General features: G+C 39.5%; 3 protein-coding genes across 5 annotated transcripts in view; 2 read left to right on the forward strand and 1 right to left on the reverse strand.

Annotated features, from left to right (window-relative positions):
- The first annotated feature begins 2,111 nt into the window (after nt 1-2,111).
- Nucleotides 2,112-18,552, forward strand: LOC120742273 (F-box/LRR-repeat protein 20). 2 transcript variants are annotated; one of them, XM_040045525.1, is made up of 16 exons: nt 2,112-2,234; nt 2,488-2,653; nt 7,574-7,635; nt 8,468-8,522; nt 8,640-8,714; nt 9,630-9,724; nt 9,864-9,932; nt 10,018-10,113; nt 10,505-10,631; nt 11,067-11,141; nt 11,837-11,967; nt 12,345-12,405; nt 12,543-12,587; nt 12,674-12,730; nt 12,856-13,068; nt 15,129-18,552. In XM_040045525.1, the coding sequence occupies exons 2-16, from the start codon at nt 2,612-2,614 to the stop codon at nt 15,234-15,236; spliced, it is 1,311 nt and encodes a 436-aa protein (XP_039901459.1). In that variant the 5' UTR covers nt 2,112-2,234; nt 2,488-2,611; the 3' UTR covers nt 15,237-18,552. The 2 variants fall into 2 exon arrangements, with proteins under 2 accessions (XP_039901459.1, XP_039901450.1); XM_040045516.1 differs by lacking the exon at nt 2,112-2,234 and having other exon boundaries at nt 2,381-2,653.
- Nucleotides 18,553-21,107: 2,555 nt separating this feature from the next.
- LOC120742285 (SH3 and cysteine-rich domain-containing protein 2-like) lies at nt 21,108-47,789 on the forward strand. Of its 2 annotated transcripts, XM_040045534.1 has the most exons (11): nt 21,108-21,715; nt 30,864-31,212; nt 32,641-32,735; nt 35,594-35,678; nt 37,789-37,904; nt 38,705-38,774; nt 38,996-39,072; nt 39,183-39,271; nt 41,838-41,889; nt 44,630-44,767; nt 45,354-47,789. In XM_040045534.1, exons 1-11 carry the CDS (start codon nt 21,632-21,634, stop codon nt 45,450-45,452), a joined length of 1,254 nt encoding a protein of 417 aa, XP_039901468.1. In that variant the 5' UTR covers nt 21,108-21,631; the 3' UTR covers nt 45,453-47,789. The 2 variants fall into 2 exon arrangements, with proteins under 2 accessions (XP_039901468.1, XP_039901477.1); XM_040045543.1 differs by lacking the exons at nt 37,789-37,904; nt 38,705-38,774.
- Nucleotides 47,790-71,799: 24,010 nt separating this feature from the next.
- The window catches only part of si:dkey-208k4.2 (uncharacterized protein LOC570186 homolog), a 3,560-nt gene continuing 3,270 nt past the window's right edge, over nt 71,800-72,089 (reverse strand). Inside the window, exon 9 of the mRNA XM_040045609.1 lies at nt 71,800-72,089. This exon is cut by the window's right edge and continues 725 nt beyond it. The gene's annotated coding sequence lies outside the window, so the exon portion shown is untranslated.

The following is a 72,089-nucleotide window of genomic DNA, read 5'->3' on the forward strand; positions in this document are numbered from 1 at the left end:
AGTGAAATTGGGTATAAACATATTTTATATTACTTTTCATTCATATACTTGGAATTCATTTGTGAACTCACTATTTCTTTTCTAGTCTTCCTTAATATTCAGGGCTTCATGTATCTGACATCTCTGTTGTCAAACTGTTTTTTTAATGCCACACTTCAGAAAACCTTCAACATTTTTCCCTGGTAACAACACACCGTTTGAGAACTACTCCATTAACATAACAAGCATCTCTCTTTGGACCAGAGAAAATCAAGAAAATGCCTGGAAGAGGTTGAACCCCCGACCTTATTTCTGTGCGAAAATAGTACTATCATCTGCATCTCTATGTCACTGATATACAAGACCTAGACAGAATAAACCTAGTCGGGTATTTAATGCCTTACCTGTAATTGAAATAGGAAACCAGGTAGCTCCCACAAATTACATATTAACAGTATTAAAACATTGAGGTCCAATGAACAGTACTAGAGGGCACATTGTTTGGATTATTCCTTTAGGGATAAAATTGTCTTCTACAGTGCACTTCTTTCTGAGTGTGTATTTTGTAGCTTAACACATTTGCATATACACTCATAAGTGATTTTATTAGGTACACTTTGCCAGTACTGAGACACTTGCCTTCAGAACTGCCTTAATTATTCATGGCACAGATGCAATAAGATCCTGAAAACGTTTTGATCCATATTGACATCATAGCATCTCACAGTTGCTACAAATTTTCATCTGTACACCCATGATATACATCATTATACATCACATCCCAAAGAGGCTCTATTGGATTGAGATCTGTTGATTCTAGAAGCTGTTAGAGTACAGTGAACTCACTGTCATTTAAGGAAACCAGTTATTTGAGCTCTGCAACATGGCATGTTATCCTGCTGGAAGCAGCCATCAGAACATCCAAAGATCCAAATGTTGCAAGACTTATCAGACCAGGTAATATTTTTCCAAGGTTTGATGTATTGTGCATTCATGATTGCTCTTCATATATTGGTTGTGATGAGTGGTTATTTGAGTGGCTGTTGCCTTTCACACAGCTTGAAGCAGTCTGGCCACTCTCCTCTGACCTCTGACATCAACAAGCCATTTTCACCCAGAGAACTGCTGCTCACTGGATATTTTCTCTTTATTTTGGACCATTCCCTGTAAACCCTAGAAACAGTTGTGTGGGAAGATCCCTGTAGATCAGCAGTTTCTAAAATATCACACCAGACTGTCTGGCACCAACAACCAAGTTACATACAAAATCACTTAAATAACTTTTTCTTCTCCATTCTGATGATAAATTTGAACTTCAACAAGTCTACTTGACAATTCTAGCAGCTTAAATGCGTTGAGTTGTTGCCATGCAAGTGGTCGATTAAATAGCTGCATTAAAGAGCAGTTGAACAGATGTATCTAATAAAGTGGCCAGTGAGTAAAGAACAAAAGATGCAAAGGTCCTCTTCAAATTCAAACCTTGGGATTAAAACCCCCCCAAAAAAGTATATTATTTACACACGCTTTAAAAGGGGGTTCTTTATCCTTAGGGGCATCAGGAGATAATTGTTCAATTAAAAATCGCTGTTTTCTTAAAGTTACAGAGCACCAGACCCCAGCCAAACACTACTATTTGCGTAGAAAGTAAGAGAACATATTAGCTATCACTAGCTTTGCTATAGATAGATCTCAGTGTTGTCTGGCGTGTTAGTTTTACGCTCTACGATGACGCAGTATTACGAGCTGTCGTCCTTGGATGCTGATTGGACCCGCTGTAGACGAGGGGTGTGCCCGAGGAGAAACGAGGAAGTGGCGTTTCCCTATTGCAATAACAAAGTTGGAATGTTTAATAACAGCAGATGAGATAGAAATCTAAAAACGAGTGTTAACCGTTACTGATAGTTAATAAAATGCCAACTCACAGGTTCTATTCTGGTTTTAATACTGTTTTTAATACAGTGGAAAGGTCTTCAAGTGGCAGTACTCATATCAGATATGCACTTCACTTTAGATGTTTTTGTTTCATACTATAAGAGAACATAATTTTTAGCCTATGTTTTCTCACAAAGTCTGTATGAACTTTAAGTCTGATCTAACTTTTTAATTATCACATGTGGCCCCAAACCCTTGATAGGTATTCATGCTACGTGTGCGGGCAAATGGTTGACACCCCACTTTGATATTTATATTTGCTCCTCTGTGAGCTTTGGTTAAAGGAGCAGTCAGAGAGCAAGAAATAGTGCGCACTGAGCAAGGTCATTATATTTATTATTTTTCATATTAATGTTATTTTATTATGGATGTAGGGGTGTACCGGCTGAATTTTAGTCTGCCCCACTGCTGTCGGGCTATTGTGTGGATGGATAGAAAGCTGTGCTTATAGGGGGAGGAGGAGGTGAGGGCGAATCGAGCTGATAAGAGAAGTGGCTTATGGCTGGCTGGCTGCTGCTCGTAACCCATATATTTTGTTTTTATCGGTAACAAGAGGTTTTGTGGTTCGTGGTACAGGTCAAAATACATCAAACCACCGGAGCTACCGAGAGGACGGTAGCATGATAATCGTGGAGAGGGCCCGTATCTGCATTTTACTGCGCCTACACCGAATCCATTGAGTCGGTTACCAGCGTCCGACATGGGGAAGGAGGTAAATGGTGTTTCGCGGAGCCGGTTTGAGGTGAGTTAATTATTTCCATTAACTGACAGTCACTGAGACACATTTAAAATAGCCGATATAACCGCTACGATCCGGGCCTGCGTGTTGACTGTTGCTATAATTATTATAAAACTGCGCTTATGGGGAGGCTATTGATGCAGCTTCCGCAGTCAGTATTGGGATTAGGTCAAACACTGTTGTGTTGTTCAAGCAACATATAGGCTGTCGAGGCCTGGCGTGGAGAAGGACGCACGTCAGTATTTTCCACTAAAGCCGACGTGCTGCTCGCAGCCACTTTCAAGGCATTTTGAGTGCTCTTTAAACGTTGTCCTCGTTTCCCTTTGCGCCGTCAAAACAAAGACAATGAGGCTAACACAGAGCACGCCGAGGAAAGCTTCGACACACGTCACATAATGAGCAGAAGTGGAGGATTAGTGGTTTCACTTTAGAAAAGAAGCTGCTTAAAATTATCCTCATATGCAGGATTGTTATGTTCCCCCCTTCTCTCTTTTGAGAACCTCGTTATGTATGCTATATCTATAGCCGCTGCGGCGGCTGGTGGCCTCAGTCTGCTACCTGCACCCGGTGTTAGCACAAAATATCTGAAAATAGTGCCGGGCTATTACAGTGTAACACACATCATAACCTATACTCGTCTCAAAAGGCCCATATGTACGCTGTCTACCTACAGTGTCGTTGTTGGGTTTTTTTTCCCCCAATGCAAGGCTATTACCATAAACTTTGTGTCGCAGCCGCGCAAGCGTAGCTCAATATTTTTGGTGCGAACTTATATACAAACAAATGTATCCGGCCACTGACATTGGCCTGTATAGCCCGAGCATTTGATGTTGTTTAATCCCCAGCTAGCGTGGGATTTGTGTGTGTGGTTTTATTTATTTTTAACGGTGAACAGCTGACGACTCAGAGGACTCAGGCCGTTACCTTCTGGCCCGACAGCTGCGGCGGAGCTGCTGTTTAAAGGTATCTGGATTTAGGAGAGGGGAGAAGCGGAAATGGCGATGTTTTGCTTCAAGATAAAAGTGTTTCTATTTTTCGAACATTCTGTAGTTAAGGTTTTGTGTTGTTGTTGTTGTTGTTGTTGTTTTGTGTAGTTCACAAATTTATGTACTTGTTTTTTTTTTTTAAACTTGAAGACATTTGATTTATTATAGCACCAATTCACAGCAACAGTTGGCTCAGGACACTTTTATATTGTAAGGTAAAGATCTTAAAATTTTTTAAGAAACCCCAACGATAATATGACCACCAATGAGGGAGCACTTGGCAACAGTGGGAAGGAAACACTGAATTTTAACGGGAAAAAAACCTCTGGCAGAACCATGCTCGTGGAGGGACAGCCATCCACTGTGGCCAGTTGTGGGAGCAGAGAGAGATGGCAGAAAAGGCAAACTATGGGAGATAAGCTGAATTTAATAATTGCCAACATGCAGTTGTGGTGTATGGACACATGGAGGGTGAAAAGAAATGAGTGAAGAGGAAATGGTCAGTGCATCATGGGAAGCCACCCAGCAGCCTAAGCCTGTTGCAGTATAATTGTTGCAGGAGCTGGATAGTTGAAGGCTCTGCTTCCTATTCTACTTTTAAAAACTCTAGGAAACACAAGTAAGCCTGCTGTCTAAGAACAAAATGCTACATAAGCATAACAATGTACTATGAAGGCTTTAAGATATGACTGGGCCTAATTATTTTACATTTTGTGTATGTGTATGTGTGTATGTGTGTGTGTGTGTGTGTGTGTATGTATGTATATATATATATATATATATATATACATACACACACACACACACACACACACACACACACACACATCTGATTTTTAGGAAGTAAAAAAAAAAAAAAATCTGGGTATCGACATATCAGCCAGCAGTATGAAAATGGATGTTTTCATTGCTTATTAACTTTTAAGCAGTCTATTCAAAACACTAGATAATAACTTAAAGTGAAGATGCCGCTGGACTTTGCACCAGCAAATGATTAGCCGTGATCTGATCTGTTGGGGGCATCAGCTACTACTGTTCCATCAGATCCCATTGAACATACAAGTTGTACTTGGGTGTTTCAAGGAACCAATGCCAATCCTGACAATATTAGATGCTGAGTGACAAACTGAGTCCAAAGTTACATGTTTGCCATCCAGAAGACTGCAGTTTGTGTCCTGTTTGTTCTTACCCACTATGTGAAGGGGTCCACTAAGACAAGCTAAGATAAGATGTGATGTAAATATTAAGTCAGGATTTGGGGAAATTCTTCAGTTACAACAGTTAAAAAACTAAAGTCAATGTAACAGAAATAGGAATATCAACAACCAAAGATCAACAACCATTTATATGTGGCAAGCATGATGTGTCATATTTGTTCCTATAACCTCATGCCATTGCCAAAGGACACTTAATGTATCTCTGTGAGACTCTAGCTGTTGACATATCTGCAGTCTTTGACCCCTTGGGAATGGGGAAGGGCTGGGATTCTGCAAAAAGGATCGAAACTGTTCTAAACAATGAAGCTGCTCAGCTGGACAAACTATGTGAAGATTTGTAAATTACAGCTGTTGTTTTTTGTTTTTGACTTTTTAAGTGGTTTGTGGTGGTGCAACATTTAGCACTGTCATCTCAAAGTGAGAAGGCCCTGGTTTCTGTGTGGAATTTGCTCGTTTGCCCCCGTGGCTCACAGATACTGCAGGTCAGAGAAATGGAAGTTGGGTTAATTGGTCATTCTAAATTGGGGATAGGAGTGTGGTCACACCGTGGCAGGGATCGACAGCGTCTGCCACTGTCAGTTGATGATATTGGCCAAGTAATCTATCAGTTGGGCTTAACTTATGATATGAGCTAAACAAAGCCTTTGTTGTTCACTAACCTAGGATTATAATTCCAAGCAAATTTAACAAATGGTATGCTCAGTAGCTTTTAGGTTTTGGTGGTTAGTTATAAGAAGCTTGAAACCAAATATGCTGGCTGGTAAGTCATCAAAAATGCAGTCTGCCAGTGAGTGTTTTATTTTGAAAGGCAGGGAAGGAAGTTGTGTTAAATACACAGCTCTGCTGCAAGCACTGAGCTGTTGCACTTTTATTCTGTTAACAAAAGACCACCCAACAGACTGGAAAAATAGATACTTAAATGGCCACTCATTGTATTCACTAATTAGAAAGAGTATGTAAACAACTATTTTGGAGGTTTAAACTGGTTTAAATTTCTGACCTTAAACAGGTTCCTTGACTTCACCATATTTAGTTGTGCCTAATTCAATCAGTGCATGTATGCAATAATAACCTAAAAATCAAATATAAGCCCCTCCTATAGATCAAACGACCAGGATCTAATTATTTATTGCCAGGAAGGAACATTTACACATTTCCTAAAAATAAAATTACCCTTTGCCTCTGCAGTGGTTTACTACAAACTACAGAACACCCAGCTTGTTTTGTTTTTTGTTTGTTTGTTTGTTTTAACCCCCTGCATTACTTTTTATAACTGAGCAGTGGCCAAAACATAATGGTCACATTCATACTGCATCATTTTATGGTAGATTACAAAAGGGTACTGTGTATGGCTGTTGACCACGGACATCTGCTTCTTTTGAAACAGCTCTGGATTATTTGGCCAGAAAGAAACGCTCTGGAAGGCGTGCTGTCAGAGTCAATTTGCCCCAAATCCAAACAGCAAATGTCTGTCCCTTCTTACTCCCTCAAAATTTTACACGTCTGCGCTGGCAGGCAGCCCCCGCATACAGCTGTGTGAGTGTGTGTGTGTGTGTGTGTATGTGCAGCTTGAGAAAGAGTTTGTGTTTTTATCAGAAAGACACAGAACAGCTTTGACCCCAAGATGCCTTATTTGTGTGTGCGCGTTTGTGTGTTTCGTAAAGATCCAGGCCTCAATTTCAACTGGCAGACGTGACAGTCTGTTTTTGTGAGTTGATGAATGGGTTTATGTGCACGTCCCTCAAAATCTGACGCTATTGTGTGGCTTCAGGATAAACACCAATAATCAAAATAGAACTCTGTTGGGACCTTTAAATCATTCCCTTTGTTAAAACGGGGTAAATAAATCTTTCTTTTTGGAATTGGTGGTATTTGTTTCTATCAAGTAGTGCAAATAAGAATTGACAAACACCTTGTTGATCTTGTCATAAATCTTTTACCTCATGTAATTAACATGTGCCTTCTGCCACTTTTTATTTACAAGCCAGATCCGCCCCTGGTATAAACGTTTTGTTTTCGGAATCTTTGGAGAAAAATGGATTGAGCCAGATGTTACTTTATTCATCCTGTTGTGATTGAGTATGTGTTTCCAAGGACCATTGTCTCAACATCTTGCATTCAGTGATTTAGCACAGTATCATTTCCCACAAATTATGGGAACCCTAAATTCCTCAGTAAGAAGGGTGTGTGTAGCTGGGACTCAATAAATGCAAATTTATTGTCTCTTTGTTTACTGTGACTTTTTTTCTCTGAATTGGACTCAAATTTGTGCTCACACAGCATGCAGTTATTTGTGTGGAAACCCATTTAGCTGTTTGCTGAAGCTCGAATTATTTGTCTTAGAGTCACAAAAGATATATGGTACTGTAACCAATTCCAGTTTAAAGTTTCAGTACTTACTGTTTTGAACACTGGGTCTTACTCAATAGCACGTATACTAAGACGGATATGCAGGAAAGATAAGATGAAAGCATAGGCCATCACAGCCTTGTAGTTGACAGTACAAAGTCCCACCTCGCTGTGTTCTGTGTTAGTTTATCTTCTGTCACCCTTCGTGTTTTCTGGGAATTGACATTGAATCCATCTCAGCTGATGAGATTACGATCTTTTATCCTTGCTTATGTGTTGGGGCCGTCCTTGAGTGAGGAGAGGGGATGAAAGGGGCCCCAGCCACTTTGTGATAGCCTCCAGGACTGATATTATCTTCTCCACCCTTTTAGATGTTCACAAATAGTGACGAGGCAGTCATCAATAAGAAGTTGCCTAAAGAGCTGTTGCTAAGGTGAGTGAGATTTTGATGTACTTTAACTTACTTGCAGTTTTTTTTTTTTTTTTTATTGTTTGTTTTTTTGAGGAAAGCAAAATTTGCATGTTGAAATTTCCACAGTCACATTCATGACTTTACTACGGCACAAAATCATACTCAAAGGCAGCACCTCCATCCTCTGTGTGTTACCCTAACACACGCAAATATTGTGTGTCTCACAATCATATCGTTTATGTTCACTTGCCCTTTTTAAACAAAGATTCCAAACACTAGGATGCCAATTTCTCTTGGCTCTACACACCCACTGCTCAACCAGTGCTAAAAGCATAATTACAAACAGGTGCTCGTGGTTATAAAACTTTTAAATTGATTTGAGAGAGAAAAAAAAGGGGGGGTGCTCACAAGCCTCTTAGCAAACAGCAAATGAAGGCCATAACTCAAACCTCGGCCTTGCCAGCCAAGCTGTCTGTGTTGCGGCTGCTGACTCTGTGCTGCTTGGCCTGGTGCAGTGCTGTGATTTGTGAGGCTGGCAGACTGCTGCAACTCACTGCATCCCTGCTTCAACCCCAATTCAGTTTTTTGCTGCATTGTAGGATCCTCTAATCGGTATCCAACTATATTCCTTAGAAAGAAATGCTTTCCCCGTCAGGACCTCACTTTAAGAAAACATATCTGTTCTGCAAGCAGGGAAGTGTATTTTGATGACAGTAAAAGCAATATTAGCTGATTTAGTCAACACCACTCTGCTGTTAGGGGAAGCACACACAGGGTTGCGTTGAGGGCAGTAAAGAGGAAGCTTCTGGCAGCGGGGATCATGGTCTCTAAACCGTCCCTGTCTGTCTTCTAGAATCTTCTCCTTTCTGGATGTGGTGACACTCTGTCGCTGTGCCCAGGTCTCACGGGTGAGTCTGTGTTCACAAGGTGTGCGTGTGTGTGGTTTCAGTTATAGTATGTGTTCTGCGTGTGCATGCTAAATAACTCAGAATTTCTGTCCACTCCCCTCCGCTCCCTGCTTTTAGTCCTGGAATGTTCTGGCCTTGGATGGCAGCAACTGGCAACGAATCGACCTCTTTGACTTTCAGAGGGACATTGAAGTTGGTTCATTTCATTATATCTTATTACTAACAGATGCGATCATAAATGTTTGCAACTCCAAATATTAAAAATGAAATCATGCTTCAAATTTGACCCATCTGCCCTTCATGGTAGTCTTCTTACACAGAACTGTGCCCCTTAAAGAGCAGTTGCTATGTTTTTTGGGCCCCGCCTGGAAGTTCCACTTTTATCACCTTCACTGGATCTTCAGCTTGCAGTTTGTTTGGATCTCCTTGGGTGTATCAATAACCATCTATGGCCCTAGGTTTGAGCCTATCCCAGTATCAACATAGTTTTAATTGTGAAGAAGATGATGAAGTCGGAGACTAATTTGATGAGCAGGATGGTTTGTGGGTGAAAACTGTTTGGGTATGGTGTAAAACTGCATTTTTAGTACCACAGTTTAGGTTATTTCAGTCATATGTCCTCCATAGAACAGCTCTGGGGAATAGTAGAACTCCACTTTGACAGTCTAACCCTGCAAGATGAATTCTCAACCCCATCAATGTGTAAAAAATAATAAATAAATAATGACCAGTATGCTCCTGGTTGTACTCCCCTTATAAGCAGCCATGGTCTGTGAGTCACAGAACAATTTCTAACCACCAGAACACATTAATGCTGTGTCAGTTTTGAGATCCACAGAGAAATCGCAGATATGCGGTTTATGCGAACGTGACCTGCGATGAACTCTAAGAGACCAATGTAAAAATGGCTGGGAGGCTTTCTAGTGCAAGAGGAGTTGATCTCGAAGAGTAAATGAGCCAAATGTAAACCATGTGTGTCATCTTTGTTTGTTTTAGGTGGAGTCTGTGAACTTTATGATCGCAGCTTATATGTCACTTTATACTCGGTACTTTAAAGGTGCTGTAGAAACAAATACAGCAGAAAGAGTATGTTTCTTTTTGTTGCAGGGTCGAGTGGTGGAGAATATTTCAAAGCGATGTGGGGGATTCCTTAGGAAGCTGAGCCTGCGGGGTTGCCTGGGTGTGGGTGACAGTGCCCTGAGGTGAGTTTAGTGAGGACCTCGCCTAATTGAAATTCTCATACTAGTTCAGACCCTGAGGGGAGATAATGAGAGAAGTGCAGAATGACTGATATCACACAAATGTTTCTTTTTCTCTTTCTCTCTCTCTCTCTCTCTTTAGGACTTTCTCACAGAACTGCAGGAACATTGAGGTGCTTAATCTGAACGGTTGCACCAAGATCACAGACAGGTATAGTAACAGTCCATGCAGCAGTGCGGTTAATGTATCTAACATATCATAATACACTTTTTATCACTGTATTGTTCTTCTGCAGCACGTGTAATAGCCTCAGTAAGTTTTGTCCAAAGCTAAAGCACCTGGACCTCGCCTCGTGTACCTCCATCACCAACCTTTCACTCAAAGCGCTCAGGTATGGCCAGTTGTTATTTTGATATGCTGTTTTCCCACTAATTTGAAAGCACATATATCAAAGTGAACCTGTTATGTCTGTTCTTTTTTGTCCCTCTCAAACATAATGTTACAGTGGTGAATACTTTCTATTAAACATGACCATTTAGCTGAGTTCCAGAATAAATATATGAAGCCGGAAATTAGCTTAATAAGTCCCCTTCAATCCTATGTACTACTTGTTGGCTGTGATTCATTTTTTCTTTTTAAACCTACACAAGTCACAGAAGAGATACGAATAATGTGAGAAGATTTCAATTTTGTTATGCATTTAACATTTCCCCTAATTGTCATTGCACCTTTCATCCTTTGCAAGTTTCCGCTGCTCACCCTTTTCTTTGTTCTATTCTCAGTGAGGGTTGTCCTTTGCTGGAGCAGCTGAACATTTCCTGGTGTGATCAAGTCACGAAGGATGGCATCCAGGCCCTGGTGCGCTCCTGCCCTGGTCTCAAATGTCTTTTCCTCAAGGGCTGCACCCAGGTACACACGTGATTATGTTATAATAAGTTGCTGGCAATTTCATTCTGTGTAACATTTTATTGAACACATTAGAAAACTTTTTTTTTTTTCCTTTCAGTTTCAAAGTAGTGACTTCTTAGGTGCTCTGTTTTCTATCAGTCAACACTGTAGTGAATAGGGTCCACTTTAATCTTAGACTTTTTGTCATCTTCACTTTCACTAGTTCTTCTTATTTATTGCAAGAAAAAGTGGCAGCTGCACACATAAAAGAAAAATTTTCCCATGCAACAAAGCATACCATCAGGGACAGACATTGGATTTAAAAAAAAAACAACAACAAAAAACCCAATAAATAAATAAAAAGAACAGTCTGCGCTGATTTAGACTTTTTCTCTTATGAAATTCCTTATTGAGATATCAGTTTTCTTTCCCAATGCTTCCCAATCTTTTCCACAGCTAGAAGACGAGGCCCTAAAGCATATCGGAGCTCACTGTCCGGAATTGGTCACATTGAACTTGCAGACATGCTCAGTAAGTACATTTAACAAGAGTAGAAGAAACACAGAACACGGACATCCAGACCCTAAAGCCTGCTCACACAATCCAGTTAGTCCCCTCTGCATCTCTTTCTCGTCTCATATCTCGTCTTTGATTTTTGTCATCGTTTCACTATATCTTTCTTTTTGTTTTCTTTTTGTTCTTAACATGTATATTATGAGTTTTCTAAAACACCACATACCAATATAATAAAAAACTAAAATGTGTTACTTTTAATCATTTTACAACAATATCGACAGTAGTAGAAAGACACCATATCAATTGTTAAAACTAATTTTTAAAAATGTATGCTCTTTATGAATTTGATTAAATATTTCTTGACGGTTGTGGTGGGTAAATGCTCAAATGGAAAAGAGGGTAATTAAAAATAAAAACAGAACTAGGTTAAATACAAACTGTTTGTATTTAACCTAGTAAATAAAGAGCATCCCAAAGAAAGTGATGCTTTCATATTAATATGAAGTTGACACTTTGATATTATTCTGCTTTTCGTTATAGTTTGTATAACTGATTTTGGACACAGGGTTGTACACTGTTTGCTTTTGCACATCTACCAGAGAGCACAACACAGAGAAGTTTTGCCTGGCATGTTTTTACATTTCACAGTGGATGTTGATTTGATTCACTTCCCTCATACACAAACACGTACTGTGTCTTTCTGTGAGCAGCAGATCACAGATGAGGGGCTCATCACAATTTGCCGGGGTTGTCACCGCCTGCAGTCTCTGTGTGTGTCAGGTTGTGGCAACATCACAGATGCCATCTTGCATGCTCTGGGACAGAACTGCCCCCGCCTCAGGTGACGTCACACACCTACACATCAAACTTTGTTCTGAGTTTTGCGAGAAACTGCAAAATATTTAATTTGTTTTACATAAAAATCCAGCTAATCTTTGTTTCAAGAGTGTTTGTCCTGGCTGCCTGATGTTCGGGAGACTGTTCGTACGCTTTCAAATTCCAAAAAGAAAGACCTGAATTCTCATTTTAAGCTTAAAGATTGCAGGATTGAGGTAATGGAATGGAAATAAAAGATATTACACTGACCCGTCTGCAGTACAGATATCTTGAGGCCTGTGACTGTAGAGCCAGTTACCTTTTAAGTGTGAAAGAACTCAAAATTTTGGACTCTAAGTGATCCTTCAACTGTGTAACTCTTCATTGTGTTCCTCCTTTTAGAATATTAGAAGTGGCTCGCTGCTCTCAGCTTACAGACGTGGGTTTCACTACATTAGCAAGGGTGAGTGTGGTGTCTGCCTCTTGGTTGCATTGCAGCTAAATGGCAAGCAGAACTTTGGATCCAACAAAATCCTTTAAAATGCATAAATCCATAGTGATTATGCAATCTCTTTTCTTCTCTGTTATTTCTCTCTATAGAATTGTCACGAGCTTGAGAAGATGGATTTAGAAGAATGTGTGCAGGTAAATAAACAATATGGTATATAATGGTTGAACTGTTTTCTCCTTTTCTTCGCTTAAGAGAATTGTTTCTTTCACTTTTGCATCAGATCACAGATGGAACACTCATCCAGTTATCTATCCACTGCCCCCGTTTGCAAGTCCTGGTAAGTGTGTGCTTGCCACTCAAACATATTTTGCTCCTGCAGCATTTTCAAGCATAATGTCATGGCTGTTTTCATAGACAGTTTAGTAATAGAGCATCTGTATTGGTACCACAATGTTCCTGCAGAGTCTGTCCCACTGTGAGCTGATTACTGATGATGGCATCAGACACCTCGGCAGCGGCCCCTGTGCTCACGACCGTCTGGAGGTGATCGAGCTGGACAACTGCCCCCTGATCACAGATGCCTCACTGGAGCACCTGAAGAGTTGCCATAGTCTGGATCGCATCGAGCTCTATGACTGCCAGCAGATCACTCGCGCCGGTATTAAGAGACTAAGGGTGAGTTGTGTGGGCTGCGAGTAATGAGTAAGTGCTTGTTCAGTTGCAGAATGTATGGTAAACACAAATTGTACTGCTGATTTTTGACTGAATAAATCTTACCACACTTGTGAAAAACACAATTTTCATAGGACTGTAAGCAGCCCTGTGGGGAAAAAACCCTAAATACATCCTTACTGCTTCTTCTTGAGTAAGTAGCAGCCGGGTGTTGCGAGTCAAATGCACTTGTTTAACTGATCATCAGCAAATGTGACCCCCACTATGAAAGCAGATGTTTCATAGTAGAGTTCATAGTGATGTTTCATGGTATTTCCAGGAGTGGACGTTCCAGTCAATTTTCACTAAGATGACACGATGCAAAGAAAACCCAAGCACTAGATTTCAGACACTGCAGGTCTCAGTAAGCATTTTCAATGTTCATGACAGGACAATTGGGCAGAAATAAAAAAAACACTAAACAGACATGGCTTGTTTGGAAGGTTTGCCAGTAGAAAGCCTTTTCTCTCTAAAAATAGGCAGCACGGCTTAGGTTTGCAGATTTGCATCTGAATAAATCACAAGGCATCTGGAAGAATTTCAGATAAGATCAGCGTGAGCATGTATGGTGGAAACAAAGTACTGCATATTAGCAGTATGTAACTTTTAAACATTTTGCAGCCACAGGATCTGGACACCTTGCAACCATTGAGTTGACCATGAACTCCTCTGTATACCAACATATTCTAGAGTCAAATGTGAGGCCATCTGTCCAAAAGCTAACTCTGAGCTGAAACTGGGTCATGCAGCAGGACAATGATCCCAAGCACAGCAGCATGTCTACAACAAAATGACTGAAAAAGAAAAGAATCATGGCGTTGCAAAGGCACAGCCAAAGTCCAGACGTAAACCTGACTGAAATGCTGTGGCCGTACTTTAAGCGAGCTGTGCATAAAAAAGGCAGTGTTGTAAAGAAGGGTGCGACATTCCTCCTCCAACATTCCTCCTCAGCAATGTTAGAGATGAATAAAGTCATCTTGAAAACAACTGATTCAGTTTATTGCTGCTAAAGACGGTTCAACAATTTATTGAATCATGGGATGGGTGTGTAGTTTTTTACAGGTCTTTGTTTTTTGTAAAAAAAAACAAAAAAAACCTTTTTTTTTTTTTTTTTTTTTTTTTTACATGACCATTTGTTAAAATCCAAATGTCTGTCTCAGCTAGAGCAGACATTTAACTACCTAGCACAAAGTTTGTGTGATTAACCTGTGTGTTGAGTTTTGTCACTGGTGTATGCTCTACCCAGGCACCAGGCTTTGTAAAAAGCATACAGAATATTTCAAGTAGTTGTAACAAGTAAAACAGACAACTCCTGTCGTGTGTAATGTATAAGGAAAAGGACAACCAAAGACAATGTCTGGACTTGATTCTCCCGACATTGTCCAGAGTTCTTGTGTGAAACCACTATGGACGTTTAGTTGTTTACCTTTGTAAACAATGCTGTGTAGCAAGAGTACAAACACTACCACAAAGGTATTGCATTCTTAGAGTTGCTTTGTCAGTCAAGCCATTTGTCCTTTTACAGAAGAATGCTGAAAATGCAAACTACTATCACTATTGATGTAGGAGGTTAGACTGGTGCTCTCTAACCTTTCCTCCTCATCAGCATGATCACGAAGTATAGATGTAATGCAGAGGGTGGAATCAGACAACACAGATTCATGCATTTTGTCCAAATGAAACTCTGTCTGAGTCATTGATCCACCCACATGAAGTGATGAATCAAAACTTAAGCTGTGAAAAACAAACTGTCTCCTTGACAGCAGTGAGTGAACACTCTGTCCAGATCAAGTCAGACTTCACTGAATCCTATGTTAGTCTTTGAATTTGAATGAAAATCAGACATAGCTGTGTCGACAGCAGTTTGACATCGTTTTTGATTACTGAAACAAAAATAAACTTGAGGTTTGCAAAGCTATAGCTACTGATGTACTAAATGTCCCAGAACAGCTTTCCACATATTTGTACGAGCGATTAATACATTTCCATCTGTTTCTCTCTCGTTTATGTTTTTTTTACTACAGACTCATCTGCCTAACATCAAAGTGCATGCATACTTCGCTCCTGTCACTCCACCCCCCTCAGTCGGGGGCAGCCGTCAGAGGTTTTGCCGCTGCTGTGTCCTGCTATGATGTAAAGCGAACAGCCCCCTCTTCCCTCTCGCTGTGTCCCTCGTACATGCTCCCTGCAGCCAGTCACTTGACCCCTGACCTGCTCCCCCCCACCACTCCTGGCCCCTTGTCACAGACTACATGCTGGTGTGTCCCCCTTTTGGAGCTGCAGAGAGAGGGAGAGAGCCAAACAACACTACAGGGTCTTGGGTAAATTTCCCCAAAACATTCTTAAATCTTACCACTGCACACAAACAGAACATATACGATAGGCTTTAATACAAGCTCAAGTGAAGAGACACATTTACACAGATTAACTTTTGGAGGACATTCCTGGGCTGTGTTCAGTGGACACACCAGTATTACAAAGAAGTTTTATGTTTTAAAAAATGTTATCACCATTAAGGGATTTAACTCGTCATCAAATGAAGTACAACAAAAAATCCTAACGAATGAGTCCGTCTTTCAAACGGAAAACCATTACAGCTTTTTACTTATCAAGCACTTTGAGCTTTTAAACATGGCTGAAAGATCCCACTCAAACTCCCAAACACAATTCCCTTAGTGTTTAAAGGTCAACTCAACAGCTACCTCTAGACGGGAACTGCACTTGAGTACGACCAGTGTTCGCTTGGTTCTACAGGCTGTTTATTTCAAAAGAGGGGCAGCGATGTAGCCACCTAACTGCCAACATCCCCACAAGAATGCAGCAGAAACTTTGATTTTTTTAATGTTATTTTATTAAGAATACTTGCAGCTATTTGCACTTACAATAAAGCAATGATGAGACACTTTACAAAACCGGCATCTCAAAATTGAAGACTACTAACAACTAACAACACACACACACATAAATAAAAGAAAAATCATCAATTAACGCATACACTGCGCTTGCAGCGAATATGCCCTCACCTCTCTCTGTCTCTCTCTGTTACAATCAGAAGCTTCAATATAGTGCAGAGGAAAAATAAAAAAGAAGACAAAGTTTAATATTTTTCTAAAAATGGACAATTAAGGCTTACAAGTGGGGACTTGAGAAGATGCCAAATGTTGCATGTAACACCTCTAGTTTTTTAAAATCTCAATGTAAATATGTGAGGACTGCGGGAGTCAGAGAGTTGAAGCCAGATAAACAGCAACATGATGATATGAGACGGGGCAGAAATTACCGTCGATGAGTCTTTCTGAGGAGTCTCGAGCATGCTTGTTTACGTGCAGATGTGCGTGAGAATATGTGCTGGAGCTTTTGGAGAGTAAAAAAAAAAGACCCAGTACTCGATATGGAGTGAGACAAACTGATGCTGGCATGTGAAGGCTCATGTCAACAAAAGAAGACGTTAAAAAGATACTTTTTTTTTTTTTTTTTCTTCTTTTCTCTTTTGTCAACAAAAAAGGTCCGACCGCATTAATTCATGGTGTCAGACCAGGACAATGGAAAGAAAAAGCCAACTGAAAACAATCAAAGTAAAGCTATTTTCAGTTAGTTTGATTTCATTAAGTCGAGCTTGTTTTCGAGTCCTTGATGGTTCCAATGACGAGGAACTGGTGAACCCCACGCAGTGGCGGAAGGATGTGCTTGATGTTGGAGTGGCATCTGCGACTCCTCAACTTCTATGAGGCCTTGCAGGGGACGGAGTGATAGTGTGCTGCACCCTGCCACCTGTGACCTCCTCCGTCTGTCTGGGACCAGTGATGCTGCAGGAGGTTACAACCAGATCAGACTGGTGGAGGAAGTTGACTGAATCTTGAGCGCACAGCTCTGGCCTGCTGACAGATATGATGGAATGATTTTTGTCACAAAAGAGGGCTATAATGGACTTCAGCCCCCTCCCCTGCCCTTTAAAGTATTGGCGCCTTTTCTTATGGATTATCTTGTCCTACACTTGCACCGGCTTCATTCATTATCTCCTGTTCCCTTTTCATTTTATAAATGTGTCTTTTACTGCTTTCTCCTCTACACGATTTTCCTCTGGAGCTTTCTTTGTTTTTCTGTTTTGCTGTGGTTTGGATTCTGCCTGTTTGTGTTTGAAGTCACAAGTTCAGTGTCTCCAAGTTGAGTTTGAGCCCTCTTCCAGTCCTTAGTTTTGATCTGATGGAGTTTGTTTTTATCCAGAGTTTATTGTTAATGTCCAGAGTGTAGTCTTTGTCCAGGAGAAGTGTTCGCACCAGTGCAATTGTTTGAAATGTTAAATGTGAGTCAGATTTATTTTTATTTTTTTTTAATCTAGGGCTAACGGTCACAATGACGTGTATGTATGACGTACGGTCTGCTTATTGAATGTTTCCATCAAGGAGAAGGACGGAAAGATTTTCTTTTTCCCCCCGTTAAGTGTGCTTTTCTCTTCTTCATTTTTATGCCTTGCCGTTCCAAATGGGATCCGTCCCATAATGCACCTATCCAAATGCTTCAATACAACAAAAACAGGAAAACTCACTGCAAAAATTTTGATTACCTGCAAATGTCCCTGTGCTTTGGTTTTGATGTGCTCAGCAACAGGCATCTATCATGCAAAACGCAGAGTGATGATTCTGTTCGGTGTGTCTGCGTGCGATTTGACAGCTATGACAAGCAGGATAATACAAGCCGAGATGAATCCAGTGTAATCCAGTCTGATCTGTTTTGTTTGAATTGGGTTTATGGGGGATTAGAGAAGAACCAAGAGTCAAAATGGTGGAGTAATGTAATGCACTCTGTCACTGTGCTCTGGTTTTAAGACTGTTAACTCAAGGAAAAAGAAAGTCAGGGAATCTAGTCTGTGAGCTGGGATGTCAAATCTGCTTGTCCCCGTCGTGCACCAGTTAAGTCATAAACGCATGCCGACAACATGGACTACAACTAATAGTACTCAACTTGCTCCTGAAGGTTTTATATATGTACAAAAGAAATGACTTGTCACCTGTTTTTTTTTTTTTTTTTGTTTTTTTGTTTGTTTGTTTTTTTCCTTCTTTTTTCATGGTACAGAAATACACTACAGGCTCTACACAGCAAAACACCAGACTTATTTTCCCTTACAGTAACAAAACACCTTTGTGTGTGCGTGTGTCAGATCTTCCACCAGTTTACACAGAAGTCGAGCTGTTACGCTCTGGGTCCGTTTGTTTGATCCTAAACACTGGAGTAAGGTTGTGGATAAGGACAGAGGCAGAGGGCAACAGGTGAACTTACAAGTGTGTGTTCAGGGTAGATTGGCACCTGAGATATTTAAACAAAAAAAGTTTTGACAATGACTGTAGTTAAATTACTGTAAATCTCTTTTTTCTTTTTTTTTCTTTTTTTACAATTAACCGATTATAAATGAATATGTACGTATGAATAAATATATACCTATATTATTAAGAGTTGTTTGGACCTTGTTCTCACTTTGTGGTTAATGGTGGTTTATCATTGCAGCAGTAGATGGCAGCAATGAGCCACTCTCCTCTCTGCTGCTATGATATCAGCTCTCAGCTCATTTCAGGATCCAGTTCTGAAGAAAACTGGTTAAACTAGAAGTCCCAGACTGGAATATATAATTATTATTAATATAATTTTTTTTAATTCTTTTTTTTTTTTTTTTTTTTTTTCTTCAGCTACGTGTCAAATAGAAGTAAATGTGGCTGTCGTAAAGGAAAAATGCAGGTGGTATTGATTTCAATCATAATGGAAAACGGGAGCCAAAATGCACAAAAACCCTGAAACTGAAATAAAATGAATCCTCCTCTGATTTTTAAATATCTACCAATACCCCTGCACTCCTAACATGACGTGCCCTAAAGTCTCTTCCAAAAATGGAAAAGCCTTACAGCAAAAAGCAACATTTGAAATATGAACAATACGTGTTTAGCATAGCATTAATACATGTCTAAATTTATTTCTTGATTTCCTGTAATGTTAGTGTGACTAGAGATGAATCCAAAGACACAAGTTCTTCCTGTATGCCTTAATTAATTTGTCAGGTATTCATATATACATGTAACTCCTCAGGCTGTCTACATGTCTACAATAACATTTCTACAATATATTAAAAAAACAGTTATCTGAAGACTCAGGTCAGGCTACCAGAGCCTCAAAGTCAGTGACAGACTTTAAAAAGGTCTGATTGTATCCTTTATTCTAGATCGAGCTTATTATAAAAGTATTTTAATCACAAATGCAGATAAGCAGTTGGGTATAGTGAAAAACATTGTCACATTGGTGACTGTGGGTTCAAATGTGAGCTCACAACATACTGCATGCAAAGTCATGCAGCTATGTTTGTTTGCACTTACATTCAGATGTCTGAGGTGGAGGAGCAGATGAACAATCTGTATCAATTTAATGCGATGGAAAGAGCTGCAGCCTTGGTCCTGTAGCTGCACCATGACGACCGCTGTCAGGAGTGGGATCTGTCCTCCGCCGCATGGGACTCATTTTGTTCCTCTCATCCTCCCATTGTTTCCTCATGTGTCTAAATCAGTAAGAGATCAAATGTGTTTTCACTCCGTTTTAATGTTCATTTTTAGCCGGGGCGTGTTCTGGCACCTGGGGTATCACATGGAGGATGAAAGGTGAGTAGCTTTGAGGGGAAAATTGAAATGAGTGTGTGTGTTTCCCTCATTCAGCTCTCTCAGCTGTTCTGAGTTCAAACATTGTTGGATCAGATCACAGCTCATAGCACAACACTGCACCGAGATATTTAACTTAAGTTTATTTTTAACAGCAGACACTGCTATACACTAGAAAACTGAATGCTTTTTTGTTTTGGGTTTCTCTTTTTTTAAAACTTCCAGCAGTCACTCTGTTGTGTGCTGTTCTCTGGCTCTGAGTGAAGCAATAATGAATGTGATAACAGAGGCTTCCTCTCTTAGTCTTTCTTCTTCCTCCATTCTCTAGCACACCCCCGCCCAAAGACTTTCTGACAGGAAACTTTGATGTCAGCCTTTGGAGAAAAAACGCTTTGCAGACAGAAGAAGAAGGAAAAAAACTTGAATCAAATTTAGAAGTCCTTCTCCATGCCATTCTGTTAATATTAGCATTGAACTCCTTTTGAAATGCCATTATTATTTAACCCACCCTGTCTGTCACCTGTGTGTTTTATAAAGGAGAGAAGCAACAGGAACTTGTCCCAGAACGCTGATTAAACCAGGTAGGAAATGAGATTGCATTTAAAAGCAGGTAGCAATACTGATGCCACTTTAAATTAAGCTTTAATTCTGTGGGGCAGCAGCTGGTATAGCCACACTTTCAGTATTCACTGCTGTAGGGTGCAGGCAGAAAATGAAGAGGAATGGATGATAACAGAACAAAATTGTCTCAATATAGTTTCTCTAAAACTCCGAATAATTCTAACTAACACAGCTCAGCCTATACTCATTGCTCTTCTTCTGAAGAGGAAGATGCCTGCTCTGATTCACTGCTTAATCAAGCAGCAGAAGGCTCTCTAGCGTCTTGTGTGTTCTTGTGGCTTCTTAATTCCTTTTTGCATGTCTATCTAATGTATAGCCTTAAAATCACAATATATTTTTAAAAGATATCCGTGTCTGTGAGTTACTGTATGTAATCACACTTACTATTTGTAACCACGCGTCTATGGCTGCACCATGGAGGCGCATAGAATTAAACAGCAGCTCTGACACACACACACACACACACACACACACACACACACACACACACACACACACACACACACACACACACACACACACTCAAGACGCAAAATCCGAGCAGCAGAATGAAGTGCTGCTCTTGCTTTTACTCCAGAACAGAGAACATTTTAAGCTAATGTATATTTGGGTTTTGAATAAGCTTCCGCCCGTGGCCGTCAGTCTTGATTTAGACTAAATGAATCCCGGTAGAGTTGTAAAAAAATAAAAATGCCCCAATCATGCGCCTCAGACGCATGGAAAGGCGTGCCTCAGAATGCGCTTAAATTTAAGTCTGTGCAGCGGTGAAGGACACAGTTCGCTTTGGATTTACACCTAGCGAGTTCCTCCAGAACACAAGCTGATGACGATTTGGATATGATTTTATTTCGCTGACATTCTCATATTCACACAGCGACATTTTTGCTGATTTGAGCCGTATTTGCACCTGGAGGACGGAGGAATTGTGCCACATTGGAGCTTTCCGGTGCGCGTCAGCGAGCGACACAAAAGACTACCCACACGCAAGGTTCAGCCGTTTCCTGAATACCCATCCTCACGTGGCATAAATGAGATATTAACAGCTGGTGAATTTATAACCTGTTCTCACAGATCCTAATAAACCCAGAAACGTGTTTTGTGGAGTCGGTGGCCCTGAGGCGCGCACAAATCCCTCTGATGTGGATCTGTCACACTTTGTCAGTCTTTTAAATGGCTAAAGCCGGAAATCTTCTTCCGACTGGACTCTATTTGAGGAGTTAAAACTTTTACTGTTTGTGTCTCGAACGACGCTTCCCACTTCTACACCAATTATGACCGAAAACAATGAGATGGAGTGCGACTCGGAGCTCCAGCGCTCTCCAAGCAATATGCCCATCCAACCAGTGACTTCCAAGGCAAGTACCTAAATTTGGAGTTTGGTTCTTTTTCAGATGCCATACAGATCATAACATACACGTATTTGTGCCTAACGAATCGAAAAAGAACAGTATCAGTAGATATAAGTGAGTGACTTTGCTGAGTAGTTAAATGCACACACTGAACTATTAATAAGAAGACTTATTTTATTCATTTTAAGTGTATTCTTCTCCTTTGATGGTTTTCTCCACCTGCATTTCCACCGTTTATGTAATACTAATAACAACACAATTGCGGTAGTATTCATCACGACTGCGTCACTATAGATGTAACCTCACACGTAAGGTGTGATGTCATACTGTCTCCCCGTGTCTCTCTTTCTGTCAAAATCCATTAGAAGCAGGCGCACACAAAAGGGTTCAAGTGTGTGTTTTTAATGACTATCAGGCAGCAAAACAAACATGTAATAATGGAAGTGTTTAATGCTTTTGTCCATTTGTTATTTTAATTTGCTTCTTTTTTGATGAGCTACAGTTTTTTTTGCGGACATTTCAGCACTCACGCTGTTTCTTCTATGCTGGTAGCAAGTTTATATTGCAATAAATAAGACGCTGCATTTGCTTATGTGAATTTTGTGTCTGTCATATACACAGCTACGAGTGTGCATGTCTAAGATACAAATGCCCTTTCAGAGTGTCTTTATGAATCCATTTAATTTGTTCACTCAGCTATATAAACAAAGATTTGGGGCTGCCCTCCAAGCTGTGGAAGCTTTCCCGATGTCTGCTTCTTAATGGAAGGACACATAAGACCAACCAGCTTGATACAACTTTCCTTAAGTCAAATCTACCCTATGACTCTTTATGCCACCCACACACAAACACATGCACGCTGCTGACATGTTTGGAGGAAAGTGACACTCCGTGCAGCACAGTCACATACTTCACCAGCCTCAGACTGCCTCTGTGCTTCATCTAAATGTTTGATGTCCTCTTTGAAAGCATACAAGTTGACGTTGTTACAAGCAATTTTAACACCACTTACTCCAGGCGTTCTACTCCAGCTCTCCTCTTCTCACCAGCTGCTACTGGTGAAAACTGGGCGTGAGCCTGTTCCAAGCTGGACTGATTGGTATTCAAATGATTCACTGGTTCGCTCTGGCTTCATCGTGTCACAGCCCTCTATAATAAAAAAAAAACCCATCAGTTTGATCATCTGCCTTTGGTCTTTCAATCTATTGAGTTCTCTGTGTGGGATAGATTCAAAATTAACCATCAACCTTTATGCTAGAGGAACTCATCCTTTTGAATGAATTAAATACCTGGCCATTGAAGTGTCAAAGTAAAAATGCAGAGTTTTTGTCAGCTTGGCTCTGGAGGCCGTTCCTCACATAAAAATACACAGCTACAGGGTGACATTTTTGAAGGAATCTAATCAGACACATTGTCATGTGTCCGTGATGGTTTTTATTAGACAACAATGACAGGGAGGAAACGAAAGAGGTAACAGATGCTCCCCAAAATCCACCAGCAGCAAATTCCCCCAAAGATGGATATCGTAAATCAAGAACAGAGGAAAACAGTGCCAGAAGATTATGAGAAGAGGAAGCGCAGTCTCTCTTTCCAGCTCCCAACAATAATCTGTAGTGTATTGCCAAGCCTGGCAGAAATGTGAGTGGTGGAGCCAATTAGATGCCCGAGTAGCAGTCATCAGCCTATAGTGTTGCTCTTTTTGTGCTGAGCAGTTTGATCTCTCTGGGCTGTTGATGCTTTGGGAGCTTTTTTTGTGATGGAGGTGCACAGGTAAACATCTTCTCTCCTGGATGAGCACACAGGATGATGTCTGAGCGCAGAGATATAAAGGCGTAAACATGTTTTTGGTTGATATACTTGTTTGTCAGCTTGCCCGCTGAGTAATGACAACTCCCACAATCCATCCGTGTGTCCACTTTGCATTCTTCATTAAACCCTCTTAAATGGATGTGAGCGCACAACACATACGCAGCTGACTGAGAGATGAAAGGTGACTGGCATTCCCTACAGTGAAGCTGAACTGTCTCAGTTTCAAAGCTAAGTTACAATTAATCTTAAAGAGCTTACATTCAAATTTATCTTTTTGTAATGGATGGCTTTCTTTTTACGTTGACACATCCAAAAAACTTTTTTTTTTTCTTTTGGCTATTCAGGAAAAGGCAGTTTAACAAGGCTGAGCTGTATCACCTTGTTTTCACTTTGTCCAAAACATCAACTGGGAACAGACAACCAGGAAGTGTGCTTTAAATAGTAGCCTATTATGTGTTCTTTTACTAAAATAGTCTTGATTAAATAATCTTGGTCTCGATTAAATTACAACCAGTTAGTTGTAATATCAGAGTCGTCAGGATTGTAATTAAAGCAGTATTTAAAACCAAAATAATAATAAAAGAAAGAAAGAAATAGAGCCTCCAGTCTAGCTAGTGGTTGTGTAAAAACTGGTACACTCAAAAAGGTGATGCAAGTGTGCACGTTAAGCACTATTTACTAAATTCAGCAGTGGTACTGAAGCAGCACTAAACAGAAGTGCAGTAGGATCTATTAATGGTGCTACTACATTATTAGTCACCAATTTATCCTGATGGAAAAAATTTAAGTTGTGCCAAATTTCAATCCATAAAACAACTATTGAGACATTTAACTGAAATTACCACCCAAACCGCAAACTTCATGGTCAGACTAAAAGAAAATGGATTAGGGTTTTTACCCCAGGTGGTAATGAACACCTCTGTAATGTAGATGGTTCTAAGAAAAAGCACCGTCTTTATCGACATCTCTTTTAATTCATTTAAGGATAAAGGAGTGGTTGCTGTGAAGACAGCATCGAAGACATCGAAGACAGCATCGAATGGGAGAGAACATTTCACTGCATCACTTTTGATGGATACAGCAGTCATCATTTGTCATAAAGCAAGCAGGTTTTATCATGTGCACCTGCTCATGTTCACACAGGCCATAGTCATTACTGCCATTCAGGTTGAACTCTTCCTAATCATCTAGCAGGTGCATGATTTCAGGTGTTTTCGCTATATTTCGGATGTACAAACATCTTTAAAATGACGCTCACACTTTTGGCTTTTTCTTCAGATGAAGGGGGTATGACACAGATCAGATAGATGTGAGCAGGTAAGTAAGTCAAATCAGGAAGCTGAAGTGGGCCAAGGTCTTTTTTAATCAGTGTAACACCTTCACTGCTGTGATGTTTATTAATGTGACACTACAAGGAAAAGTGTGAGATGCTGAAATACTGGACACTAGAAATCTACAGGAGCACAAAAGATACTCCACACTGCTATTCCACAGAGATCATCTCTGCTGTTAAACAGTCCTTGAAAGTGATTGTGTGTGTGTGTGCGTGTGTGTGTGTGTGTGTGTGTGTGTGTGTGCGTGTAAATGATTGACGGTGTGTACATGCATGTGTGATAGTAGCAGAACGTAGGAGGCAGCCTGTGATTATGCATCTTTTCTCATGCACTGAGAGCAGGAATTTGCCAGGATGTCATGCATAATAAGAAATTTTGACCAACCCGAGAAATGTTGGGACATGAAACCACTCCACATGTGCTCCTTGTAATCATAAATACAGCTGCTCGCTCATATTTTTATTCTATGTGATTCTTTTTCCCGCTGTTGTGTTTCACTTTAATAAAATCTTCGCGTTTGTTCGGTTACAACTGTCGGAGAAGAGTTGAAGCCACACAGTGAAAATAATTATATGCTGAAATCCATGTACCTGGTATTTGATGGTGACAGTTTCCTCTGAAATGACATATTCTGCTGATGACCTAGAATTGGAGGGAGCCAGGAGACTGTGTCTTTCAGAGCGCAGTTATAACTCGGTTATCCTTCTTAAGGCTGAAATATCCTCACTTAGAACAAGGTCAGTCACCATGATGTGCATCACTGCAAAAAAAAAGAAAAGAAATGTACCTCGTTTTTTATAGCGCAACTAGCTGGAGTGATTAAAGTGGAAATTCAAGGGTAGACAAATTAAAATATTGATTTCAGGTCATATAGACTTGAATACTGGTTTTGACTTGAGGCATAGATCAGTTGCAGTAACTGTTTTTTCCAATCTGTGCAGCACGTTCTCTTTACTACTGCTGATGGCAGAGCAGAAAATTGGCACACTTCAGGAGTGATGGGGAAGAAAGGGAATAAGTAAAAAAAAATAGCCCCCCCACCCTTGCACACCTATAGAGTTTTGACTTATAGTAATCCTACTGGTGTTACATTTCTAAACACTGAAAACATGTGATGCAGGCCCCACCCAGACCATCTCACCAAATTCCAGAGTGCCTATATTATCCTCATATTCCCAGTGGGACAAAGGCTTTGTTGTTGAGTCTTGACCTCTGGGCAGACTGGAGCATCCCATAAATATCTCAGACTGGCCCCATTAAATTTTGATGGCGGTATTCGAGTGACATAAAAGTCTTATCATTGAATTATGACTAGTCAATCCTCGCTGTTCCGCTGTGGAGAATTGATTTTGTACATTTATGCTGGCAACATGTGAGAAAGGCAGAGGTCTGTTGTAATACGGATCGAAGATGTGAAAATTGTGGGCTTTTACAGGTCTGCTGAGACAGCTCGTCAGTCTGCTTTGCAGCAGTGAGATAGGAGCTGCTCAAAGAAGACTGACTCTGCAGATGTGTGTAAATCTGTGCAATATTTTGCATTTTGCATCACATTATTAGTCATGTATGAGTCACAAAAAAAGTTGAGGGAGGAACATTAGCAGGCAAGACTTGATCCAAATGCGTCTTTTTAAGCTGAAACGGGTTGAGTATTACTTGGAGAAGTGCAGTTGGGGAAGAAGTGACAGAAGACTGAGGCAGGTCCCGTTGCAGGTCACAGGGATTTTCATAAAAGGAATAATCAATAAATAATCAGCTATAAATCTGGGACTAAAGTGTGGCATATATCGCTTCTGACTCATCGATATCAGCATCTCACCTCATGTGCGGTGGTGCACATGAATGTGCAGTGAAGCCCCACATCATACTTGATGTCACATCGGCCTTGAGTCAGAAGGATTATTCTTTCAGATAATGTTCAAATGGAAGAAAACGGGAATGCTTTTCAGACCCGCACACTGACAGATGATTAGATTAGCTGTAATTGAGACATGTGCTCTATAGCTGGAGCTGTTATGCCAGCACTCAGCCACTCTGATTGAAAGAGCTCTGCTCAAGGCTGTGATGCTGCACATAAAATATGAAGTCAAAACAACTTTGTACTGTTAACATCATTAAAAATATATTCCACCCCGTTATATAGTTTATAAGTCGTAATGTTTCATGAATCATTTTGCTTACATTAGTAAGTCATTATTGAGAAAATATTACCAGGTTGCAAACATGTGGGTTTTGCTGTACCTGCTTCAACACCAAATTTATTTTACCCCTCATTAAAAAAATGAATTACTAATGCAATTCGAAACAGATCATTAGATGTTAATCATTATTTATTTGGTAAGCATAAATTAGATGCTTGTTCATCCTTACATGACAACTTTTTTAACATTTTTAATCTGACTAGAATAAGATCACACGCAACAAAGCAAAAGGCATCTCTGGCTTTAGACCTCTCTGCAATAAATCATTACTTGTTATTAATCTCTGGCTCTCTTCCACACCATGTCTCTTGTCTTGTCTTCCTCCCCTCACCCCAACTGGTCGGGGCAGATGGCCACCTCTGCCTAAGCCTGGTTCTGCCAGAGGTTACTTCCTGTTAAAAGGGAGGTTTTCCTTTCCAGTGTCACCAAAGTGCTTGCTCATAGAGGGTGATATGATTGTTGGGTTTTTTTCCCTCTATGTACTATTAGAGGGTCTACTTTACAATATAAATGTAAGCAGCTGAGGCAGCTGATGTTGTGATTTGGCGCTGTATAAATAAAATTGAATTGAATTGAATCTCCCAAACTGAAAGTTTTAAGTCATGCATTAGGATCACTGTGGTGCATAGTTCAGTGAAACCCAGAAAACACATGGACATATCCAACGCACTAATTGCCTGCATCCAGGCTACCCGCCTGTGAACATGCATCTATAAGCATCATAGAAGGCATGCTGCACATTTCCTGCAGCTAACAACACTTGTGTGTCAAGAAGCTGCCATAAATAGGTGAACGAACACTTGCAGCGATTCAGCTTACAATAAGAAACCCTAAATCCCCAACCAGAAGCTAAGAAATGCAAATCCTGCAAAATGTCCTTGCCCAGATTATATGTATTTAACGAAGCAGTTGGTTACAAAGCGGCGTACTTTATTTCAAAGTTCTAAAAAATAAAGATAAGAATAACACCCTTCGGTGCTCAGAGATGTCTAACAGAGATATAATGAATTGTAGTAGTCCACAGCATACCTAATCTTCATCAATGTAATCTAATGAAGGGAAATAATTTCACAAATAGAGGAAGCATATGGAGTGTGCAAATGTACATTCAGTTACACTCCTACAGTTTTGTTTCTTTTGCGCTGCATCGATGTGTTCCTCACACACACAGACACACAGTCAAATAGACAAACTGTCTTCATAGCTTATTCCCAGACTCACAGAGCTGTAAACAACATGTCCCTGTTAAGTGATTATGTTTGGTGCTGAGCAGAATGAGCACAGACAGACAGAGCATGTGCGCAGAGTGTATGTAGCCTGCTGATGATCTGTCTCCTCGTCTGTCTGTGTTCATCCGTTCTTTCCTTGCGACGTGACCACACCCTCACACAGCGTTACCCCCTTCCATCGCATGTCATTGTAACAAATGTCTGCCTGTCCCCTGGGAAACTAGCATCATCAACCGTACATAGAGCTGGAGGCAAATGTCAGGAACCATTCATTTATCCAGTCAATCAATGTTAGGCATTCTGTAGATAACTGATGTGATGCCTGTTGATGTGATGTTTTATCATTTGACTCTTAAGATTTTGAAATGCACTGAACTTAAAGAACTGGTTTGGTTATTACACCTAATGTAACAGTGTTCCTGCAAAAGCTGTTAAAAAGTTAACTGGTAACCGGCCAGAAAAATGATTGGGTATAAAAAGGAGCGTCCAGGATGAGTCTCTCAGAAGCAAAGATGGGCAGAGGTTCATGACTCAGGCAAAGGCTGTGTGGGCAGAGAAATCCACAAATCCAAGTTAACACTCTACCATACAAAGAATAAATTGTAAATATGATCCAGGAATGCTGCAACCATCTCTGGGGAATTTAAGCTATACTGAGGCAAAAAAAGAAACCTGTCTTCTTGTGTGACCAGTCAAAATGTGATATTCTTTTTGGAAATAAAAGACACTTCTCCAACTTAGTGAGGAGAGGTACCATCCAGCACATATGGTGTTGACAGCACACTATAAAGAACTGAACTCTGTAATTTTCCTGTCTATGCTTTCTGGCGGCCTTTCAAACATGTCTTGGGACACTGGCTGCTTTTTTACTCACTTTTTGCCCAGTGGTAGTACCTGACCATTTTCATAGGAGTGTTTTTTACTTGTTAAGCCATTTAACACTGAACTATGAATCATTCAAGCACAAACTCAAGGTATGAACCAGTGTTGTCTAGACATAACAGACAACTTAGCAATGAACTAATTTTAAATTGTATCTTTAGGCACTTTGTTACTATCAGCCTATTACAAAACACAAAACAAGTGTAATTTTATTCCATTTCTTTATTTGAGTCCATGAAAAATGCTAAAAATGACACAGTTTGACAAACATAAAGTTGTATTTTTCTAACAACAAGGTGATTTCCAAACAGCGATTAGCCAAAATTTGAAATATTTCTGCTTCCTGTGTAGATTGTCCTTAAAAAAACCTGAGAAAGCATGACAAGAAAAAAAGAAAAAATGTCAGTTCTGAAAGCTTTCTACAGAAGATGAACACAAAGTCCTGAAGAAAGCAAAGACCTGACAGAGTACCTGAGAGATGCATCCAATGCACACTGCCAATGCAGTAAAACTATACTTGGACAGAAAAACAAACATTGGAGCACCACTAGTCATGGATTGGCCTCCCCAGAACCTGGATATTAACATTACTGAAACAGAGTGGGATCATCTTGAGTGAGAATGGAACCAAAGGCAGCCAACATCCAAAGAAGAGCTTCAAACGTCCTTAAAAAAGCCCAGAGAAACATTTCCTGAAAAATACTTAAAGAAATGACAAGAAAACTAGTGTAAGAGAGCTCGGACCATACCACATACTGACTTTCAAGCTTGTTATAATATTAAAGCATCTGGATTTGTCTCTTATACTGCATTGGCATGTATTTTTCATGAATGTTTGCAGATATTTGCAGATATGAATTGCCACACTTATTTCTCATTTTCCTAATCTTCCTAATCAACTTTCTTTATCTTTTGTACAGAACTTCAGAAGATCTGTACTGATATGGGTTTCCATTAGCTTCGATGGCATGGGCAACTTGCACGTCTACAGGGGGACCTTGCTGCATATTGATGCTTAATAATACAATATGTACAGGCTTTAAAGCAGCTATTCTTACAATCCAGACAATGCTCTTTTCAGGGTAGTCCTTGCTTTTTTCATGATGCCAAACTACACGTTGTACATAAAGCACCATTATTCTGTAATAAAAGTCTGGGTGCTGCATAATAACCCTTTACCTGTGTGTATTCACACATGTTGTTGGTGTGTGAGTTGAACCACTTGTGCTCACTGCAACCGTGTGCCCTCTTTAGTGGAGCCGGCGCTCACTTTAAGGGCCCTGGTGATGGGTTGTTGATAGATGATCGGGCTGAATAAACTCTTGTTTCGTTTTATCACAAGAGTCCTTCTGTCACTACCACTAAGCGAGTACAATTTATACGCATAAGAAAAAGCTTATCTTGTTCAACCAAAAGCACAAGCACCCCTTTAAAAATATGAATTCGATCTCGCTGAAGAGGACAGGCAGCTCTTTTATTAATGTGTTGTTTCCTTATGAGGTGATATTGCTTTACATGAGTCAACTTCTTTCCCTAAGGTGTACTGATCTGAACAGAGTGTGATGTTTATGGATTCCGGGATATTGCCTGTGCTGTCTTGAGGGCACATTGGACATTTGTTATTGCTTCTTGCTTATCTCGTGTTTATTTTTAATGCATTATCTTTGTCCCCATGTCTGTCGATGTGTGTCCGTGGGTGCAGCTCCAGAGACTAAAACGCTCATTGTCCTTCAAGACCATGATGCGCAGTAAGAGCGTGGAGAACTTCTTCCAAAGGTCCTACAGCGATGCCCGCCTGCCCCAGGATTTCATCACTGAACCGCCGCCTCCATCCCCCCCTCTGATGCCTGGCTCCCCACTTGTTGGTGACCGGTCACCATCAATTTCACCATCTCGCAGTCCCAACCCCTCCATCTCCTCCCACTCGCCCTCACTCAGCCTTTCTCCATCACTCCCCGCCAAGCCTCCCCGACCCCAGATTACCCACTGTTTCCAGGACCACATCTTTCGAAAGCCCACCAACTGCCAGCATTGCAAGCACATGATAGTAGGTAAGGTGCCTGATATTCTCACTGGACATGGTCTTTGGTGATACACTTACTCATGAAAACTAAAGACTGAAGAGTTTAGATGAAAAACTTTGAATTTTGTGTAAAATTATTATTCAGGACCTATGATTTATCACCACTGTGCTATAATGTGATTTTAAATTTCCTGTAAAGATGAGAGAGTTGGTCATATGAACAAGCAAGCAAATTTGGACAAGTAATTGGTCTTACTTCTTTTTTTTCCAAATCTAGTTGGAAGTAGGCAAGTGGGCAAGTGCATCTGGACAATTGTGGAACTTTCCATTCACCATTAAATTTACTTCACTTAAATCCATGCAGACCCTTGCATATTTGAAAGCACAGAGACTATAAATGTGGTGTCAGTCTTCTCATACAGCTCCATATCAGACAGAAAACGAGCATATTTAAGGTGCTCAATTACCTCAAGTGGTACAAATAAACAAAATAATAATGATTTCCTGAGAAAAGTGAAGTTTTTAAATCTCACCTCACTGCTTCCTTCTTTTTTCTCTCCTCGATTTAAGTCATTCAATTAGATCTGGACTTTGCTATAGCTCTAGTGCAGATGTGCGACTGCTTTTGTTCACCTCTAAGTGCTACTAGCTTCTAGTATTTCTGCTAAATCTACTTCCTGTCACTGTGATTGATTACAGTCTCCAACCTGCTCCCCCGTGTTTGCTCCTGTGCAGTTTTTTGAAAATTTATTTTTGCATCCTTAGTGGGTTTATTTATGCAACGCATCACTTCGCTCTAGATTTATCTCTGCAGTCCCGAAACAAAGTGTAGCCTCTTTCTCATAAGCTGTTAAACTAATTTTATTTCTCTCTCTAAAACCACTATTTTTCTTGAGCAACCCAATTTATTTGATTGTTGTTTCTGCTCTAATACAGACCTGTCGATATAATCCCCATCTGTGACAAATTCAGAAATCAGTGATCTTTGTTTTCTAGGATAATAAGGACTCAACTCCTTAATCCCTAAAACATGAAAAGAGGATTTCTAAACATATAACAAATGGGAAGAAAACAACTGGAGTCTCAGGAGACTTTAGCTCTCAAACACTTAAAAATACAAACGTAAATGACTCAATGCCAAATCGATTATAATTGAAATATGTCCAGCTGCTTTCCAATCTCTTTAAGTTGTTTTGCAAGAAGAGCTGTTCATTATGAAGCTGTTAGTGTGAGCTCTGTTTGCAGTGCCAGTCTGATAAAACTGGGACAGGGTTTGATTTCATTCTCCACCTGAACAGAGAAAAACCTGCACATATGATCTAAGGGCCACTTTGTTCTGTTAGCACTTTCTGCCGAGTGCACATCTGTCGCCTGCTGATTTTTTTTTTTCTTTTTGTGACTGCTTCAATGTCAGTGTCCCCTGCTTTCATTCTCTCATCTTTATCCCACTCTGCAGGAAACTCCAAACAAGCTCTACGGTGTAAAACGTGCAAGATGGCTGCTCACCTGTGGTGCACCTCAGAACTATCGCAGCAGCCGTGTCATGGGAAGGTGCGAAATACACACACCAAGAGTTTGATGTTGCCCTCATTTATAGCACTGAGAGTTTCTCTCAGCGTAGTCACTAACTGCACACTTTGGTCTGCTCAACTCTTTTAAACTGATTCTGTTCCCTGATTTAGCACTCTTCAGTGGAAAGTGATTGTTGCTTTCATGTTTTTCCATTGCACTTCATGCCAGGCTATTGCTATGATAAACCATCTTCTTCTGTGAAATGAATAGGAAACATAAAAAAGTAGCATTGGCTTTGTTTGTGTCTGGATTGCAAGAATAGAATGGCTACTTATTACTTCTCGTGTTCATTTTTGGCAAGAAAGCAAATATTTCAGTGATTCATTGAAATAAACGTGTTAACATACAGCCAAATGACACACCGACATGAGACTCTGTGTAGTCCTGTGTAAAACTAAGTGTATTTAATTAACTGATAATCACCATAAAGCAGTTTAAAAGAAGTCTTGGCAGTTTGCTGGTCTGGAACATTCAGGTGGGTTTAAAACAAAGCTGCAATTTTTCAATGAGTGCAAATCCGGCAAATTCATTCCAAGAGAAATTTAAAAAATCGGGAAAAAAAACAAGCACTACATCTCAGACTCTACAGGCCTCAGTTAGCACATTAAATGTTCAACTCCATGACAGTATAATTAGAAAAAGACTGAACAAGTATGGCTTCTTTGGAAGATTGCCACAATAAAGCCTATTCTCTCTAAAATCAACATGGCAGAGTGGCTTATATTTGATATATTGGATATATCAGCACAAACCCACTATCAAGCATGGTGGTGAACAGCTTGTTTTGTAGCCATTGAAGCCACCTGGGCACCTTGCAGTTATTGACTCAACCATGAACTCGCGCGTATATCAGAGTGTTCCAGAGTCAAACGTGAGGCCACTTGTCTGACTGAAATTAGGTCACGCAACAGAGCAATGATCCCAAGCACAGCAGCAAATCTACAACAGAAATGCTGAAAAAGAAAAGAATGAAAGCATTCCAGTGGCCCATTCACAGCCCAGACCTTAAGGGAACCATAAGAAAGCTGTGCGCAAACAAATGCCCGCAAACCTCAATGAACTGAAGCAACACTGTAAAGAAGAGTGAGACAAAATTCTCCACATGGATGCGAGATACTAATAGAGTCATATGGAAAACAATTACTTCAAGTTATTGCTGCTTAAGGTGGTTCCACAAGCAATTGAATCATGGGCTCTACTTAGTTTTTCACAGGCCTGCATAGAGGCCCAGAGGGGCAATGAAACAACCTCCATATATGCAGTTTATTGCATCTCCTCATTTCTCTTAATCTATACTACAAAGCAGGAGAGTGCAAAGCTAGAGTGATCCGTAGGACTACAAGAGTCCCGTTAACTGGAAATATGCAAGGTGTTCATGCCGTGGACCCCATTAACATAGAAGACATTTAGGGAAGGCCTTATTTTTCGAGTCATGTTGCAACATACTCGCACATTTGCAACAAAGAAGTGACTAAATGTGTAAATTGTTAAGAGGTTGACATTTTATTTTCTGATTTGTTATCTGATGTTCAGTTTCACAACTCCAATCATTGTTTTGTCATATTACCAACACAGTTAGGATTACAAGCATGAATTGAAAACCTGACCACAAAACCCTGTGCACTCTGCAATTAATTTAATTTTTTTAATAGAATAGCTTTAGGTACAGCGTTAATGGGAAAGAAAGAAAAAAAACCCCACAGATGAATCAGTATTGTATCACATCAAACACATTTAGGTTATTACATCAACACACAGACTCACACGTATAAACACTGAAACACTCTTGACCTGCAGGCAGTCATTTTTGCTCACCATATGTGCAGTTTCAGTTAAATTGCTGAAAAAACACAGATGCATATGGCAGAAGGAAAAGTGCTGTTTTGAAGCTGTGAAGTGCTGATGCTACTGAAATAAAACAATTAATCATTGCACCATCCTTTTAGGGCCATCATTAGCCATGTTTAATTTTCTTTACTACTGCTTACATAAAGAGTATTTCGCACACTTGCGGCGTAACGGTTAGATGTTACAATGTGGATTTTTTTTTTTGTTATCATGAAAAATGTAATATTATGACTGTTTGAAGGACAATGGTAGAAGGTGAGTATGATTCACTAGGCAGAAAATTGGGAGTGATTTCAGACACAGCTTTTGTGTTTATCCTCTAGTGTAAAGCAGAGGACATTAGCATGCAGCAGGAGGCGAGACCTTCTGAGAGCCACTTGGAAAATTTTAAGAGCGCTGTGCTGAAGAGAGCTCAGTGCAGTTTGACAGCAGTGCACAAACAGAGAGGGGGAAAGGTAGGGGAATGATGAGGGCAGCAAAAGCTAAAATATCATCAGAGCACAATCTGGGTGTGTTTGTGGAGAACAAAGGTAGCCACTTATTGCCTTTGATCCGCTGAGTGTTTCTCTCTTCAACATAATATGACAAAGTGAGTGGCTCATTTGCAAGTCAAGGAAAAGACAAACCGATATCTCAGCTGAAACTCTCACTGTGCTTAATTCGGTGTGAAATTGCAGTCGTGCTGACACATACACACGGAGAATCACATGTCCATGTCTGTGTCTAAGTCATGCGGCCACGAGTAGTGGTTGAGTGAATTTATTGTTCATGATTAGCAGCAGAGAGAGCTCATACGTGGCTTTGCTTGTTTTGTTCTTTCCTGGAGCAAGTGAGCCCAGTTAATTGTTTCACTTACATTTTGTACGTGTTCTGTATGAATGCTCAAATAGCACTACAAAGAGATATATGTTGAGCTATGTGTTGAGTCTATAAACAAGAAGTTATGGCAGCTGATAAAACCCCTTGTGCTCTGTTCTCCCCTCCATTAGTCGGGAGCATTCAAGCGAAACTTCAGCTCGCCGATGCTCGTCAATGACCAGTTGGCTGTCGTCAAGGAAGTTCAGCCAAGCCAAGGTGAGCGCAGTCCGAGTGTGCATGTGGTTGTATGAGTGAATCCGCTGGTTGGGTTTGCTTGTGTCCCTGTGCTTTTGTTTCGTGACGTTGCTCTTGTCCAGCCTTTTGGGTTTTACTTTTCGATTTTTCTATTTTTTTTTTTTTTTTTTGCACTTTTGCTTGTAATGTAATAAAAAACAGAAATGTCTTCACCTCACCTGGCAACGGACGAATGTGAAGTGGAAAAAGATAAAGAGAAGGAGACAAATTCAGTTTCACTTGGAGGTGATGGACCGTCTCTACGCTGAAAGTATGTGAATAAATATTTATAAGTTCTAATGTTTATGTTTTTATATCTCTGTTTATGAGTTGTGCTGTATATCCTTGGACTGGTGAAGAGGATTAATTTATTAGATAGGCACCACAGTTGCATGTTTAGAAATTCATAAACATTGAAATGCTGCCCACTTTTTTGATTGATAGTAACCCCAAATTCACGAACATCCACCTTATTTCATTCAGCAAATGCTGGGAATACATTTCAAAGAAAATTATATTTTTAATCAGTTTTCAGGTCAGTGTTTGTCCGCTCAAGGCCAAATCATAGTGGTACGAGTTGCTTTTACAACCACTGGACCAAAGTGCTTAAATTTGTTCTTCCTTTTATTGTCACCGCTGAAATGCAGCTTCATTTTTCTTTGTCATACCTTTGGAAGAACACCTTTGAACGTGACACAGTCATCTGCCGTAATGCATGACTCACATCAGGGTCGGCGCCCCATGCTGTCACTTGCTTGTAGTACTCATGAGTCAGGGTACAATGAACCTACAACTCCATCATCACCTCGAGCTCAGCACCATGATGCCTGGGACTTTGCCAGGGCCAGCTGAGAGTGCAACCTGCCAAGCTCACAATCACACATTACACAGTGTGCTCATAATTATGCTAACAAAAGGCTTGGTAAAATGTTTACACACATTCATATCAGACAACAGTTTTCATTTTGTATTTACTCACAGACCCCCTTAATTTCCCATCAAGTACCTCCTGGCCGCAATTTACTGTTCTCATATTAAACCTCATTTATGAGTCTGCTAGTTGCGGGAACTTAACGGTCTACGTTGCAGTCTTGCAGTGATGATTCATATGTGATGAATGTGAAAAGGATTTCTCTGTTTAAATGTTAAGGTTAAATCTGCCAAAGAGAACCTGATACTGATGATATTCTCGGGTCAGAATGTTATCAGTTAACTGATAATTAACAACATTATAATAAAAACAGACCTGAAGCTACTTTACATAAAAACTCTCCTTCCAGTCTCAAAAGGAACCTTAAGGATCTAAAAAAAAAATAATTATTTATATGGAGCAGTGGAGTGTAGAGTCTCTAAGCTTGGCTTCCCATCCCATCATTTACTCATCTGCAATTAACTTCTCTCTGCAGAAATACCTTCTTCAGTGAGTGTAATGAGCTTTATCGACTCTAAATACCTGACTTAATCATACTAAATAACACATTGCTGCACAATTTCTTCTGTATACAGAAGAAATGACTTTAGCATGAAACTGCAGGTGATTTCAACTTCATTCTGCACAGGCACACGCACACTGAGACACATCTGGCCCTGCAGCAAAATCCCTCTACCCTCCTTCTGTTGAGCTGGATGGGGAAAGAGCTGAAAAATCTAATTCCCAACTTCAGAAATAGTGTGATAGCACCCAAGCACTGCCGTCTACATGAAATGCAGCAGCGAAGACTTTCAGAAGATTTCCATATTTTATATTTCGTCTCTTATTCCCTTTCTACTCTTTCTACAGTTTCACATCTGTTAAAGCTATTAAACTAAGACACATCTCTTGCCACTAAGTTAAATAAATCAAAGCATGTTAATTCATTGGAATGTCTTCATTTTCTTTTGAATTTTTGGCTGCTGTCCTCGCAGATCTAAAGTAGGCCACTTTGGTTCAGGACTGACTGTGTTACAGCAGTTATATTTAAACCCCTTGGTTCCTCCAGATTGGCACAGGCACAATAGTCATGATGTACAGTGTAATCTCAGCGTGTAGCCCTGATTGTAGTGTGTCCGAAGTCTTTTAGTGAATAATTTACGTGTCTGTGTGTGGTTTCAGAGGCACCGCGGATGCGAGTAGACCCTGTGTATGCTGCCTTGCGCTACGGGACGTCCTTGGCACAGATGAGTCGCTCCAGTTTTGGCAGTTTGTCAGAATCACCAACGCGCAGCTTGGTATGACATCATAGGCCTGTGGGTGGGGGTAGAGGACAGTTCAGTCCCGTGTGTTTGACACAATAAACAACACTGGTCCGTTAGCCAACTTACTTATTATATTAAGAGAACTGACAGTGACATTCCCTTGTTAAGCCATATTTTGTAAAGGGTGCATATGGTTTTTTATTGAATTATTAAGAGTTAATACATTTAAGAATGCTTTAGATTCAGATTTATTAGGTATTATCAGAACAGCCATTAAATTGGAAGAAAATCTTTAACATAACAATATTCTTGTCTTCTTAGCTACCTTTTTTAGTCATAATATAAACATGGAGACTAATTCAAAAAGCTCTCCGAATCCTCTGAAAAACAGCTGCAAGCCATCTAAATCAAACTTGTAAACCCTGAATAAATGTTGCGATATCGGAAAGTAACAGTTCAGCTACAAATATTTGAGACTGATCTGTGTACAGCTTATAAGCAGCAAATATGAAGCAACAGCCAAGAGATGTTTACTGCTGCTCAACATTGGACCAAACACCTCGCCTCACCAAAATGTTGCAAAATGTTGTCTGTTTATACACGTTTGAGACTGATAGAAAGCTTCTCATCTAACTTCTCCACTGAAAAGAATGTGCATGCTTGCTAAAATGTAAAATGTTCACATTTTGTGAACCGCAGGTATCTCTGAAACCTGTTGAATACATGAACTTCCAGCATACTGACTGACAACAAGGTCACCCACTATCAAATGCATCCTCTCTGGCCTCCTGGTGCTGATATTTTATTGCTTCCTCTCTATGTTCTTATTTGAGGGTGAGGGAGGAGAGGAGGGGCAACAGAGACAGTCCAGCATGGAGGAAGAATTAACTCAGGAGACAGGGGGTAAAGACGTCTCTGTGTCTGTGCCTTGATGTATGTGGATATGCACATGCGCTGCATGCCCTTGCCTATGTGTGTCTATGCAGATGTTGTGTCGCGCATAACTTTCTGTGCGTGAGAGAGAATTACTGTGGCTGCTTGTAAAAAATCAAAAACAAAAACAATAAAACGAGTGCTTATGTGTGTGATTAGCGACTTTTAAGACATTTTCTCGCTGATTCCAGATGATCCTATCCCCGAGCCAGAGATCGAAAAGGAGGTAGACGAGAGCAGCGAACAAACTCAGACTGCAGAGGAGAAGGTACCGCTCTGTCTAATCCACCTGTACATACTTTCATCCCTTGTTGCTCTATTCCTCAAGCGTGTATTTCTGTCTCACTGCTTCCCCTTCCTGCATCTCCCTGTAACCAGGTGCCCAAGCGCATTGAAGTCCACTCTATCCACACCTATGTAGCGCTCTACAAGTTTCTGCCTCAGGAACCAAATGACCTGGAACTACAGTGAGTAAAAGCAAAACAACCTGACTATGTGCAAGGATTTTTATAGCTATATGCGTGTGCATGTCCAGGAGTGCTTGTGTGCAATTGCTTTTTTTTAGCATTGCGTGTGCAAATATGGTCGGTTTTTGTTCGTGTTTTGCCCCGGCTGTTGTTCCTGCAGGATGAAAATGTCCCCACCATCTGCAAAGGACGGTGCCAGGGCGCCCTTAAGGACGACTAATTATAAACTCAAAGCCCATCACTGTCCCCACGCAGAACTAGTGACTGAGCTGTGTTCCCAGCAGGGAAGGGGATAAAGACACTGAACAACTGAGAGATGAAAGGGAGGACATGCATGAGAGGAAATGGCATAGAGCGGAAGATTATCAGAGAGAGAAAGAGAGAAAACAGATGGAGAAAGCAGAGCGCTGTTGTCAAAGTTAAAGCCCAAATACAAGAAAGTAAGATCAGACCATTGTGGATGGCAGAAGTCAAAACATGTACCATATTCCAGACAGGTCGATTTTAACAAACCAGTACATGGATATGAATTCTGCAAAAATTATTATCAGAAATTTGATAGTTTAATGACCTAAAAAAAAAGATAATTTTTATGTGGGCAGAATCTCAGTTATCTAATCAGTGTGTATTATATTTGTAGTGATGATGAGTATAGGTGGTTTGACTATAATGGCTCACAAACACACAGCTTACATGAGAATGAGTGGGTTTGGGGGGATTTACATTTATTTGGATTTGATTTGTAAGGACTGACAACCTGTCCATGATGTACCCCGCCACTTTCCCACTTTCAGCCAGGATGTGCTCCACCCCAGCTGGTTTCAACCATTTTAAGATAAGTGGTTAAGACAGATGAGGTCAGACAGTAGTCTCCACGGATTATGATGTTTACAGATGACATTGTGATCTGTAGTAAGAGTAGGGAGGAGGAGAAAGACAGAGGTAGAGAGGTAGAGATATGATCCGGAGATAAGGAAGACAGAATATCTGTGTGAATTAGAGGGAAGTAGTGAAGGTGGATGAGTTTAAATACCTAGAGTTAACCATCCAAAGTCATGGACAGTGGACAAGAGAGGTGAAAAAGAGAGTTCAAGAAGCGGGAGTGGGTGTAGACGAGTGTCAGGAGTGATTTGTGACAGACAGATAGCAGCAAGAGTGAACCTGTTGTGATGTATAGTTTTGAGAGAGAGAGAAAAAAAGCTGTAGGTGGCAAAGTTGAAGATAACATTTTTGTTTGGACTGAATGGAGGGAAAATTATCAGAGTATATCAGAGGGAACGCTCAGGTTGAGCAGTTTGGAGACAAGGTTGAGAGGATTTGAACAGAGATGAAAAACAGCATATTGGTTATACTGGACCAAGGATTTTGAATATGGAGCTGTCAGGCACGAGGGAAAGAGGAAGACTAAAGAGAAGGTTTATGGTTGTAGTGATGGAGAGATGGAGGCAGATGACCCGCTGTGGCATCTTCTCAAGGGAGAGGTTGAAAGAAAATGAAAAGATGGACAGAAATGGATGGAATTTAGATAACATTTGTACTTATTACAATGATAATACATATGTAGTGGCTTGCGTTTCATCTCTGAGTAGCTTTTTTCATAGATTTCTTTGAGACTGAATAGCAGCTAATCTCACCACTAGGCATTGTGAGGATTTTTACAAAGAAACCTATCTGCTCTTTCTGATGCCCTCCATATTGTCAGGAAATATTGTACATGTAAAATATAGTATTTAAAAATTGAAATAGCAACAGTAAAGGTATAAAAATACTAGCATTGTTAAGTTAGAACCACTATCCACTATCTATTACTACCAGGAAACTGCTAAAGTTGGCTAATTCTACTGTTAGAAATATACAATATAGATATAAATGCTTAGTTAGATACACAATATAGGGCACTGAAAACCTTTATAAAAGATGCATTTAAATATTTAACTGCGCTCCTTTGAGACGCTGCATGAGCAGAATTGTACCAGTCACCTAAGAAATATGACTCACATGGTAGTGTGTGTGTGTGTGTGCGCGTGTGTGTGTGTGTGTATACCATGATCATATAGGGCAGCTGTGAATGCAGACATCCGGGAGACAGAATGCACCGAAATGCAATTGGGACAGCTTCTCCCTGTATATCTAGGACAGTGGGCATACTGTGTATGTGTAGAGAAGTCTCATCAAAAATTGGTAGCATCATTAGTATGCAGGCCAGGCTGGCTGCAGATCAGGCCTAGCCTTCATTGCTGCAGCAGACACTATAGAGTTATATTTCATGTAGACCTCATGACTTTGTTTTCAGCTGTTCTGTCACCTCTACAGCGAGACACAAAGACTCACCCAAATTTTAACCTCCACAATGCTGCTACCACGGGTACACTACAGCTTTCTGTGGCAGTTAGATAACTGTAATATTTTGTGCTTGCAATCAGCTCTCCTTTCTTCCCCCCTACTCCGTTGCCTTTCCCATCATGTTTCCCTCTATTGTCTCCCTGTCTCTTTTTCTTCTCCACCCCAATTACCTCCCTTCTCATGCTCTTTTTTCCCATCTTCTCTCTTGTCTTATCTCTTTTAGTCCTGGTGATCGGGTGCAGGTCACTGACGACTCTAATGAGGAGTGGTGGAAGGTGGGTAATAAATCATTTGCAAACATCTGTGTGTGCTAGTTGGTGCATACCTGGTGATGTTGGTGTGTGCTGTGTTTTATTTTCCCCAAGTTCTCAGAAGTGTGTGTGTGTGTGTTTATGTGTGTGCACGTTCATTCATACTGCGCATGTGTTAAATTAGGTCTTTAAACCAAGCTTTTAATGCAAAACACCTGCTCCATTTTTGCCTGTCACAAACATGTAAGGAGCCACAGACAAAAATAGAACATAATTTCCTCTGAAAATTACCAAAAGAGTTTAACATAATGAACTTGGCTACTGTTGCAGCCGCGTAGAGGCCCTTATTGAGTCTGTAATGAGCTTCACTAACTCCCAATGGAAATAAATGTGCATTTGTGTGTGCGCCCGTGTGTTTCAGTTCACGAAGAAGGAAAACGCATCCAGAGTGCAGATTTAGCGTACACTCTGTGAGCATAGTTTTCGCTTGAACTTACGTAACCCAAAGCGGAGCAGAACATCAACATATTCATTCCAAGAAACCTTTAAATTATGTATAATCTGTGAATCATCTGTTCATTACTAATGTATAGTTTGTGAATCACTTCAATAAACACATCAACACCTGAGGCAGAGGGTGTTAAACTGTGAAACATTGCTGCATAATGAGGTATACCCAGTTATCACTGGCAAGAAAGGGATGAAATCTGTTGTTTATGTGTGCGCACCTGGAAAACAAATGTTTCATCTTTTTTATACAAACAGCAAAAATGGGATGATTTGCCACTACATGAGGTAAAATTTTAATTTAGAAAGTGTTGTTTCTCTCATTTCTGTTTATGATGGTATAACAATAAAGGTGCCTGCTCAATTATACTACTAAATAACTAAAAGTTCATTTGGGCTTTGCTGTTATGAGATGGAAGCGGTAGATATAAAAGTGTTCAGTTCTTATCAGTCAGTCTTCACTGATAAACTGTTTAAAACTAGTATGAATGAATATTTGGTGCCAAATTACTCATTTTGGGGGACTTTACTTTAAAAAGGCTTTAACAATATACTGTCTGCCTTCTACTGGATAGTTACTGCAGTGAATAATGCGTTTCTGGCAACAGTTTTTTGGCAACAAAGATGTTACTTTGTTTCAAGAAGACAAGAAAAACAACTAAGGATATTGCTGAAACTAATAAAAGTGGGTTGAGAACTGTCCAATGCATTATTAAAACCAACTATCATCCAAGGAAGAGATGTGGTTGGAAAAAAACCTTGAACGATCGTGGTCAGAGGTCACTTAGACGTTTGGTGAACTCAAATAAAGATCAACAGTACATCTCATGGCTATATTTAATAGCAAAAGTAATTGCAATTCCACATGCATAATACGAAGAGAATTCAAGGGATTGGCACTAAATAGCAGCCCTAGGAAAACCGCTTACCAGAGCTAATCAGGAAAAAAAAGGCTTCAATTTGCTAGAGAATAAAAAGATTGAGTTCAGCAATGGAAAAGGGTCATGTGGTTTGACTTCAGGTTGACCCTGTTCCAGACTGATGGGTGCATCAAGGTAATAAGAGAGGTGGATGTAGTGATGCATCCATCATGTATAGTGTCTACCAGACAAGCCTGTTAGGTCAGCATTAATAGCTAGGGTTGCTTCAGTTGGTCAGGTCTAGGTACAGCAGTTTTAAGTGTCCAGAAGGTCAGCTGACTCCCTGAATATACTGAACGAGCAGGTATTTCAATGGATTTTTCCATGTGATGAACTACAGGGGCCTATTCCAAGATTATAAGGCCAGGATTCATGGGATTCCAACTGTGAAAACGCATGGATTTTCACACATGGATTGGTCACCAAAGAGACCAGACTTTAACCCCACGGAGCATGTTTGGGATGTTCTGGAGAATACTTTAGACAGAAATCCAACTCTCCCGTCATCAATACACGGTTCTGGATGGAAATAGATATTGTGACACTGCATGGCTTTATTAAAATGATGCCAGAGTGAATACGTGCTGTCATCTCTATATCTGTGGGTAGTCTGTGTATTTATTTTTAATATTTATATAGAGACGTATAATTATATGTACTGTAAATATCATACATTCTATATCTGCATTACTGTTTGTTTTGGGGGGGTTTTTGCACGACACTATCACAGATTCCTTGTTTTTTACAAAGTGATTCTAATTCTGATCAAAGCTAAAGCTAAATGTGGTTCAATGACATATTAGAGCATTAGACTTTGGGGGTTTTTGGCCAGGCAGTTTATTATATAGAGCAGGGGTAGGGAACGTTAGTCCTCGAGAGCCGGTGTCCTGCAGGTTTTAGATCTCACCCTGGGTCACCACACCTGAATCAAATGATTAGTTCATTACCAGCCTCTGGAGAACTTCAAGACATGTTGAGGAGCTAATTTAGCCATTTAAATTAGCTGTGTTGGATCAAGGACACATCTAAAACCTGCAGGACACCGGCTTTTGAGGCCTGGAGTTCGAGACCCCTGATATAGAGATTTCCAACAATCCTCTTTTAAGATTGAACTTGACAACAGTGGAGCAGAAAAACTCCAGATTTTCCATCAGAAAAAGAATCAAGTTGGATTGTCAGCTAACAATTTGGGTTGAGTGCAGTCTGGTGGGCCAGTAAGCGCAGATCAGGCTATCATTGCGCAATCTCATTAACTAGATCTAAAGAATCTGTGACAGCTATCTTGGCATCCAGATGCAGTTTAAATGCTGACTGAACTGTTTTGGTTTATTCCTCAGGGTAAATGTGGGGACAAAGTTGGTTTTTTCCCTGCCAACTTTGTGCAAAGGGTCCGACCCGGAGAGAGAGTGTGGCGGGTTATTCAGGGTAATCCCGGCAACCGAGAGAGAGGACACATGGCTGTGAGGGAATCCCAGGTATACTAATGGTGGAATACTGGTTTGAGACTTAATTTATTTTTGTTGATAGCTTCACTGTTTTTTCATTGTAACCATTAAAAGGCTATAATGGCAACCCAGCATACACTGATGATAGGATTCCAATTCTCAATTCATGAAACCTGTCCTGTGAAGGGTTTCAGGGGACTGAAGCCAAATCCAGTACACGCTGTGTGAGAAGTGGGGTGCATCCTGGTTAGAGAGCGATCAAAGGATTGGCACCAGCATTATCTATGTCTGTTTGTCTTTGCTATGAATAAGGCTCATCATTTCCAGATTGTATAGACCATTAGAAAGAAAACCCACATTGTTTTTTGACCTTCAGGGTCACATTCAATCAGTTTTCATCCACTGATTTTTATTCATATACACACAAAGAGAAAATTCATAGTGCTTAGTCACAAGTAAAAAACCTGTAGGCAGTTTACACAATAACTTTCAGATTTTTTTAAGGTCTGTTATTATTCGTTCTTTTAAAAACAGTTTTTATATTGGTAAAAATAATCTTTTATTCTAGTTTCCTCTTAGAAAACAAAGCATCTTATTTTCTGTTTCCTGCTTTTAGATTTGTGTGGGGAAACGAGAAGAGGGTGAGGTGTTTCTAAAGCTGAGCAGTGGAAAGAAGAAAGGGCTGGTCCCAGCTGATTCCATAGAGGAGATTTGAACCTTTGTGCACAGACCACCATCTTTCCACATCTACTTTCCCCAGGGATGCACCCATTTTAAAACTACCCCTCTTCTGCCTCATTCCCCTGGCTAAACAACTGCTCCAGCTTCTCCAACTGGTCAGCCAAACACAGAAAAACTAAAAACATAATACACACTTCTGCAAGGATCTGGAACCACAGCCCCTCATAAACACATGGTTTCCAGCTCAGCTGGTTGATTGTAAGCCTTTAATGGAGGGGGCAGTTATGCAATTGCCCTGCTCTAGTTCTCTTGTAGGTTTATCTTTTCAAAGCCAATAAATCGATGTTTAGTAGACAAGGGTGGTCAAAAATGCTTTAAAATGTCTGCTGGATGCCAGCTCAGATTTAGTTTTTCCTCATCAAAAAGACGTCTACCAGCGTGGGAGGAGGCTGAATCCTGTCATGGGAACATGATGCTTCTATCAGTGTCCTTTTCTTGTTTCTACCCACTCCGTGTGTCTCATTCCTATCTGCTAATTTCAGGGTCTCTGCCCTGGGGACTGATATCAGCTTCGTGTAGACTGCTACAACAATAGGCACTTGCCAAGAACAACCACTGCCAGCTATGGAAAGCTACTGCCATTTAGACAGACGGCAGGATAAGATGAAAGGAATACACCAGATCTGAAAATTGTCTGTAGTTTCTGGCTGAGTTACGACTGCACTCAATGATTTGAGCGTGCAAAAAGAAGAGGTTTTTCACACAAAAATCAAAAACTGATTCTTTTCATTATGAAATGACAATTAAAGTATGCTATAAAAATTATCCAGCATCTTTTAATTTCTGGTATGAAAGTCTGTCAAACCCTGTGAACATCACTATCTACCCAAAGACTCAGAGTTTACCTTTTTGACTATCCTTAAAACAAAAACATGAACTCCCAGGAATTGCCTGAAAATTGTTCCTTTCTTTTAAGTAAAATTTTATAGATTATTATGTCTGTCCACTTTTGAGACACAGCTGTATTTGTCTACCGTCCTTATTCTGTTGTGTTACTATTTTACAAACAGATGAGGTAAAAGAAATCAAAGCTAAAAGGGAGGCAAATCTCTTTAGGAAGACTAGGGGGGTTGTTTGGGAGCTTGTCGTGAGCACTGAGGAAGAAAAATGTCAACATCTACCAAGTTTAGAAGTTACAAGTGGCAGAAGGTGTTCTGCTGTTTTTCGCATGAAAGACCTCGGTGGGCATAAACCCGCCGGTTTCTGCAGGGACCTGCTGAAGAGCCTCAGTGGGATGTTGCAAGCATTGCCCAGAATTTTAACATGTTCACTAGAGCTTGAAACAAGAGGAACAAAACTGTAGGCAGTCTGCCTGAAAAACAACAGCACAATGGGGTTCCTTCTGACCATGACAAGGAGTTTCACTGACAGCTTAGAGGGACACAGGAAAACAGGAGGAGTAGGAGGCTGTGCAGTGAAAGGGATGACACGAGTGCTGAACCGTTATGAGTCAGTGTACATGCAGGTAGTGTTGTACCCATGGGTGCACGAGTCATCATTGATCAAATGTCAGCCTGTCATCTCCATCTTCCACTCCCCGTTTGGCCTCCTTTGTCCTTATATTATTGATGTGACTGGTCAGTTCTGACGTAAAGTCAAGCCATTTTTTAATACCAGTACATTTTGGATTGCTTAGAATTCTACGCACTAAGTCATTATTTATTTAAAATCTTCTTCTTTTTTTAAAAAGTCCTTGTCCCTGAGTTTGCATGTGGAAAATCAGGAATGTGAAAGAAATCTAGAACTGAAGGACAGATTGCATCATTTGAATAATAAATTAAAACGCATTTTAGTTCACCCATCCTTTTCAGAGCACAAGGATCTAGCTGATTCCTTTTAGTCTGCATTTTTTGTGGAAGCCTTTAGAAGCTGTGATTTTTTCCTTTAAAAGCTTCTCTTGTCATCACGGGAGTAGCACTTTATTTTGAGTCATTTGAATAAGCTGTAATTTTGTAGATGTGTCTCCTTGATAGTAATACTGTAGATGTTGTATTTAAAAATACTTCAACTGCAACTTCAATTCACCATGAAGTACTTCAGCTGGTGGACTTACGGTTTGTCTTTGTTGGCAGAGAGACAGCAGCATAAACAATACCACACTCCTGAAAACATATTCCAGGGGGAATATGTTGTCACAGCATAACTGGAAGTTTGATTTTACTCATCTAAAAATGTGCTATCATGAATTGTGTCTAATTTCACGTAGCATCTACTGTTTACACCTTAAAGACTTCAAAATGTTAAGTATGTGTTTGGATGTTTCCCAGATTCGTTGGTTGGCCGCGTACCTCAATAAAACATCTTTACAAAACCTGGTCTGCCTGTTTTATGCATGAAGTCTGTAACATGCTTTGCACAGTGAAATATTAAGGATATTCCACAGGAGTTGACAGCTGATCATTTACACGTCCACATGACAAATGCATGTAGCTTTTGCTGATTTTCTATATCTCTATTCAGTCTTTTTTAGCTTAGAGAGAGCACAGAACTCCTAAACGAGGCCACTTTAATGACAAGTTTCATTGGCATCCATGCATAATGCACCATCCTGCAGCCACAAATACACTGCTGTGCAAAGAGGAATGCCGAAATGATGCTCCAAACAACCGCAATATAAATAGCACATAACGGCACTGCTGGAGGAAGTGGAACTCAGCCTTGTTTATTCAATCACAGACAACTGCATAAATCAGAGGGCAAATGATGGCATTTCTTGCAGATAAATCAAGGAAAATGATGCAGGTTTTTAACTTTTTCTGATTTGGTGTTATTTAGAGGGAAAAAATTTAGTTTCTCATTAATCACACACTCACTCACTTGTGAAATTTGTTTGTCTGCATAGCAAGTTCAAACAGTTTCGGTGCTAGCTGAGCAACATTTGGGTTCATTTTAGTGTGTCACAGCATAATGCAGGATTCATACTGTTTTGTTTTGTTTTAACAATATGTTTTTTCTATGCAATATGTTTTTTCTAGTAAGCATTGCATTTAATTAGATAAATGTAGTTCATATGTGTTTTATTATTCAATAATGCCCAAGCACTTTGCTCTCTTTATCATTATTTACAGCAATGAACTGCCTGAAAAATGATGAAATTAAGACTAGCGAAAATCTATTAATTTTACAGGTCTTATATATGGGGAGAGTTAAAACAGCTCCATAGGAACCCATACAAAAATGACGCAAAGGAGCCGCACTCCTGTGTTTAATGTAGATTTATGAAATTTGGCACAACCATGTAACACCCTGTGATATTTTTAAAAAATCCTCTTGCGGCCATGCCCTAAACCCAATAAAAATTCTATAATTTCCAAATTAAGGTGACAGTTTAGTAGTTTTTAACCATTTTGGGGCATTACACTGGAATTTGAGAGAATCCTCTCTGAGAGTCTTTTTTTGGGGGGTGCTGAAAGACATGTTCATGGTGACACATGAAGTTTCTGCCAGTTTTGGGTCTACAATGTAGCACCACCACCAACTTTAGATGTTGATGTTGCTTACTTTTAAAAGTAAAAGAGAGTTTTAAGTGGACTGCATGACTGTGACAGCACAGTAAATTTCACTCATTCACCACTGCCCAAGACATTCTTGATTAGACTCCAAAAATGGAAACATCTACATCTATGCATGTCAATATTTTGTCTACTAGCTCCACCTAGTAGCAACAGAAAATCAGCATTAGTTAGTATAAACATGAAATTTTCTTTGTGGGTCCCACACGTTGTACACAGTAATATGACATATAATTAGTGGGTGTTGCTGAATGCCACATAGTGGGACAGTAAGTTATAAGTACAGCAAATGGTTTGTGCAACAGCCACTTCAGCGGCACACCTCCACCGCAGCATGCCTCAGTGTGTGAGGGCCCTATCCTGCTTGTAATGTGAGCCAAGCATCATAAAGCAAAACAGTCATCATTTAGCTCAAAGGAATTTGTACCTACAGCAGAAATTAGATGTATTTGAAAGCATGCTTTCATGGCTGTTTTCATTTACTGATGCAGCAGTCTTTTATCCCTCAGATGGAAAGAGCTCAAACAAATGTTGCTGTCAAGATTAATTTTAATTTTACCTTTTTGTTTTCTTTTGTTAGCTTCATGCTGTCACTACTGTACCTTTCAATGACAGTTTCTATAAATACTCAACAGGTTTTGCTTTTACTTTAAATATAACTCTCTGCTTCTTGCTAGATTGCATTTTTTTTTATTAATTTGATTTGATTTATGGGTTTGCCAGAAATTGAAACAAAATTGCAGTGAATAAATATGAATGATATACATTTCTACATTCTTTCCAAAGACAGCTACATACCAGATAGCCGCTAACTATGTTTTTGTGTTAGTTACTGAGTAACCCAAGACTCACCAGAAGCTCTGTGTTTCCCTGTCACTTGGCTCCACTTTTGTTTATTTTGTCTCATTGAATTCATGCTATTACATTGACCTCTCAAATCAATTAGTATGCGTGCCATCAATTTATCACTATCTCTGACATAACAGTACTGCTAGCTCAGCACTACGGAGCATATGAACAAGTTCCTTATAAAAATTTCCTGAAGTATTAGAAAAAAAACTTCTGAGATTATTCTTATACAACCTCACAGTGCCACAAACTGTATGGAGCACATTCAAAAACTGCATCTTTACCACTGTGTCAGCTGAGTTTTTGTTAACCACTAGGGTGTAAACTCACCCATTTAAAAACAGAAGCTATAGAGTCATCCACAACTAAGGTAACATACGTTTTTTGCAGTTAAAATTAAATATTATGTGTTCTCATCATTTTAATTTACTTTGCTAACACTAGCCTAAGTTAACCTACCATTTGTAATTAGATACGGTTAGCTAGTGTTATTCAAGAATAGTAATACTGCCATTAGTAATCAGTTAGCATGCAAGCTAATGTTAGCTAATTTCACATGTTAGAATGTTGGAAGTAACAGCCTAGATTGAAATGAAAGAATATAGCCAAATATCTAATACTGGTCTTGATCGTCGTTCGCTCCAGAGTTTGCCTTTATTGTTTGAGCTAGCTTAAATCTTTTGTCTAATTTTAATTAACAATAAAAAATTGTTTTCAGGGCGGCCAGTATGACAGGCAGATGAGGAAAATGTGACTAGTACTCACTTTGATAGACTAGATAAGACATCATAGGATTAAAAATTATCACTGTGGCATAAACTTTGTCAATAAATGCATAAGTTGTAGAATAGGTTGAATTATTCTTAATTACTAAAATTAAAAAGAACAAAATGCTAATACAAACAAACTCAACACTGCTCTCCTTTATTTTCTTAATAATACACCAGTCCAATTAGAAGTACATTTACATGTGCAATAGCAATAACACTAAGTGCAATACTCTTTTATGGCATTGTTGTATTATACTCAACTGTATATAGCATTTGTATTCTATTTTATTCGATTGTATATAGTATTTTATTTTTATTTTATTTTATTCTATTCTATTGTGTACAGTTTCTCATAGATATATTATTCCAGTGTTTTTTCTCTAATTTTCTATGCAACTTTGCACTGTCCACTGCTGTAACAAAACAAATTTCCCACATGTGGGACTAATAAAGGTTATCTTATCTTATCTTATCTTACATTTCTTGAACCTCTTTGCATAAAATGCAAAGAACAGACACATACAGCAATCTGTCCATTTATAACTGACATTTACATTCTTTGTGAGATAAAATGCAGAAGAAGACTAAGCTTCCTTTACCATTTCTTTATCGTCTATATGTTTTAATTGGGTAGGTAAACAACGTAACATATACTATAACTGCGTTTAGGATGAAATAGTGACATTAGAATTTGCCAGAAGCCACTAAATTGTTTACTTGTTCACTTGACACCAGATAAGCAGCAATAGATGGTGTCGTCACAGAGGAATCTTCGGTTGGTTGAGTTTTACCACCAATAGTGGCTGCTACATACCTCTATTAGCACTTGATAGTGCTGGCCATCTGCTGTGACTCAGAGCACGACAAGTCCTCTCTCACGCTGATGAAACTTTGCCAGAGTGACTGTTGTTGAACAGTCCCATTTGTCTCTCCCTCCTCTAATCCCTTCATTTCATTTTTTTTTTCTGGCTGGATCATCCTCTCTCAATCATTCACTGCCCAGTTTCTTACTCTCACTTTACAGACGTTAACACAGACCCTCACGCTCTTGCCCGTCTTTCACTGTTGCACTTAATCTTCTGGCTCTCGTCTCCCTTTTTGCGCCTCTCTCCCATCAGTTTCTGTCACTGCCTTCACGGCACTGTCACTCTCTCTTGCATCAGTCAGGCTCTCAGTTACAGTAGAGGAAAGCAAACAAAGGAATCTATTTTTTTCCATTCCTATTTTCTTCAGTGTCTTTCTTGAATTACCTATGATTGTTAAGGAGCCTTAGTCTGCTCATGCCTAAGCGGTCTAAATTGCAGAGAAAAATCTGAGCATGTGTGAAAGCTTCTGAAAATGAAATTGCCTATTAATAAAGCCTCATTTCACCTGATTGCCAAAGCTTGGCTTGGCAATAATGTCAGCTTCCTAAGGTAGTAAAGCGACAAGAGGGGAATAATTAGGACCTGGTGTAAATGTGGTTATTTCTGAAACCTAGCCCAGCATCATAAATGACTGACCCAGCACAAACCCTGCAGGGGCTTGCTTGTGCTCCTGTATAATAAATGTCTACTATCATTATTCAGAATGTCCCCTTGCTGTTATTATTACGTCTCATGACCTTTCGAGGTGCCTCAAGCAAGTGTCAGGACAAACAGCGCCTGTGCCTCGCGTCGTGGTTCAGGTGAACAGAAAGCAGAAAGATAGAAAGAGAGGAGACAGAAGAGACAGAGAGCATCAGCTGGTGTCCTGAACACTGTGTTCCTCATCTTTTATCTGCCATCCATGTGATTCTATATAAAGAATTACATCTAACTTCCGAGTATTGTTGTAAATTGGCCACACTCATTGCTGTTGTTTGACCAGGAAACGTGCTGGGCCAGCTAAATGCTTTTAAAAACAGTGTTTGTACAGTAAAGCACAAAACTACATTAAATATATCTCAGACTTAATGTTAGCGGAAACATTTTTAGAAATAAACATACTCATGGATATTTATATAGGACGCCTCATGAGATACATACGCACAGTACAAAGACTGGAGAGAGAATGAAGCATCAAGTCTGCCTTGTCATCTGGTTATTATCTGCTTGATTAACCAGACAAAGCAAGAACACAGGCAAGTTAATTTTCTCTCCCTAGTATGACAAAGCCAGAATTTCTCCAAATCTCAAAGTTTTCCTGTAAAGTGTGCAAATGTAAATTGACTGTTTTGCAACAGTAGAGTATTTCAGTATCTTTCTCATCAGTCGGGCATCACTCAGCATCCATCCATCCATTCTCTTCCACTTATCCTTATCAGGCCTCGCTGGTCTGGAGCCCATCCCAGCTATCATTACGAGAGAGACAGGGCTAAAACAGAGAGTAAAACCTATGGTGACCTATGGTCAATTTACAATAACCTAACCCCACTGATTGGACCTACAAAACACTCTGAAACTAAATTAGGAAACAGAAAAATAATAGCTTCTATTTAACAGCTGTTTATTTATAATACTTTTCATTGCAATGAATAATAAGGATGTGTTGGTTTTACAAGTCATCAGTTAGTTGGTTGCTTTTTCAGTGGTCATTCTGTTATTGTTATTATGTTACAGCATTTTTTTCTCTTTTGCTGTGACAAGAAATCCCAAACACAATGTTTGTCACTTCCTCCGACTTCTTGGCATGGAGCTGCATACAAGAGGGAAGTATTTAATCCTACACTTGTGATAGAGTGAGTGTTGGGGTCAACTAGAAAGATGGTCATGCTTCAAATCGGATTCTGTTCTGAGGATTTTGTGACTTTGTGTAGAGTTACCACTTCCCCTTTGGCTTTACTCTTAGCCACGTCAGAAAAAGACTGCCCTACAAGTCTCTCTTCCCTCTCCCCTAAGATTTGTAGTCAGCCTCAGGTCTCATGATTCGTTTCAGTGATTCATGAAGTGATTTATTCAAACTGATTTTTAAGATTGAATTTTATCTTTTTGAATTTTTGAGCTGCACACTCTGCGCCGGCGCAAATGTTCACATAAATGTTCAGTCTGCAGTTAAAAGATATATTATGGACATTGATTTTTTTGGATTCTTTATTTAACAGTAAAAGTAAAGGATTGTGTATACCTATTACACCTTTTTAATGCTGCTAAAAGGTTGTTCTAGCCCATCAAAGTAAAAGGGAGCACTTAAATAACAACCTAGAAACTCACCAAGTGCACAGATCATTAAGAGAAGAGCTGCCATTAACGAGTAAGTGTTCCTGACTAGTGGAGCTGCTGGGTTAGGTGCATTACTAGAGAAAGCAGGGTAGGGATTTAAACATAGGTAGCTAAGATTCCTTCCACCACCGGCTTAAACTGGTTTCTGGTTAAAAAAAATACTCTTTAGGAGCAGAGACCTACTTCCTCTAAACAAAGAACTGGTTCAGAATCTCATGTACAGAGGCCATCTGGGATCTAACAGGCCTGAAAAGGGTCATAATACCCTTAAAATTTGGAAACAATTGTTTTCGTCTGGGATCACAAGTGTCTGCACGATGCTAATTAGCTCTTTTTCTCATTTTGAAGAAATACCTGCAAACTAAGCACAGCTCTGCAACACTGGTGTCCTGATGACAGGAAGAATGATGTCTGTGCTGCAGCTCCAAAAACCACAGCAGCTAGCCTTTAGTTCATCCAAAGCTGTTACCACAAGGGAAATTAACAAGCTTGTTGCCAGCCATGTGATGGAGACGCTATTCATAAGCACTGATGTAAAGGTTCAGCTAGATACACAACCTAGACTGTTTAACAAGTGTGACTAAGCTAACTGCAGAGGTGTGTTTACTCTAACAAGTGATGCTGTAATGCAACAGATTGCTTTTTATTGCTTCTAATCTACTGTTAATCTATTTATAGTGCATTAATCTTTAAAGTAACAAGCTGCTTTTGAAAACAGCATCGTCTGCAACAAGGTAAAATAGGTTTCCATGTCCCTAATGTTAAAAATATTAAACAAGGTCAAAATGAACCAGAGGCTTCTGAGATTTGTCTCTCGAAACTGATTTTGAATCATCCCAATGTGTGATCTTAAGAACACAGAAAGCGTGTCAGTGTTATCGAAGCTAGATGGACAGGTGTGCTGGATTAATTTAAAAGAGCGCAGAAAATGAGAGTTTGTTGTAGAACAAGCGTGAAAAACAGACATCGGAGTCTCCCGAGTGTTGTTAAAAAATCTTTAATGTTAATCAGCATCAAAAAGGACAAACGCAAACCAAAAATTACAATTCACAAGTGGCATCATACCAAAGATTGCATGAGAGTTACAGCTTCTTTCTTCACATCCTGAGCAAAATGAGGCTTTGAACTATTACCTCAAACCCACCAATAAACACATGCATATATATATATACAGTGATCAGAGACTCTCGCGTCTTTGTGCTGCTTTTTATAAGTATGTAGTTTTCACACTTTGCAATTCTAGAGGGAGGAAGTGAGTAATTATCAAAAGGATGCAAATACTGACAAAAAGCAGCAGCCAGGGGAATCCAATTGCAAAAATAGCATTGGTTCAATGAATAGTCATTGCAAAAATAGGATCTAATCACAGATTGCTATAGCACACACATGGGCCAGGCACTGATACTAGTTGACAGAAACATAAAGAATTACTTCTTCAGCTGTGAGTATAACATACCATTACCCTTTCTACTTCTCCCACACAGGAAGGAATGCAGTGCAATAATCTGTCACATCAAGCTAACAAATATACACAAATAAATATGAGCAGACACAGAAAGAAAAGGGGGGGGGGGGGGGGGGGGGGGGCTATTCATAATATTGCTACATGTTTGCAATTTAAATATGACTCAGGGGCAGTGTTGAAGTTTATCATCTCATTCTTGTTTTATATCCCCTCTATTTCGTGCTTATTTCCTTTCCCTTTATTGCACTATACAGAAAAGCAAAATGTCATAAAAGGGAGACAAATGCCAACACTTAACCGTATTGTTTAATAAAGCAAAGGTCCAAGAAACACAAGATGACAAGCTTGAAGCTAAGGTGCTGTGAGTGCACAGTACAAAAATAACAAATCTGCAGAGGAACAAATCCAAGGGGTCGCTGACTACCTTTTTTTTTTTTTTTTAATCTCAGAGACAGGTTTAAAAAAAAAGAGAGACAGAGAAGAAGACATAATGCTTTCTTTCCAGCTGTGTGGGGGTGTAAATTAGGGATTAAGGAGTGCTCTGAGACAAAGAATCAGAGACACATCAGAGGGATAAACCAAGCTTTGGGAACGACTGGACCACTGGTCGTTTTTGCTTTTAAGAAGGAAGAACATAAACATCATCAGTCATGTGTTCAGTAGATTGTTTGAACTGGTAATGACATTATTTACAGTTGAGCATACATCATGTGGAGCTACTGCTGGCCACTAGAGTACTGTGGAAAAGTCTTAGGCCAACCCTTGTTTCTTTACATTTTGCAGGGAAAATTTGAAATGTATTAAAATGCACAAAAATAAGTGGAAATGCAGTGTACAGGGGAAAAACAGAGTTTGTACAATTCTAACAAGCTTGAAAATCAACGCAATCTGAAGTCTGTTAGGGAAGACTTTGTGTCAAATCAATTTCATTAATATATAGCGCATTTTAAAATAACAGAAGTTGACCCAAAGTGTTTTACAAGCACACTTATTTATAATCCAGGTCTCCAAGAACCAAATTACAAAGCACGAACTCACACAAAGAACGACTTGGCAAAAGTAATAACTAAGTTCTAACAATGATACAAAACAATTACAAAAGCATGGAAAGCAGCCAACATGAAAAGGAATTCTAGCAATGGTAAAAAGCCATTTAAAGCAATCTTGTCATTTCTGAGTAGCCTTCAGACTTCTTGAAGGACATTCAAAGCTCGTCTCTGGCTGTTTGCCTCTTGCTCTGTTCTCTGTCAGGATGATCACACACTACATCAGTAATGATGCGGACTGATGGTGTTCCATTGTGTGTTTGTGCGTGTGTGTTTCCAGGGATACTTTTTACTACATTAGCAGTGTGCTTGTGATCGTTGTCATCCTAAAAACTGAATCCATTACCAATCAGATGTTTTCCAGATGGTATTATATGTTGGATCAAAATTTGAGAGTACTTTATGTATTCGCAATTCACAGAAGAGAATTCTGACAAGATACAAAACACCACTGGTTTAAATATAGCCCTAAACCATAACAGAGCCTCCACCGTGTTTTACAGAGAGCTGCAGACGCTCACTGTTGTACTGCACGTATTGTTGATCATTTTAACCAGAAATGTAATTGTGGATTCATCATTCCACTTTTCATAGATTCAGCTAAACAAATAATATTTTTTGTTGCTAGTAACAAAGTGTCTAAATATACAATGTAAAGAATAAAAGAAAGCCTGACTCCTCGGAATTGCGATTTATAGAACTTAGAGGTGTCTCAAGACTTTTGAACAATAATGTATCTAACATTTTTTTTAAAAAGAAGCAGAAAGTTTTAGAAGTCTTCACACTATCAGCAAATTAAACCCTCCTGGTATAATGTAATAGTCTGTCCAAACATTTGGCAAGACTCTTGCACACTGACAGAAACATTGGAAATTTTATCATTTATTTGTTGAGGATGATTCATCCAAAAAATAAGACCTTTACAGTCTATATCAACTCTACATGGAAACACAGTGGTTGCTTGCACGATATAATACACAGTGCAGTTGGTGAAAATGTATCAGTACAAGCATGGTTTGGATAAAAGAACAAGTGTTTTCACCTTGGAAAGTAGAAAACGTTTATTTTGTTCAAAAAGCTTTAACAAAATCCATGCCATTGTTAGCACAGAATACTCATTTAAGTGTGTTTTTTAAATGAAAACTTGTGATTTCTGTTTACGATCCTTAGATTAAAATACTCCAGTAGGCTGTGCTTGTTTCTCAGCAGAAGAATGAAAGCTTCCGCTGTCATCTGTATCTGCACATGACGAGACTGGCTGGACCGACAGACCGGTGGCTGGGGAGGTCAGTCGCTCTATGGCCAGACAGAAGTCAGGGCTTGTTACTGATATGATGATTAGAAGTGACTGACAGAGAAGGAGACAGACAGACAGGAAGGCAGATAGGTCCATTGTTCCTCTGTGGAAATTGATCCCAGGGGACATCTGACTGTGATTCAGCACGTGACGGCTGAGGCCTCAAACAGGTTACTGACTCATCATTCTTCTTCAGTGTCTCATGCCATTAGCAGGGCTCTTCCCGCCCGGTGTGCTCTGCACCGATCAGCGCTGATTAGAGGTAGACTAATATGGATGCCACGCTTCTGTGAATCGGTGATTGCCCTACATTTGTTTAACACGTTCTTCCTCTAATTAAAGCCAACCGTGACCCTTCCTCTATCCCTCCATGCACACCCACAGACACACACACATTGCATGATATGCTGCATTAATGAAACATGAGGTTCACTCACCCCACTGAGCTCGATCTTACTTTCTTGTTGCTCTTCTTTCTCTCTCCAAGAGTTTTCACCCACAGGCATTGCTTGTGGAGAAACGCTGGCATATGAGTTGAAATACACACACACACACACACACACACACACACACACACACACACACACACACACACAGATGAGGCTGTTATAGTGAACAACTCACGTCATCCCTCTCTCTACACAGATGACCTTTACTGTAGTCAACAGATGAAATGGAACTATAAGCGCCCAGTGAAGAAGAAGACGAGAGAAGCACTACTCAGTTTCTAAGCGGTTGAACATCCATCTGGAGACTTTTCATTGCAATACACAGATTTAAACTGCCCGTATGATATTTACATTAAAGCCAAACATTTCATCAGAGACATCTGCACAAGTGTTAGAAGGTAGATCTGTTCCCTTAAATAAATATAGAGGGCAACTATTCTTAATAAAACATAACATTATTATCGTTTTCTTTTCAAGAGTAAGTTAAGAAAATCTTTACACCTATTACATCTGTAAAATATATAAGGAGCTACATTCTTATAGATGGAAAATAATGGAAACAACCATCCTCTGTCCAAAGGTAACAACAGTGTTTGAAAGCCCCAGTGTGTCTCACTGTGGTTTATTTTAATAGGCAATCCTTAGAGGGTACTGGCAGGCCGAATTTTAAATAAATCCCTCAAATCCCTCTGGCTGGCTTCCTTATGTTTCCATTGTCTGTGCTAAAATCATTGACTTTACATAAAAGATGGCTGTAGCAATTGTGGCGTCACCCACTGATTTTTTGACTACTGCTTTTAAGCCTTGGGTTTGGCATTGTGGTGGTCACTCTGCTGGTTTTTTGGGGTCAGAGTTGCCATCAATTAATATTAGCTACAAGGGCTGCACAGTTATGGCCAAAATCATGATCAAGATTAAAATGTGATTAATTGTGCAGCCCTACTTGCTATCTCAGTTAGAATGCATAGCTATGTGCGTGCTTCACATGGCTACAGATAATAATACTAACATATCATCATCATACTATAATGAAGGAAGTCTGTATGTTTGTTCCCAAGCTCCTGCTAAATGACCCATCCAATCATGATAAAAGCAAACCTATAAATTACCTAGGGTACAAAGATTCATAGTATCTACTGTACATGGTGACTAATACAAATATTTGTATTGTTAAAACTGCATGATCAAGGCCAGTTTGTGAACATATGCCATTTTGTAAGCCTACAGACCCACAATTGAAATAAAAGGTATTTGCTGTGAACGATGGTGTGGCCATTCTTTTACTGAAGTAAAGTATTGCCTTACCTTTTCAATCATTTTAATTTCTTTGTTTACAATAAAAGCCCTTATTACAGATATTAATGTGGGGCTAAAGTGTCTGCTTTGTAGCAAAATGTTGAAAGCCATGACCTTTCAGTGTAAACGTGTAGTTTTAAACACTGCTCAAAATCACATTTAGTAGTAATTAAGTAATAATTAAGCTATTTAGGCTCATGAGTTATAGGTACATCAACAGTTACAAATAATAAAAAAGACATATAAATATAAACAGTTGATGATGGTATGATGGATGGGGCAGGTGCCATTCTGTCTTTTCTTGTAAATTACATGTTCCTGTTGCATTGTTAATGGTTCCAAAATGTAATTAATTAAAAATATTTTCTTTAAATTTCTCAACTGTAACTGTACCAACTTTAATGGCAAAAAAATGTCCATTCTAATTATAGAAATTCACTGACTTAAAAAAACATGGATTAAATGGAAATGACGTTACATTATTAGTCAGATAACTGTGTAGCTGAAAATGCTTCAAAAGGCACCAGAAATTCAAAACACAGTCAAGATGTTACTCCAATTAGACTTAAGGGGTGATGCCTAGCAGACAGCTGTTGGCTAATAGTGGCCAGTGTCAGCACCCACATCTCTAACACTTATAACACTTGAACCTTAACCCTTTAATCTTAATTTAAAGAGGTTAGATACATAAAAATTCACATCCCTCTCTACAGGTGTCAGTTGGAGCTAATTTGCCATATAAAGCAGGTTGCAGACATTTTTATCTCTGCTATAAAGTTGGGTATTTCAAAGTGGAGTCTTTGGAGACTTCTTCTGAATTCAGCCTCAAGCGCCCACTGCAGAAGCTGCAGTTTCTGAAAATTGGGTTCATTTTTCAAGCCCTTATTTCGCTGCTTGTTAGAGACAGCATCTGTTTACTGAAGCTTCATGATGTATTAGTCTTCTCATAACACAGCAAAGCGAAATGAGTGTACTTTCCAACAGTCCTTTTAAATTTCACAGTTCATGCTCAACATTAGATATTTTTCTGGCATATTTATTTGCTTTGAAATAATTACAACCAATAATTTGATTCAAGTTTGACTACTTCTCAAAAAAGAAATCAAACATAATTTTATCATGAGCGCCGCTGTGTCATGCTAATCTCTTTTTATTAATGTTTTATGCTTTACTTTCATTTGATGCTTGCTGAAATACATTTGACTTTGCAATGACTCATTTTCCCCAAAGGGATCAATAAAGTTTCTTTCTGCGTTTAAGGCTGCATATAAACAGGAATCGCTCAGACTGCTGGTTTGTGTAACATTTTCCTCCTCTGATGCAGCTGAAGCATGTAAACTAATCACTCAGAATTACATGGCTGTTAATTGAACCCCGGCCCCCCTGCTGCTCTAAATGCATTTTCTTTTATAATGATTAAGCAGCACGTTAAAATCAGTCACTGACTCTCTGGCGAAGAGTCACTGATTAAAATGTATCAACACGAATATAATAAAACAAGAATACAGTTCTGGAGGATGTCAAATTTGATTTAATCAGGTTTCACTATTTGACCGCTTGGATAAATGATTATAATAGCCAGATTTTTTTTTTTTTCATAAAACAAGGTAACTGTCTCATTCTGTGAGGTGATCACTTGCAGCACTTTTAATTAAGAAGAAGAAGGTACTTATTGGAAACCCAGCTTTGACTGATGAAGGAGCAAATGAAGTGAATGTAAGGACATAAGGAGAACACTGGATGCTGTGACGTGAATGTCAACCAAAGGAAGTGTAATCAAACCTAAATTAATGTCTCTGGTAATCAACTCTCATCTCAGGCAACACAGATCATTGGCCAAGAAAATCACAGCTAATCTGATCAAAATGACGCTGATAGTCTGATAAAATAAATCATGTCAGTGTGTCATTTTCACATCGTCTTTTTTTTTTCCATTCATGGTTGTATGATGCATATTCTTGTAGCAGTGAAGGAACAGTATGGCTTTTCTCGACGTATACCATTAGCCAGGGAGTGGAAATAGAAATTGACATTCTGTGTCACTTGAATCTAAAGCTACAAAGCTACATGGCACATACCTATAGCAAGATACAGACCAACTGTCTTATGCAAAAAAAAGGATAAATAACCGTTGCCAGTGCCTCTACCTGAAACAGAGAATGATGCTCTGCTTATTATACCCTCTTCATGGATTTGTTTTTATGCATATTTTTTATGATGGCAGGAAATGAAACTACAAAGATTACAAATTTAAACAGACAAAAGAAGCACTGGGATATTGGCACATTTTCATGTGAAAATTACCTTTCCCAAACCCAAAGACCAACGATTGAAGAGTAACAGCAGGGAGGCAAAGAAGAGCTTTGATGTATGATGTGACATGATCTAATGGTCGAGAAAAAATGATAAACTGCCTGCTGCTGACGGTAAGTCACTAAAGGGCGTTTGCACTAAGAGGGTATGAGGAAAAACAAATTTTCTCTGTCATTCCACTGGACCTAATCTGTGGGACAAAATAACTGCATGCAGTCATCTAGCTGAGAGAAAAACCTTCCGACAAAGCATTCCTACAGTCTGACAATAAACACTATTTGGATGACTTCCAGTGCTGTGCCTGCTCCACTTTCCTAAGAACAGAAACCTCAGTTAGATGGTGACTTTGTGACATAAATTTATATTTTTGTTTCTGTGTATGTGAGTGATTTACAAAATTTCAGGTCTGTTAAATATTCACAAAGGCACAATAAAAAAACCGCTTTGTTTGCCCAAATGTCTTTGATGGAAGATTATAGGGTTAATGTGAAGGGCTATCAGGTTATGTTGATCTTGGCAGAGTAGTATGAACTCATTTCACTGTTCAAATAAAAATGGACCTCAGGTGTCTCATTTGTGCATAAGTAAAGCCTCAGAGATTAAATGCTGAAATTCAAACACAAAATCAATCAATTTTTTTAACCATGTCAGCAGTGGGACTCTACACGTGACAAAGTCAGTCCACTCCTTGCATTGGGGTAAAAATACTGAAGCAACTGTTGCGTTGGCATGGAATTTTGTGGAGATATTTATAGTACCTACAGACTGAATTTCCTTTCATTGTCACGAGCAGGCAAACTTCAAATGAATGAAAGAACGTCTACTAGAAGAATGTATGCTCCATACAAGATGAATACTAATGATTTTAGGAACTCTCTGATTCACGTAGCTTCACTGGCAGAATACAGTACATGCAAAGAAAAGGAAAGGAAGACACAAAAACAGGCGTGTATTAGGGTAAGATTTATGCTTAAGTAGCATGTTTTTAAGTTATCACATCATTCTTTTGATCTTCATTTTTGTCACTGTCTACAGTGTGATTGCGCAAATGGCAAAAAAAAATTAATAATTACACATATTTCTTCTTTTTTGAAAGCTACATATCCATTTTATTAGAAAAAGTCATTATTACATACACTATTAGCATGACTGTTTCATGAACACTTATTTATACATATACATGACAACATATTCCAGAGACCCCACTGCACATAAAAGTATTTAGCAAAATGTTTTCACAAACATTGTACACATCACGTAGACATTACATTGACTTTTAATTTGAGTTTAGCTAGTACACATAATACACTGAACAAAAATATAAACGCAACACTTTTGTTTTTGCTCCCATTTTTCATGAGCTGAACTTAAAGATCTGAAACATTTTCTACATACACAAAGGACCCATTACTATCAAATGTTGTTAACAAATCTGTCTGAATCTGTGTTAGTGAGAACTTCTCATATGCCGAGATAATCCATCCCACCACACAGGTGTGGCATGTTAAGGTGCTTATTAGACAGCATGAATATTCCACAGGTGTGCCTTAGACTGCCCACAATAAAAGGCTACTCTGAAATATGCAGTTTGATCACACAGCGCAATGCTGTTGCTGCAGCCACCCAGACAGCTGCAGCAACAATCGGTTTGCATAACCACAGAATTTCTGCAAAAACTGTCAGAAACCGTCTCAGGGGAAGCTCATCTGCATGCTCGTCGTTCACATCGGGGTCTGGACCTGACTGCATTTCATCACTGTAACCAACTTGAGTGGGCAAATGCTCACATTTGATGGCGTCTGGCACGTTGGAGAGGTGTTCTGTTGACAGTTTTTAATGTTCAGGGCAGATGGCAGACGGCTTGTGTTGCTTTGTGTGGATGAGCAGTTTGCTGACGTCAACGTTGTGGATTGAGTGGCCCATGGTGGCGGTGAGGATATGGACAATGAACACGAGTGCATTTTATTGTTGGCATTTTGAATGCACAGAGATACCGTGTTGAGATCCTGAGGACCATTGTTGTGCCATTTATCCATGACCATAACCTCATGTTACTGCATGATAATGCACGGCCCCATATTGCAAGGATCTGTACACAATTCCTTGGAAGCTGAAAACATCCCAGTTCTTGCATGGCCAGCATACTCGCCAGACATGTCACCCATTGAGCAAGTTTGGGACGCTCGGCTCGGCGTATATGACAGCGTGTTCCAGTTCCTGCCAATATTCAGCAACTTTGCACACGTATTGAAGAGGAGTGGACTAACATTCCACAGCCCACAATCAACAACCTGATCAACTCCATTGCACACCATTTGCCTCACAAGGTGCAACACATCTCCATTTGATCTGTTGCACTGTGTGAGGCAAATGGTGGCCACACCAGATACTGACTGGTCAGCATTGTGCTGTGTGATCAAACTGCATATTTCAGAGTGGTCTTTTATTGTGGGCAGTCTAAGGCACACCTGTGCACTATTCATGCTGTCTAATCAGCACCTTGACATGCCATAAAGCCACAAATTTCATAAAGTGATTGCACGTTTACCTAAATCTTCCTTAGTGACTGCTGTAGTCTATAGACATAGCCACTGTAACATTACCCATTAGTGTTTGGATTTTAATTTTTAACATTTCTGGGGCTAAAGTGGCCATACATAGATCCATAAACTGTAACTGAGTCATTCACACACTCAGTGCCATTTTAAATTGGTAACACTGGGTCAAAAAATGCAAATTTTTCTATGAATTTATCATTTAATGTCATCTGAAAAATGATTTTTCTCAACTACATATAAAAATCCTATTTACATTTTTTAAGAGTTAAAGAGACCTGACACTACTCATTTTGAAAAGGTGTATGATCTATTTTGAAGCATTATGTAATTTAAATCAATATCTTAAACTCTACAAAAATAAAATAAATAACTAATGAAATGCTATCAATTTTTCAAATATTAAATTATGTTATTTCATCACCATTTACACTCACATACATACATCCAGCCCACCCACAACCCTGAACTGGACAAGCAGAGGAAAACAGATGGATGGATGTTTTGTTTTGTTTTTTAAAATGCACAGGTAACAAGGTGTACTGGACATAACTGAGGTAACATCACGCCAGTCAATGCCCCTGTATGATCAATAACATACAATTTTGATTATCTGATTTAACATCAGCGCTCAGCCAAATATAGCAACGACAATAATAATAACAATAATGATAATAATTTAAATTCATTAGGTGAAAAATTAAATCCATGATATCTCATCTGTTTGACCTGTTGCCCTCTGGCAGGCACTACAGGTCGCTAATATCCAGGACAACAGACTCAGCTTATTTACAACAACACTGAACCTCAACATATACTGATTCCCACCACTACTACTACTACCACCTCTTCCACTCCTTCTCTTCCTCTTCCTGCAGTCATCATGTATAGTACCACAGCCAAGTGTATTTCTTGTTCAATGAGCATTTTCTTAAATTACTTGAAACTCAGTGCAATGTTGTCTGTTATTGGTAAAGTCATTGTGAAATTCGGAAATAACTTGCAGCATATTACTACTCCCTAGAATCAATTTTATTGCATCAGTACCTTACCTTATATCAGTACCTCACCATACCTTATATATACTTTATATATGTACTTTTTATATTTTCTACACGAACGATTGTGTTTGTTCTTCATTTCTCTTTGAGGTACATAGTAAAACTACAATAAAAGTCTACTAATTCCAGTTCTGAATCCTGTATAACTATACTGCCCCTTCAATCTTGGGTTTCAATGTCTCCTAATGATTCATCTTGGTTCAGATGAATGGAGCTCCTGTTGTGTTTCTTGCTATGGTAGCGCTTTTGCCAGACTTCAAGCTCAAAAGGCTACCTTTAAACTAAGCACTGGAGACATGTTTTAAAATATATATCTAAAATGTATCTGTCTATTAAATTCAGACGGTGTTTTCCTCTTGACCTTTGTGTTATGGAACATTTTGTGACAAGTATCTTTTGTTTGCTTGTTGCTATGTAGTATTTTAGATTTCCTTACATGGTATAAAGAGCTGTAGGGCTGCAGCAGAGTGTGCCCTGAAGGAAGCTGAGTACATTAACAGCTTTGCAGAATGGTCCCCATTTTATAGTTATTGTGTTTCTCCTGTCAGTATAGTAAGCATGTGGTTGGGTTACCGCTATGTGAAAAGCTCTCTTAAAACAGGGCCATGGGAAAATGGAGAAAAGGGAGGGGGAAAAGGTTTTGGGTCATCTATTCTGGAGGACGTCAGCTAAATCAGGGCATGACGACTGTATGGTTAACCTACTTCAGTTTTTCTCCTTGTTTTGTGATTTTCTGAACCAGCGTGTTTCTCTTTCTGTGGGAGTCTGGGCTTTCTCTGTGTTGTAAATGAGATTGGAAAATAGAAATATGGGTTACTACTCAAATTAAACAAGGCTTTATTGACTGCGAAAAAACAGGAACACTGACACTTCAGACTACATCAGAAACATTTCCATAATTAGGGAGAACATTCAAATGCTTTAACCGCATTATTTTTTTTTAAAAGGTAGACCACTGTGTAAGAAAAAAAAATAAAAAATATTTTTAAAAAATAAACTGCTAATTTTGATTTTGGATATCAAAAGCACTGTGTTCTCACTATATTTTGTCACCTCTTCTTCTATCAATCATTTGGGAACTGAAGAGTCAAGTGCTGTAATTTTTTTTAATGGGATTTCACTTTTTCAGTAATCTAGGGCCTGCTGTGTCATATTTTATAATGTCTCACTGAAATGCACAAGGCCTTTCTGACAAAAATATTTAATTTCTTAATGCCATCATATGTTGCTCTAAAATTTGTGTATATCTTTTCGCATTGATTATATCTTGATTATGTCCTATGTCTGCAAGTTACTCATTGCAAATTACTCGTGCTGGATTTTGAACAGTGCATGCTGATGACAAGCTGATAACAAGAGTGCCCCACTCTGCTTTAACCCAAACAATGAGAACTGTTTACACCTGTTTCAGCTGCTCATTAATGTAATGTTAAACAAATGAAATCCTATATCAAAAAAAGCCGGCAGTCAAATGGCAGCAATTTATTGCATTTATACGCATTATGCATTAAAATGTCGAAGAAAGGGTCTTTAAGAGATTTTGAAGGTGGCATTGTGCCAGACAGGCTGCTCTTAGTATTTCAGAAACTGATGATCTATCTGGATTTTGGTCCAAAAAGAGAAAATATTTAGTGAGCAACAGTTGCTTGGGTGAAAATGCCTTGTTGGGTGCTGGCTTAGCTCTCTGGCTGTGCAGGTGCCCATATGCCATATGGCTGTAATGCAACCTGTGGCCCTTTGCTGTGTCTCCCCCTGTTTTCTGTCTATTCTCCATTGATAATCTACCAAAAAAAAAGGCAAAATGCCAAAATATAAATATTTAAAAATGAAAATGTCTTGTTGATGTTAGAGAATAGCCAGAGCACTTTGAGTTGATATAAAGGCAACATTAATTCAAATAACCACTTGCTTTACCCCAAGGTATGTATAGGGGCATGTGTTAAGCAGCAGAGAGGGTTTATTAATGATATTAACAACAGGTGTAAAAGAGGGGCACCAATGAGACAACCCCACCAGAAAAACAGGAATGGTTTTATAGGTGAAGGCTACTGACATTTTTCCCTTCTCATTTTTGCTGTGTCTCCCAGCACACCCTCAAGAGCATGGAGTACTCCAGGAGACAGGCAGATACTGGAGGAGAGCTGAACAGAGCTGTAGAAGAGCCTTAAACCATTAGCAGGACAAGTATTTGCTCCTTTGTGGAAGGAGGAACAGGATGAGCTCAGAGCCCTACAAAATGACCTCCAGCAGGTCACAGGTGTGAAGATTTCTGACCAAACAATTAGAAGTAGAATTCATGAGGCTTGGGGGTCACACATTCCTCTAGAGGGCCTTGTGCTCACTGCCCAGCACCGAGGAGCTGGATTAGCTTTTGCCATATACCAGAAGTGGCATCTCCACCACTGGCACCCTGTGCTTTTCACACATGTGAGAAGCTTCACACTGAGCACATGTGACAGACATGATCGGCTCTGAAGAAGTGTCATGCTGCTCCTAACATTGTTCAGCACGACTGGTTTGGTGGTGGTCTGGGGAGGCATATCTATGGAGGGACGCACACACATCTGCAGGCTTGGCAACGGCACCCTGACTGGCATTAGGGTATCTAGATGAAATTCTTGGACCCATTGTTAAACCCTGTGCTGGTGCAGTGGGTATCGGGTTCCTCCTGTTCATCAGTTGGGTCCTCCCCTCATGTGATGAGAGTATGCAAACGGTTCCTGGAGGATGCAGAAATTAATACTATTGATTGGCCCCTGAGCTTGGCTTACCTAAATCTAGCAGAACACCTCTGGGATATTCAACACTACTTAACACTGCCAGTGTGTACCTCAGGACACCATCCGTCATGTCATTAGGAGCATGCCCCAACATTGTCAGGTTTGAAGTAACAGTAAGTGGGGACCATACAACCTACTGAATATCATTTTGTGTTCCTACAATGAAATTTTGGCAAAATGGGCTCGTTTCTTCACCTTGATTTTCAGGTGATCTTTGAATTACGCCCTTTGTAGGTTGATCATTTTAATTTCCATCAAACAATGCGGCTTCCTTTCATTCCATAACAAGTTATCCAGTCCATGTCACTGTAGATATCCAGCATGATTTTTTTCCCTATTGAGATCTGATGTGTTTTCAAAGTGTCCCTTTAATTTTTTTTGAGCAGCGTAGTTGTACCAGCACGAGGCACCAACACTAAGCGTACACACTGTGCTTTTCTTACCTGTAAAATTACAACTGAAATAGAGTTCCTGTTTGATGTGTTAGAGATGAAAACAAAAATGCAGGTTTTCACTGTAGCTGAGACATTAGCTGAATCATTTTGTTGCTTTTCAAGCCTCTCAGTTAGTTTTAGCTCCTGTAGGTCAAGGCAATTTTATCGAGAAGCTTACGTCATCAGAATAAAAAATGACTCATAGCAGAATTGAGGTAAGTCAGAGGTATTATTGATGCATTTTTCCCTAGAGTGGAAAAGAACACTAGCAATGCCACCGTTAATTAAAAATCAAGAGAGTGATGGTTGTATAAAAATACAACATAGATGTTTTTACACTGAAGCACAGAGGGAGCATATAGCAAAGAAGATGGTCAAACCTCTACATCATCACTAGATACATAATAATTTCCTTTTTGTTGCTGATACATTTGCTGTATATTAGTTTTACATGTTTAATATGGAGTTCGTCTTTTTGTTACTCAGCCAACGTTGGCGGATCTGTAAGATCCACAGCATTATTGGCTTATTAAATCAATAAAGTCATACTAATTTATTTACGAATACTTAACAGATGTTTGCTTTATCCCAGTTTGATGCATTATATATTCTATATATATGGTTAATATCAGGAATTCCCATCTGATAAAATGTAATTTAAAGTAAAAACAATCATAATCATTACATGGTAAAAACAAACAAACAAATAAACAAACAAAAAACGTTTATCTTGAATCAAGGTTTCTGAGTATTGATGCTTCTTTGAATTGAATTACAAAATTTACTGTACTCTTGAAAGTATAGACTGCATCAGCCCACTGAACAAATGCCTATTCAGCCTATAAAACACGGGGGGGGGGGGGGGCAGTTTTGCTTTGTGTGTTGCATGTGTATTCCTTACACTTAATAAATCTACTGCATCGTCCTGGACAACTTGGGACATGCATTGCATCTGTTCTTTTTTGTTGCTACTGCATCTACAAACTGTGTTTAGATCAGGGGACATGCACAAGAGCAACCACCACTTGTGATGGCCCTCGCTGGAACACATTGGCTCATATGTTGGGCCAGACGATCATTCAGCTTCACCATCCTGCACATCCCTTAGTCTCCTCTTGCTGGTTGCTGATTGGCTTATTTTGAAGCTGACTGATGGTCAGCCTCAAACTTGTCTGCAAAGTCAACGTCAGACTGAGTTGTTGGTGTAGCTCACTTGGTTCACCAGGTGACCTACAGTGCTGTTAAAAAGTATTTCCCAAACAATATATAAGGTTAAAGAAGAGCCATGAATGTTAAACTGCAAGTTGAGATTAGTTTGGATAAAAGTTGAAAGGTGTGAATAAAAATGTATAAATTAGGGAAAATTGGGATAGGCTCCAGCGCCCCCCGCGACCCTGAAAAGGATAAGCGGAAGCGAATGGATGGATGGTTGAGACTGGATGAAATTTATATCCTGGAACTAAAAGAGCCTTTCTAAGGACTTGGAAACAAGAACAGCTACAATAAATAAGTAATGAAACCAATACTTCATCAGATAGTCGTAAATATGAAACCATGTCCTAGTCACCCTTGCAGTGATGGTATTGTAAAATTGCTTTTGTGCTACTCTGACGCACAAGCTGCAAAAATCAACCTCAGAAAGTTAGACCAAAGGTCATGTTCACTCTGTGGATAATTGGCATGGCCTTTACAGAGAGCCAGAGGAGGGTGATGAGGGTGCAGTTAAATTTGAGTGAATCAGTTTGATAGTGTTGCTGGTATCCATCCAGCACTTGGCCCCTGACATCAGACAGCCCGCTGACTCTTGTGGCACCTGCTGAAAACAATTATCAACTCTGTCAACAAGGAACATCCAATCACTCCAGTATTTTCCACAGCAAACACTGTCCTAGTTCTTCTAAAAATAAGTATTTTTTTTTTTTAATCTATTGACAAAAAAAATCTTGTTTACTGTGTGCATCACCATAGAAACACACGCCTTTTAAATTTCTGCTTCCGTCTTACCCTGAAAGTCACATCACACTTCCAAAGCAATATCAGGATCTCGAGAGGCTCTCAGTGTTTGATGCTTTTATCTGTGCTTTGAGAATGACATTTTATAAAGGAATGAGCTATACAGTGACCACGGGAAAGAATTGCGGATGACGCAGACACGGTTAACTGCTGGAGGATGATTGTGTGAACCTGAAAACTGATCTTACAGCTCGGCAGAGCATGTAGGTCAGCTGTGGTGCGATATAGAATAATGTATGACATCAAAAAAGGGAAAGCGGCCAGAGGCAGCACAATGACCTCCGGCTAAGCAACGAGAAACAGAAGTAAAGACACCATTCAAACTCAAAGTGACAGGCTGTTGCAGAGCTGCACTGAAGCTTTGAAATGGACTCTGTCTTGCTCCACTAGACCAAGAGAAAGAGGACTTACTCAACAGATAACAAGGAAATGGTTTTACTGAACTCCCAGACGAAAATGAAGTGGGAAAATGTATTAAACAGGACACCATTTGATTTTAAAATGCAGATTTTATTTTCTGCAGGGTCATTTCTTACTTGCAAATAAACAAGTTAGAGATCAACCAGTGGCTTCTATTGATTTTTTTCCCTCACCTAAATGCCAGCCAAATAACACACACCACCCTCATTACTCTTAAAAGCTTGAAGGGTATAAACTAAAGCAAGAACAATTAACCGATGAGCAAATGCCAACTATTGTGGATTAACGGTTCAAACATTTTAAAGCCAGCCTAAAAGTACTGATGCCTTCATAAATTGTCTGTGTAATAAATATCACTTGATTTTGAACCATTAAGACGACATTTACAGGAGTGAAACATTTTAAGGTTTCATTACAAACACCTAGAGAACTTAATGCAATCCCAAATGAGCTGCCGGTCTACAAACTAGGAATTTGTCATTAACATAAGCTAGGGCATGAATGTAACAGCCCTAGTATACACCACAATGACGACTAATGCTAAAGCCATTGTTAATTCTGAAACCAGAGATCATAGCTAAGCCTTTGCATCAAATTGCATTAAACTTAATCTGTGGAAGTGGCCACTACCACAGATTTAGTGTAATGCATCGATGCAATTTCAACACTGAATTTTGAGAACCTTTAGGAGAGTTTGGTTTGATTTTAATAGCAATTTCTTTCTGTTCTGCATTTCTGTTCCCGCCTGTATGTGTATGATTGGCCAAAGCTGTCATGTTTTTAAAAACGTGGCTGGTAGAAGTTACAGAAGCTCAAATATCTCCCTTCATGTAGGGAGACGCATCCATGTTATGAACTATTGAAGTCTTTGTGTAACACCATAAACCGCGAAGAACCGAGGTTGTACACTTGAGAAAATTAGTTGCAGCTCAACTTTGGACAGGTGGACAAATTTACTCTGTACATATGAACTGCCATTCCCCTTTTGTGTAACCAAACAAAAAGGCCAGGCTCTAAACTGCAACAGCTTAACCTCCATTGTACAGATCTGACAGCAGACACTCATCTTTGTGTTCAAAGTCTCATCCGCCTCCAAAACGACATGCTGTGTGCATCAGTTCTTACTCATGTGCAGCGCTTCGTTCATATTTAATGAGCCCCAACATGTTCAG

The sequence above is a fragment of the Simochromis diagramma genome, unplaced genomic scaffold, assembly GCF_900408965.1.
Source record: "Simochromis diagramma unplaced genomic scaffold, fSimDia1.1 OVJJ01000321.1, whole genome shotgun sequence".
NCBI lineage: Eukaryota > Metazoa > Chordata > Actinopteri > Cichliformes > Cichlidae > Simochromis > Simochromis diagramma.

Coding starts and splice junctions, on each gene's coding strand:
- LOC120742273 (XM_040045525.1), top strand. CDS start 2,612: ATGGGGAAGGAGGTAAATGGTGTTTCGCGGAGCCGGTTTGAG. Junction 2,654..7,573: donor TTTCGCGGAGCCGGTTTGAG/GTGAGTTAATTA, acceptor CCACCCTTTTAG/ATGTTCACAAATAGTGACGA. Junction 7,636..8,467: donor CCTAAAGAGCTGTTGCTAAG/GTGAGTGAGATT, acceptor TCTGTCTTCTAG/AATCTTCTCCTTTCTGGATG.
- LOC120742285 (XM_040045534.1), top strand. CDS start 21,632: ATGACCGAAAACAATGAGATGGAGTGCGACTCGGAGCTCCAGCGCTCT. Junction 38,775..38,995: donor ATTAACTCAGGAGACAGGGG/GTAAAGACGTCT, acceptor CGCTGATTCCAG/ATGATCCTATCCCCGAGCCA. Junction 39,272..41,837: donor CCAAATGACCTGGAACTACA/GTGAGTAAAAGC, acceptor TATCTCTTTTAG/TCCTGGTGATCGGGTGCAGG.